Source organism: Suncus etruscus, chromosome 14 (genome assembly GCF_024139225.1).
Source record: "Suncus etruscus isolate mSunEtr1 chromosome 14, mSunEtr1.pri.cur, whole genome shotgun sequence".
NCBI lineage: Eukaryota > Metazoa > Chordata > Mammalia > Eulipotyphla > Soricidae > Suncus > Suncus etruscus.
Genome location: NC_064861.1, coordinates 29,486,499 through 29,557,617, shown reverse-complemented (window position 1 = coordinate 29,557,617; position 71,119 = coordinate 29,486,499). Strand labels below are relative to the sequence as shown.

At 47.9% G+C, this 71,119-nt stretch overlaps 1 protein-coding gene across 1 annotated transcript; it reads left to right on the top strand.

The window, feature by feature from the left end:
• Positions 1-14,253: 14,253 nt before the first annotated feature.
• On the top strand, positions 14,254-54,684 carry TGFBI (transforming growth factor beta induced). The gene is made up of 20 exons (XM_049787364.1): positions 14,254-14,507; positions 19,683-19,781; positions 30,609-30,673; positions 31,981-32,141; positions 32,414-32,578; positions 32,800-32,946; positions 34,718-34,859; positions 37,418-37,630; positions 38,236-38,373; positions 38,932-39,077; positions 39,803-39,939; positions 41,984-42,114; positions 44,067-44,191; positions 45,256-45,358; positions 45,971-46,079; positions 47,132-47,189; positions 50,877-50,993; positions 51,731-51,964; positions 54,260-54,398; positions 54,659-54,684. The coding sequence occupies exons 1-20, from the start codon at positions 14,386-14,388 to the stop codon at positions 54,682-54,684; spliced, it is 2,577 nt and encodes an 858-aa protein (XP_049643321.1). The 5' UTR covers positions 14,254-14,385.
• Positions 54,685-71,119: the final 16,435 nt, after the last annotated feature.

Below are 71,119 nucleotides of genomic sequence, written 5' to 3'. Positions count from 1 at the left end.
ACTTTTTCTGGAAATCTTACTGCTCCCCCCTTCCTCTGGGGCCTCACCCCCTACTTTGTGGCTGGGTAATTCCCTTTGGAGTTCCTGTTGCAGAAACTCAGACCTGGGGTACTTGCCATCCTGTAAGTGAGCCCCCTCCCCAGGCCTCCTGCCATGAATGACTCACTGTCTCTGCCTGCAGCCCTGTGGCTGGCTTGCAGTGGAATTCAGTACATGCAGCGTTGGGTCCCAAACCACTTGCCGGAACAGGTTTGTTGTTCCAGAGCATTGTCAATTATCATTTGCTTATTTATAAATAAGATGGCATTACTAGTTTTGATGTAAATAGTTTTTTATATCTTTATTTAAGCACCATGATTACAAGCATTTTTGTAGTTGGGTTTCAGTCATTTTTTATAAAGTCTCCTAGGGTCTTGACACTGCACAGGTTTCAGGTGCCATAGCTTTTGATTCCTCTAAAAGTCTTTCCACACATTATTTTTTTAATGATGTAGGAAATAATATGTTAATAAAAATGATGTAGGGTAATAGATTCTTCTTCTGTGGCTTCAGAAATGGTCTAGTTCACATCAGCATATCTTTTTTAGCCCCCATCCCCACCCCACCCATAGCTTTAATTCTTCCACCTATCATTTTGTAGTATTGTTAATGAATGTAAATAAGATATTTCTATTACAATCAGGTTATTAGTTTCAAGAAATCTTAGTACAGGTTAGTACTGTAAAAGAATAAAAGGAATTTGAATTTTTTAAAGTGTTTTATTTATTTTGTGGGGACGGGTGTTTGGACCACACATCCAGTGATACTCGGGAATTAACCCTGGCTCTGCATTTAGGAATGCTAAGTAATGAGCCCAGGTTGACTGCATGCAAGACAACTTCCCTGCTAGCTATCTATATCTCCAGCCCCCTTTAAGTGTTCCTTTTAAAACATTGTCACCTATGGGGTTGTAGCAAGTACACACAAAATCTTTACCTCTCACTTTATTCTAAGTACTCTTACGGTGCTCTCTGAGAAACCATTGCCCTTGGTACCTATTAGTTTAAGTCCAAGGTGAACTCTGTTAGGGTATAGCCCATCTGTGAACCACAGAGCTCAGGGATGAAATGCAGCACCTCAGAGAGCCAGGATGACCACTAAGGTATATACCTGGAGCCAGCAGTCTCCTGCTGAGAGATATTTCAGAATTTCATTTAAGTTGAGTTCCTAAATTTGCCTCCTGAGGAGCCTCAAGGGTAGCTGGTATTCAGGTGCATTGTGGCTGGGAGCACTCCCTTTGGGAGGTTCAAGCCAGGGGGAGTCCAGGGTATCTGTACTGAATCCCACCAGATTCACCATGCTTTCCATGGGTTCCAGAAAGGTGGACCCCCACCTCTACTTGTACTTCTCTTTGTTTAACTCAGATCCCAGGGACTACATCAAAGGGGGCCCTGCATGAGATGATGGGGTGTTTTAGCCATGTTAATGCTTTTCCCCAACCCTGGTATTCTCTGGCCCCTGACCACCATGAGCAGTAAACACAACATTCTTCCCTGTTGCCAGGAGGCTAAGCCTAGCTATGTTGTGGGTTTAGGATTGTTAAATACATCAAGCCCATCCACTCCAAGGAACACCTATTCCATGATGAAAATCAGTGATGCTTCTAAAGGGTCCCTATACCAGCCAGCTTGGGTGGGATGGGAAGGCTTCCTTCACCTCCTCTTCCCAGTGCAGGGTAGAGAAGGGTCCTGGGCTGTCATCAAATGGAAAAACAACCAAGCTACCTGGAAAGGGTCTGGTGCAAGGGAGTTGGTGGGACTGACTTGTGTCCACAAGCTTTTGTTGCTATTCTGACTAGTTTCTCCCCTTTCCTGCCTTCCTCATCTGCAAGACAGGAAAAATAACAATATCCTACACCTTAAGATTAGATTCTAAAACAGCTTAGTCTATGTAAAGTATTTAGAATCAAACCTCTGGTTAGTATGCTAAGATAAGCCTTTCAGCGGTTGTATTTTATGCAGACATACTTGCGAATATGAGTTCTCATTTCCTGGTTCTCTGTCCTCTGCCTTACACCTTTCCTGATCAAGACCACATTTTGGTAGGCTATGGACACAGAAGCTGTCTGCATTTACAGTCTTTAGAAATTGCTCTCCAGATACTTTCTATGCTGCCTTTTTTCCCCAGCATTTAAGCCCAATCTTGTCAGAGTGAAATATAAGGAGCCCCTGAATAGAAGATTAAGTAAGAATAATAATGGAAGAGAGGTTGAGCTCACTGATGCTGACAGATGTGGCCATGGCCTGCCGTCTTAGATATCCCCAGATCTGGGTGAAGGGAAGCAGGGAGATTCCAGAGAAGTTGGGCTGTGTGTCAAGTAGCATTAGAGTAGGTAATATATTTGTCCTTTTATTCCAAGAGGAAGATGTTGATCTAGAGATGTTTACTCCCAAATGTTCAAATCAACTGGTGAAATGCTATGACTCTTATACACCATCCACATAGTACACTCTGCTCTCTGTACTTGGGTTCAAAGGACAGGTTTGTTCTGAATGGAGCATAGTGATGTCAGAATATGCATAGTGATGTCAAAATATGCATAGTGATGTCAGAATATGAAGCAGGCAGTGTAGCAAGGAGGGTGGGAAGGAAACTGGAGACATTGGTGGCAATAACTATGCGCTGGTAAAGGGTGTTGGACATTGTATGACTGAAAATCATGAACATCTTTGTAACTGTATCCACGGAGAATGACTGGGGTTGGACGGACTGGTATGCCTGGAACCCAGAGTCGATCTTATGCCAATAAACTTCTGGGATGAGGCCTTTTTGTAATCAGGTCAAGGATTTATTTCCATTTTCCCCATTTTTCTGGACCTATGCAAACAACGGTGATTGCCACTATCAAACCTTTACTATATATTTTTTACTCTTATCCTTTAAGGAAAAAAATACAATTTACTGAACTTAAAAACAAATAACTAGTAGAATGCCTGTCTCGAATACAGGCAGGGGATGTGAAGGGGGAAGGGGCTAATATTACACTGGTGAAGGGGGGTGTTCTGGTTATGACTGTAACCCAACGATGATCATGTTACTTAAATAAAAAATATATTTAAAAAATTATAAAACAGGGGCTGGAGAGATAGCATGGAGGTAAGGCATTTGCCTTGCATGCAGAAGGTCGGTGGTTTGAATCCAGGCATCCCATATGGTTCCCCAAGCCTGCCAGGAGTGATTTCTGAGCATAGAGCCAGGAGTAATCCCTGAGTGCTGCAGGGTGTGACCCCCCAAAAAAAGATAAAACATTGCTTTCTTAGGCACTTTAAGCACAATTTTCAGCCATGGCTTCAATAGTCCTCCTTTCCTACTTCTCCAATGCACCAGTGGGCTGGGTTGGAGAGTGGTGATTGAATCCTAAGATTTAGGGTATGATACTGGTAGCACCCAGCCTCAGAAAAATCTTGCTTCTTTGTGCAGAAATGAACACCCCTAAGCAGAAGGAAAACCAGGACCAATGTTAGGAGTCTGCTTCACCCAGAGAGAATTCAACTCAGTGTTGTCTAAGTCTGTGAAGATGCAGCCACACAAAGCAGTTCCTAGCTCAGTGTATCTCAGACCAGCTTCTTGGAGTTGAAATGACTTGCACCCCAAAGGATTTAAGCTAGACTTTTAGACTCTGGAAGACACTGACATGTACTGTGTTTCTTTGAGGTGGTCGATGGCAACCAGGTCTGTTAGCACCAGGATCTGATCATTGAGATGGCAGACCCAAGGGTTAAAGGCTAGATGTGTGAGACATTGAAAAGAAATGCCTTCACGAAGTGGAATGGCTGTGGAAGCAAATGAAAACAACAGTTCAGTAAGGAATCCGCCTGAGGACACACAGCTTCTCAGTGGCAAAGCAGGTTCTGAAGGGAGCGTCTTCTCCCTATCTGTGAAGGAAGTTTTATCCCTACACAAAGGAAGCAGAAGCGCAATTGCATGGTGTGTGCAAAGAGATGACATACCCTGGGCTGGCCAGGTTGACCAAAAGTAGAAATTCTATAAAGGACTTAAGAGGTAAGTTCAAGAGAGGGTGGCCAGGACTTCCAGAGTATCTTTTAGACTTTGAACCATTCCTCTTGCTTCTCCATTGCTTTCCAAACTTGCATGACATGCTATGTTTGGTTGGTTCAACCAGGAGAAAAAAGCAGACACAGGAGCTTGGATGGTCTCACCCCAACTACAGAACAAGGAGAACAGTGTGGGGTATAAGTGGAGTTTGGGGAGCGCAAAGTAGCAGCATTGGGGACATGGGGGTGGGATGACGGCAGGAGTGAGAAGTGAGGGTACAGGTATTTGAGAGAATGAAAGAAATGGCTTTCGTAAGTTTTTCCCATGGAGATGCCATGAGGATGTCTGAGATGCATGGCTGCCAGGAGTGACTGTGGGAGTAAATCTTGAGGGAAGCAAAAGAAAGCTGAAGAGAAACTTTGCTTTTCCAGTCACCCATGGTGGGGTGAGCTCTCTCCTATGGGGTGAGCTCTCTCTCTTCTTACCACAGAAGTATTTGCATTCAGCCTATAGAAGCAGCCAACCCAGGCCTCTGCTGCTTCTCTTTTAAGAAATTTTTCTGAGCCAAATCATTATGAGTCTTTGAAAAATCAATTTCCCTGGAAAATAAAGTTGGATGCAGCCAACAAGTAGCTTTTGGTGGGTCTGGTGAGGAAAGCAGCTGTCTGGGGAAGCTGTGAAAACTGCACATCTTCCTCGAAGGAAAACGTGGGGGGACTGTAACAGCTGAGCTATCCTCATCTCTTGTGGAGCTGGGTACCTCCAGATTTAAGTCCTTGCTGATGTAAAGCTGGAGACTACCTCAGTCCCCATGGCAGGCTTTGAAAGGGAAAAGAATGGAAGATAATCAGGTGCAAAGGTCCTTTCCTTAGCCTGTGTAGCATGGAGGAAACTGAAACTATACAGAGAACCCCAGGAAAAGCCACTTACTACCCTCACCACCACCAATGTGAAGTGGTCGCAGTGTGAGTGGAGTTTTCCAGTGTGCATTCTTTTATGTTTGAGTTTGGGGGCATACCTGCCAGTGCTTAGCACTTACTCCTGCCTCTGTGCTCAGGGATCACTCCTGGCGGGGATGGAGGGACTGTATGGGGCACCAAGGATTAAATCTAGGTAGCCACATGCAGTACAAGCACCCTGAAGCATGACATTTTCTCCAAGATTGGTTGAGGCCTGGTCCCCAAAGACCTCCCAGAACTGGAAAGCGAGTCTCATTCCCTTATTCCCCAGGGTGGGGAAGCGATCCTGATAATATTTATCCACAGCAAATAATACACACAGACAGGAAGATAAAAAGGCAAAAATTCTTTGTCAGCCTGCAAGTAACTCCACAAAACCAAGAGCCCACCAATAAGACTACCCAAAAGGACCCTACTTCCCAGCTATTTACCTATTTATTAGGATCTGAACATCGCCCCCCCCCCACACACACACCTAGAAGGTCATAGGTGGGAAAACAGGCAGGGAAATGAACATTGAGAAGAAATATTGTGAAAGTATCCATATACTTAACAGCACCCTACCTGTTGAACTATATTACCAGCCCCTATGGTGGTGTTTGTATTGGAACTAATGCTCAGGTACACAGTTGTCCCTTTCCTTACTCACAACTTCACTTTCTTGGGTTTCTTCCTTGCTTGTCGCCAAGGTTCAGAAGAAAGATGTACAGGATCCTATTTCAAGAGAGCATGCTGTCACATCCTTGTATTTCAGCACACCCTTAGGGCTCTTCTGTCATCTCAACAGTTAGTGTGTCTTCTCTATAGATCAAATGTTACCCATAAGTGGATGTATGGTGAAGCCCATCTACTGGGTTCCATGGGCTGCAGGCTCAAGCACTGGGATACTTGGGTTAACTGACTGAGGTTAAAGGTGAAGGAGGGATCATTGTCCCTATGTACTTCTGGAAAAGAAGTAACAAAGCTTACTCTTAGTTCAAGCTTAAGTGGAGCTTTTGGAATTTAACATACTCCTGTGTAGTTCAGACATTGAGTCATATACTAAACACCTGGTCTCATTCACAGAGGGGCAAGTGGGGATGTTTGAACAATGCCCCTTCTGCCCCTGAGCTGGAATCTAAGTGGTGTTTTCTGCAGTCGTGTGAAGGGGGGCTGCAGCCATTGCTGTGTTAAGATGCTGTATGTTGCACAAAGCATGGCAATTTGCCAGATTTTGATAAGTTCGCTCCTTGAAAACAGAGATCTTGTGCCCAAAACTTAGCCTGCTTGGTACAGGATGTAACTCAAGTGTGAGACACATATGTACCCACCTAGTTCCATTGCTGACACCTTATGCCTATCCCAGCCCTAAACCACTGGACTTGGCCCTTGTGGCCTCTGAGACCTATTCAGCCCAAGCATCAAGAGCAGGGAATTCTCCACAGCAATTCCATGTCTTAGGTAATGGAAATTTAAGAGCACTCTAATCCACTGGGCAGTAACAGTTATGGCTGGCAACCCTGGGGAATTAGCCGACCCTGCTTTCTAACTTCTCCAGGATTCAGCCCGCCAGAACCCTGGGGTGGGTGACTAACGGAAAGCTTGAAGTGAGGCTGCTGCCCAGTACTCCCATCAACAGATCCACTCCGTCTCCTCTCCCACTTTCCTTTCTGGAGAATTTGTTGGAACTCTAAATTCATCTTTATGTTTAAGAGCTGTTGTAAGTGGGGCCAGAGAAACAGTACAGCAAGGTAAGCTTTTATCTTGGGTCAGGCAGCTGACCCAGGTTCAATACTTGGCATCCCAGGTGGTCCTCTGAGCACCACCAGGAGTGATTCCTGAGTACAGAGTGAGACTTAACCCCTGAGTATCACCGGGTATGGCAAACAAAACAAAACAAAGTTTAAACTATTCTCAAGCACAACAGGATTTTTGTTTGTTTGTTTGTTTTTTGTTTGTTTGTTTTTGGGCCACACCCGGCGGTGCTCAGGGGTTACTCCTGGCTGTCTGCTCAGAAATAGCTCCTGGCAGGCACGGGGGACCATATGGGACACCGGGATTCGAACTAACCACCTTAGGTCCTGGATCGGCTGCTTGCAAAGCAAACACCGCTGTGCTATCTCTCCGGGCCCAGGACTTTTTTTTTTTTTTAATGCTGAACCAGAGACTGGAATGATGATAGTACAGTGGAGAGGGTGCTTACCTTGCAGGCAGCTGACTCGAGTTCAATCCCCAGCATCCCATATGGTCCTCTGAGCCCTGCAAGGAGTGATTCCTGAGCTCAGAGCCAAGAGTTAGTCTTGAGTACTGCTGGGTGTGGGGAAAAAAAAAAAAACTGCATCTTTTTGGGATGATCTTGTCTTTGCCATGGAACGTGAGAGTCGTCATTTTTATAAAGTGCTTGTGAAAGTCTGTTCATTCTTCTCAACAAGCCACTCTTTCTCTTTAGTTTGTCTAGCATGGCAAGAAAAAGAAAAGGCATCTGGAATGAAAGGCCACTCAGTGAGCTGAGCCTGCCCTGCTTGGGTCCAGATTATCTTGGGAGGAGGGACAGGGCAGGAGCGTAACTCTTGGGCAGCATCTTATTTTGTCTTGTGTTTTTGTTTTGTTTGGGGCCACACCCAGCAATGCTCAAGATTTACTCTGGCCCTGGGCTCAGGGAATACTTCTGGTGGGCTCGGGAACCATATATGGTACCAGGGATGGAATGCAGTCAGTCGCTTATGAGACAAGTGCCTTACCCATTATACTTTTTCCCTGCCCCACTCCTGCAGCATTTTGTCCCATGGTACAAAAGCCCCCTTAGAGCAGCACTGTGGTGGGAAAGCAGGTTTATAGTGGCAGGGATCAGTGTTTTATGGTTTGGGAGAGGGGCAAGTGGTGGGGAACAGAGGTGAAATGTTTTTCTCTCTAAACAATAAATGAAGTATTACTGTAATCTCTTTACTAAGATCATGGAAAACTGGAGTCATCAGCTGTTAGCTTTACAGATGAGGGGAATTTTACAGCAAGATTACCTGACTTGCCCTGAAGCCTGTAAATCTTGCTGGAGGGAGAGCTGAGCCAGAAGGCAGGCTCCCGGCCCTTCGTCCCAAGGGACATAGTCCTTAGAAATCGGGGCAACTAGTACTGGTCTGCCAGGGCAGAATTCAAGCCCAAGCTTCTCTGCCAAGCCATAATGTTGCAACAGCGAGATGTTTTGCTTTCAATCAATTAACTGATGATTCTTTCAGATGATTCCTTCAATAGTTACTGAGTGATGATTGTATCTTTTCAGTGACCTCCAATATAAAACAATTACTGAGAAGAGAGGAGATTGCATTTATTGGCCTCTTTTTTTTTTTGTGTGTGTGTGTGTGTGTGTGTGTGTGTGTGGTTTTTGGGTCACACCCAGCAGTGCTCAGGGGTTACTCCTGGCTCCATGCTCAGAAATTGCTCCTGGCAGGCACGGGGGACCATATGGGACGCCGGGATTCGAACTGATGACCTTCTGCATGAAAGGCAAACGCCTTACCTCCATGCTATCTCTCCGGTCCCATTTATTGGCCTCTTAATGAGGATTATATCATCATGTCTTGTACCTTAGAGCCCTGTGAGGTAGGTTTTATTCTCCTCTCTATGAGTTAAGTAGCAGTTGAGGCTCTGAAGGGTAGAGTAATGCATTCTACATTATGCTGTTGATTCACATTGAAGTCACCTGCTCCACAGCCTGCACCCTGTAACACTACATCCTTAGTGCCATCATCTATGTAAGGCCAGCAGTGTTCCCGGGTCCCAGACCACCTAAACTTACTTGAACACAGTTGCCAAAGGATGGCTGCTGCTTCCCCTCTCAGCACATAACTTTTCCAGAAGCTTCCTTGCAAATGACTTACCCTGCCCTTCATGTGAGAGCACCCATCTTATCAAAAGGATATTTGACAGCAGATTCAAGCTGCTGTGAACACAGACTTACCCCCATTCCCCCTTCAATCAAGGCAGCCTTACCTTCTCCTGAGTCTTGTAACCATGGGGAAGACTCTCTGAGTGAGTCTATTGTCAAAGACATGGCTCTGCTTGGGGTTCTAGCTGAGAGAGAGTCATCACACAGGATCCTTTTGGATATGGAAGTAAAGACTGATCTTCCTGGCCAGAGCAGTGATTCAAAGAACTGACTGTGGGCTGGAGAGATAGCATGGAGGTAAGGCGTTTGCCTTTCATGCAGGAGGTCATCGATTCGAATCCTGGTGTCCCATATGGTCCCCCGTGCCTTCCAGGAGCAATTTCTGAGCCTGGAGCCAGGAATAACCCCTGAGCACTGCCGGGTGTGACCCAAAAACCACCAAAAAAAAAAGAACTGACTGTAAGCTTTGCACATGGCAAGACCGGATTCCATCCCTGGCATCGCATGCTTCCCCAGGCGCAGAGTCAGGACAACACTGACTGTGGCTCCCAAATCAAAACTTTTTTTTCCTGGTGTGTGTGTGTGTGTGTGTGTGTGTGTGTGAGAGAGAGAGAGAGAGAGAGAGAGAGAGAGAGAGAGAGAGAGAGAAAGAGAGAGAGAGAGATTGGTATATGTGTGTGTGTTTGGGTTGGGGGGATAGTCTTTTTTATGTTTTGGGGCCATACCCAGTGGTGCTCAAGACTTTCTCCTGGCTCTGCACTCAGCAATCATTCTTGGAAGTCTTTGGTGGCCTTACAGGATGCATAGAACTAACCTGGGTTGGCTAAACAGAAGATAAGTGCCCTATCTGCTGTACTATCACTCAGACTTTTTTCCTTTGGTTATTATCTTTTTTTTCATTTTTATTAATTATTTATTTTTAATTATGAGAACAAAGATGCAAAGAAAGAGGACAAGGTAAAGTTACAGTGGAAGGACAATCACCCATAAACAAAATTCTCAGTAGTTCCATTGCTGATATCTTAACTTTGAACTTTCAGCCAAAGAACATTAAAAAAAATAAAACAGAACCCATGTACAATTACTTTGTTCCTCAAGCATTATGTATTGTAGTACATAATATTTCTTAGCAGCACACAAAGCAATCTAAAGACATAAAACTTATGTAACTCCTTAAACATTGAAGGCATAATACTTTTTTACATTTCTATGCACATGCATATTAGTTTAAGTTAACCACAAAAGTTTAAGTGGGTTGTTTTTATTAAGGATTAGTCTCAAAGGAGCACAGTAAAAATGGTGTTAGAGTGGCAATTATTGTTTGCATAGGCCCACCAAAATATGAGGGACATGAAAAGGAAAAGCCTTGGTCTAATACAAGGAGACCCTACCCCTGAAGTTTCCTGGCATAAGACCAACTGTAGGCTCCAGGAAAACTAGTTTGTCCAATCCAGGTCATTGTCTGTAGTGCCAATACACTTTTATTTTTTACACAGTCTCTGTTGTTGGTATCATGTTTCTGTATTAAAGACCCTGGAATCTGCATATCCTATATTGCAGTCAGGATGGTGCAGAGTGTCCTCTTGTTTCACCTCACAATTAAAGGGCAATGCAGAGAACCCTGTTCTGTAAGCAGGTCGTTGTTGTTGTCAAGTCTTCTTAGTTTTAAGGGAAGTCTCTTGAGCAGGTCGATGTCTTCCCTGGTAGAGGATTGCTTCCAGGTGTTGTTATAAAAAACCTTGGATGTTTCGTAGATAGCTTCCCTGGTTCAGGGGTGAATGGAGGATGCCCATTCTTCTGAGGCCCATGCCAGGTCATTATATCAATGTTCAGGGTGTAAGGCCCCATTGCACTACGAGATTTGTGTGTTCCAATCTCTATTAGATAAGAACTTATTTGTATGTATAGTATTTTCCCATTGTAATATGCTTATGCAAACAAGGAACAATGCCACGTGGCATTATCAGCACATATGGGGGCCATAAGAACAAGTCCAACAATCCCCATGACATGGTTCAATCATAAGCATTAAACTGAAGGACTCTTCCACAAAAATTCCTCATTGAACAGCTCACAAAGAGAAGACAAGATAAACAGTGGGTAGAATCATCACAGTAAAAGAATATTTAGAAAGAGTTATAGCTGTTAAAGAAAATACACATAAAATATTCAAAAGACATATGTGTCCATTTTATGTCTTTTGAAATAGTTGGGGGTTGTTAAATCCAATGCACGACTTTGGTCTGTGATTAGAACTGTGTAGTACTGAAGTTAAAAAGGGTAAATGTGAGATACTGATGGTTGGGGGTAAGAGAGTTAAGGAGTAATAATGAGCTTTGTAGGGGTGTGCAAAAGAGCAGAATCTGTTGGGGTAGGAGGTTGGTCTTGGTGCCTAACAAATTAAAGAACTGAGGGTAAACAGGGTTAATTAAGGGGAAGATAATGAATCCGGATTGGGAGATGAGGGAGTAGAAGGGGCTCTGGTGTGTGTGGGGGGAATATATCAGAGGGGTTATATACATTGTATAGATGAATTGTTTATGGATTAGGCTTGGCAGTCAGAGAGGACCACTGTATAGAAAGTCACGTCTACATATACACTGATTTTAGAGACCTATTTGAATATTATCCTCCAAATCTAGGGAATTCCATTTTTTTCCTAAAAACAATCGAGAATTAAGAATATTTTTGAGTGTTGTTAAAATGTATAATGAATAATAGTAAGAAGAGAACTCCCGAATGGGGTCCAGTCTGGGGTGGGAGGATCTCAGTCCCCTGAACTAAGTGGCCAGCCCAGGGGGCCTATGGCTAGCTGTCCTGCCTAGAGCCCCCAACATACCAGCTGAAGAGAAACAGAAGAACTGGCATGTGGAGTCTTCTGGGTGCAGCCCTGCCTCTGTAGTTTGTGGATGCATAGGGAGGAATTTCTCTCCCCCTCCCCCCAGGGCCTGATTAACCAGGCGTGGCACTGAAGACCCATCTGGCATGGGAGGATCTCAGTCCCTTGGACTAAGTGGTCAGCCCAGGGGGACCATGGCTAGCCGTCTTGCCCAGAGCCCCTAACATACCAACTGAAGAGAAACAGAAGAACTGACATGTGGAGTCTTCTGGATGCAGCCCTGCCTCTGTACTATCACTCAGACTTTAAAACTTTTCTTTTTATCCAAATTTTCTGGATTTTCTCTCTTAGAATCTAGAAAAAGAATAAATGATTAATACCACAACAGGGTAAAGAATTCATAGATATAAGTAGCGCTAATTGTTGGGATTCCAAACATGGACCACAGACTCTAATGTAGTAGGCGGGTTATTTTCCTATCTTAGAATTCCCCATTAGACCCCTTTAGAGATTTCCCAGCACACATACTTACACACACAGACACTCACACTCTTATACACACATACATACAATACTCACACATATATACACACTTATACACATGATCTGGAGAGCAGATGCCCTCCTGGAGAGCTGAGATTGAATTGAGAGAGGGGAACCTCACTTTCCTAAACAAAAACCATCCAGATCATGTACTTATGTTCAATACAGAAGCTACTAACTGGAGCTAGAACATTCCAGAAAGCTTCTGTAGTACAGTGGTCTTTGGCTTCCTGGCTTAACCTCTGTCTGTCTCAGAGAAGGGATGTTCTGAAATACTCCTTGGCTCACTGAGTGTCTCCTTCGGGTTCCTTCTCTGACTCTTGAATCTCTCCAGAGAGTTCCCCCCCCCCCCCCCGGGCTCTGCCTGCCATCCTCTCCCCTTCCTTTTTAAATCCTCTCTTCCCTTCTCTTACCTCTGCTTCAGGGCCCCTCGACAGGTTCTTGTATTTAGGTCCATCTGCCAGTGACAGCAACTCTCAGCTGTACCCAGCAGGCCTTGAAGGCAGTTTGGGGGCTCTTTGGGGTCACCCCTGGTCCTGCCTTCATCAGTGAGTACAACCTCTAAAGTCTCACTGAAACTGGCCCCTCCTATCCTTGTCCTCTGCCAAGTCAGGCTCTTGGTGGTGATGTGGTTTCATTGCCTGGGCCAACCCTACCCCAGGTTTCCCTTTGCCTCCCCTCACACATCAGTCTCTTGAAATCGTCCCACCAGCATCCCACAGCCCCCATAGTTCAGGCCCCAGGACACCCCCCCGTCCCCCCCGTCCCCAGTAGACCGCACTGTTCAGATCTGACTTCAGCTTCCTGGGTCCCTCCTTCCCTCCTGCTTTCCTGTTAGCGCTGCCTCTCCTTCCTGGCCCTGGTCACCATCCCTAGCTCTTGCTCCCCGACTACTGCACAGCAGTCCCCTGCTTCTCCTGAACTGGAGGCTCCTCCTACTTCTGACTCTCCACACCAGCTTGCTCTCCTGGGGCCACGTCCTTCTACTCAGCTGCCCACAGACACTGTACTTGCATGAACCAGAAGCATCTCAAACTCTCAAACCTCCTACCTGCCCTATGAACCTATGCGTTCCCTGCACTCCACGATGCTCATTCTCAGTCACCTGCGACTCCAGCTGAAGCTGCTCCATGCTACTCTCCCCTCTCCTTGCAAACAGCCCCCCAGCCCTGTGATGTTACCTCCCCTCATACACCCACTGCTATTTTCCCCAAGCAGGCTCTCACGGGGCTGTCAGCTGGCCAGATATTTTCTCCTGCCTCTTCACTCACCTCCTTTCTGCTTACTAGCACACCATGTCACCTGGCCACATCTCCTTCACCTGTAGGACTGTTCATGTGTGTCCCACCATCCTTCCTGCCCTTCTTAGATACCAGCCATGAGAGCCCCTGACTTTCCTTCACATAGGCCCCCTTGCCGCCTCCTCCAGGCTCAGACCTCATGGTGTCTGATCCATGTCTGATCCGGGCCTACAGCGAGCTTTTCCAGAAAGAGCCCAACTTTCATTCATGCTAAGTACCAGGGTGTCTCCCTGCCACGTGAGGCTGCGTGAGAGGACCTGTATGCTGGCCGGCCGCACCCCTGGGCAGAGATCCGCTCTCCCATCTTCCCAGCCCAAACATCTGTCTAGCACCAGGCACTGGTGCTGAGCTGTTTGCTGAGACAGTTGCTGTCTCACAGTTGCTGTGCCCTGAAGCGAAGGTGCCACCCTTCTTCCCAGTTTCCCAAAGCAGCCTGCAGAGTTGCAGAGCTGATGCTCAGGGGTGTGGGATACAGGACAGTTCCAGGAGCTAGCACCTATCTGCCTTTCTGCAGTGGGCAAGAGTATCTTGATGGTTCAGGGCCTCTCAGGACGCAGATGAAATGTGGGGAGAGCCTCTGCAAGGCCCCTCGCTAACCACACCGACACCTCTGCAGCTTGGTGCCAAGCAACAGGTTGGAGGGCGAGGAGCAGAAGTCTGGGGCGCTGCAGCGGGCAGGGAGAGGCGGGGTAGGGGGTGGCCAGTCGCCCTGCACCCGCCCTCCTCCTCCGAACAGTCGGCCGGGCTCCCCGCCCCTCGCCGCCGCTTACTTAACCTGGCCCACAGCGGCGGCGCGCTCACTTCCCCGGCTCTGCGCTCACGCCCGTCCGCTCCACGGCTCTCCGAATGCGGCTGCTGCCCCTCGCCCTGGCGCTGGCCCTGGCGCCCGCCACCGTCCTGGCGGGACCCGCCAAGACGCCTTACCAGTTGGTGCTGCAGCACAGTCGGCTCCGGGGCCGGCAGCACGGGTAAGACAGCCGGGCGCCCCCGGGGGCTGCATGGGGGACGGGGCGCAGGACAAAGCCCGAGGGGACCGCGGGCAGTGGGCGCTCTCGGAGGGGCTGGGCTGCCCCAGCAGGCGGGAGCGACGGGGGCAATGGGTCGAGGCCAGGGAAGGCCAGAGGCCTGCAGGCACTTGGGAAAGTCAGGGGGTGGAAGTGAACTCGAACCCCGACTACCTCGACTCACCAAGAGCACTGGATCGACCTGCTTCGGACTGCTGCTGCCCAGGAGAGGAGGGTGGACTTGGCCGCGCTTTGCCCAGAGTCTCCGTAGAAAGTTGGCCAGGGCAGGCAGGCGAGCAACCAGCGCTCCAAAATCCCGTCCTGTTCACCTGACCAAGCCTGCTACCAAATTTACTCTCTTCCTTTCCCTGCTACATGAGCAGGATTCCCTGGCCTCGCACATTGCACAGAAGGGAAACTGAGTCAGGGAAGGACAAGCCATTTCCCCCCCTAGGAAACCCAGGAGCCAAGAGTAAAGAGATTTAACTGTTAAAACAAGGGCCAGGTTTATAGGAGTGGAAACGGTATCGTTGCATGTTCCTGGGAAACGTGGAAAACAGGCGGCAGAGTCAGGCAAGAGGGTGCATTGGAAGGGAGCCTGGCAGTGGGGAGTTGGTATCTGTCGTCCCACACGAGCCCCTTCTGCTTCAGCACAGGCAACTTTTGTCACCAGACCCCCCTGACCTGCTCCGACTCCTCCACCACCAGGTCAGATGAGATGGGGCAGGGCCGTATAGCACCCAAGATGCCACCAGCTCTGGCACTGGCACCCGAGTCATGATGCCCTGTGCTGGGGTTATCTGTCCTTGGAAGCACCACTCGCTGCAGGAGTGGAAACACAAGAATCCACTTTATGAAGCTTTATAAGCCCTTGCTCCCCGTTCCTAGGAGAGCCCCTCTCCTTGTAGGAGTATCTTGTAGGTCCTTGCTCCTACCTGTGTCTTCGAGGTCTGATTTTTTCTTAGAAGATTACAGAAAGGGTGGATTATGAGGGGGTGAGCTCTGTGACATCAAACCAGGTCAGACCTCAGTATCCCGACCCTTCCTTCTGGAGAGGAACTTGGGGACCATAAAGGAAAAGTCAGAGATCCACCTTTGACTTAGGCTGCGGTTGACAGCGAAACAGCAGGTTAGAAAAAGATTAGGGTCTGGATGTGACTCGGTGGTGAACTGGATGCTCAGTGTATGTGGAGCCTGATGTGATCCCTGACAGCCCCGGTCAGAAAGATAGTGAAGCGAGGATACATGCTAGTCAGAACGAAAGCCTGGTAGTCTCAGTGCACGCTAGCTCACCTCAGCCCTTCTGCCTTTCTTACCAGTCACGTTTATTCTGGTTCCCCCTCTATACAGTAGCCGCTAAGACAACAGACTGGCCAGTATGACCCCCAATCCTGTCTCTCTGCTCATACCACAGAGGGGAGCAGTGAGGTCCCATTGAGTGAGAGAGGGAGAGAGGGAAATGGGCTATTTGTTCATACAAATCTCTCTCTCTTTCATCTCTCTCTCTCTCTCTCTCTCTCTCTCTCTCTCTCTCTCTCTCTCTCACACACACACACACACACACACACACCCTATATTGGCAGGTCCTCTTGCTCAGTTTTTCACGATTCCTCATCACTGGGGATTAGCAGATGAAGTTCTGCTAATCACATAAGCAACCACAGACACAGATGGTGGCCTTTGGTACCTCTCACCTAACAGCTCCTGAAATTGCCATAGGGCAGCTTGGGCTGGTGCAGGGGGGTGGTGCCCTGGATAGGCAGGAGCATAGGGAGGAAGGTAGCATGGCCATATCTGCTGTCTGAGGAAGTGTCATGCACTTCCCCAAAGAGAAAGGGGAGCAAGGTGCCTGGTTTTCCTGCATCTCTTGGTCACCCCTGGCCATGCCTGTGCCCATTGTCTTCACCGCACAGGTTGCCCACCCATTTTACAGGTGGAGGCACTGAGCTTAGCGAGATACAGTGACTTGGTGAGAACCCAGGAAGCAGAGGGAACTGCAGAGGCTAAGGCCTGGCTGCTGAACTCCAGCTTTGTCTGTGTAACCATAGGGCAGGAGCGAGGAGCTATTTGTATATTTATAACATCCTTGGGCCCTACAATACGCACAGGCAGACTTGGGCAGCCAATGAGAAGCAGACAGAAAAGTCTCTTCCATCATGCACCTGGGTCAGACTGCAGAGTTTCTCCATATTTCGGGGAGACTCTCTGACACTTCCCCACCTCTGACTAAAGTAGAAAGATATACTGAGAGAGAAGGAGTGATATAGACATCCACCCTCAACATAGGTCTGGATTTCCTGAAGCACTTGATTTTTCAATCAAGTTGAAAAGCCCGTCGAAAAGTAGGGTTGTTGTGTGAAGGCTCAGAAATTACTCCAATGTCTCAGTTAAACTGCAGCCTAAACTTCCCATCCACACAGCACCCCCCCCCAAGGGAAAGGAGCTGGTCATATTCCTTTGTCCAAGGACAGCAATAGCAGAAACTGCACAGGAGAATGTGGGGCCACCTCAGACACTCATTAAAGTCTGGCCAAACACCTCCTCCAAGCAACGGGAATTCCTCAGTAGTAATTGTTTCCTGCCTGCTTGATTAGAACAACTTCTGAGATGGTGCAGTAGTGACCAGCCATCACACCATGGGTTCTTTAGAGCCACTGTGATTTCTGATTCCCCGGCTACACACAGAAGAGAGGGTGTTTTGGTCAGACTCAGCAGGGATGTAGGGGAACCAGGTGTTTCTTCCTGCAGCCTTAGTTTCCCTCACCCGAAGGTTCTTCCATCCCCTCACCACTGTCCACTCTGCCTCCCTCACCTCTGTCTTATAAAACACACTGTAGATGAGAGGTGACAGCCACATGCTCAAAAAAAGCAAGAAGAAAGACAAAGGGTCAGTGTCCCTCTTGCCCCCACTAGACTGAGTTCAGCAAAGTTCCTGCAGCCAACATGACAAGACCTTGGGATGCTATTTGCAGAGCTCCAGCATCTTCCTGACTCAGGTTGAGATTGGAAAGAATGGTACCCAGAGACCTCTGAGCTGCAAGTTATCACAGGTGCCCTTCATCTGTCCAGACGATGCCTCCCTCCAAAAACCCAGTTATCACCACCAGAGCAGGCCGTATCCCCAGTCCAAGAAGGGGCAGAAAAGCATATCCTGCAGGTAGAAAGCAGCTTTCTGAAGAGAAAGGACTCAAATTGGGGCCTGAGTAATGAATGACAGTAGGTAGTGGGTACCTTCTGGGGGGGCATAATCTCATTCTGGAGTCAAGGTCAACCTCAGGATATACTAGAATAAAAGCCACTGGAGTGGCTGGAATATTAGAACTGCAGATATGATGTTTGCCTTGCACAGGGCCAACTCATGTTCGATCCCTGGAGAGTAATTTATGAGCTCAGAGCCAGGAGTAACCTCTGAGTACTGCCAGGTGTGGCCCAAACCCACACCCCCCCTCCAAATAAAGGCTAAGCTCTGTTGTTTGGGGAGGTTTTTCAGCAGAACCTAAAGTGCTGAGAATTTTTCAAACTTAAAGGTCCCAGAAACAGTCTTTTTTTATTTGTTTTGCTTGGGTTCACACCCAGCACTCAGGAGCTGCTCCAGGCTGTGTTTGGGGGATTGCTCTGACCACCATTCTGTGCCAGGGATGAAACCTAGGCATCCTGCACACGGTCTAGCCCAGTGAACTGTCTGTGGCCTAGGAAATGTTTGTTTGTTTGTTTGTTTTGATTTTTGGATCACACCTGGCATTGCTCAAGGGTTACTCCTGGCTCTACGCTCAGAAATCGTCCCTGGCAGGCACGGGGGACCATATGGGATGCCGGGATTCGAACCACCGTCCTGCATGCAAGACAAATGCCCTACCTCCATGCTATCTCTCTAGCCCAGAAATGTATTTTCAACAAGTTAATTTTCAGCTCCCCCTTCCTCTCAGCCTGGTGCTGAGCCCAGTATGGAGCACACTGGAAAGAACCTGGCAGAGTACCAGCCTAGATATTTGGAGAGTGGCTGGAAAGTGGAGCTGTGGAAGGCACACCTAGATCTGTTAAGAGATTCTCTTGGTCTCCAGGACCAGAGCAGGGCTGTATCCCCTGTCCAAGAAGGGGCAGAAAAGCATCTCCTGCAGGTAGAAAGAAGCTTTCTGGAGAGACAGGACTCGAATTGGGGCCTGAGTAATGAATGACAGTAGGTAGTGGGTACCTCCTGGGGGTGGGGTGGGGGGTGATCTTAGCTGCAGCTGGCCCAGTCCTCAAGTGTGCAGGTGAACTGTGTTGAGGAGGTGTAGCTGGCCCATGGACCCAGGGACCCAAGACATGTCTATGCTGAGCTTTCTGAGTTTTCACTTCCAATAACTGCCAATGGAGACACAGAGAGAACGGACAAGTGTCCAAAATGGTTCTGAGTGGGCTGCGATGTAGAGAAAAGCTGTGACTTCTCAAAACTGCTTAACTTACCCCAAACTCATCACATTAATTTTGAGGCTTTGGTGGGGGGGGGGGGGTTCCATGCCTTGCAGCATTCAGGGATTACTCCTGGCTCTGCACTCAGAAATTACTTCTGGCAGGTTTGGGAGACTGACTGGAATGCTGGGCACCGGAGCTGGTCAGCCGTGTGCAAGGAAAGCTCTCTACCTGCTAGGCTATTGCTCAGTCCCCTCGAGAGGTTTTTATTTAAATTTGAAAATGCATTTGAAATTCCCAAGTGTCATCATCTAAGAAAGATATTCAAAATTATGTCAATATGGGGCCGGGCGGTGGTGCTGGAGGTAAGGTGCCTGCCTTGCCTGCGCTAGCCTAGGACGGACCGCGGTTCGATCCCCCGGCTCCCATATGGTCCCCCAAGAAGCCAGGAGCAACTTCTGAGCGCATAGCCAGGAGTAACCCCTGAGCGTCACAGGGTGTGGCCCAAAAACCAAAAAAAAAAAAATTATGTCAATATGTGACTTGTATTTGGAGCATTTTATGGGGAGAGGGTTAAAGATACTCTTTTGGAGATGTAGGTCCAGATCAGGAGGACCAAAGTGTAACACCAACCTGCTGCTTCTGCTTTGTATCTAGAATGTTGCAAAGAGCCAGGAGGGTTTTTCTGAGTGGTGGGAATGGCATCAGACTGCAGTTTCTTACTCATGCTGCCATCTCTGATTTCAGCCCTAATGTGTGCGCTGTGCAGAAGGTCATCGGCACCAACAAAAAGTACTTCACCAACTGCAAGCAGTGGTACCAGAGGAAGATATGTGGCAAGTCCACGTGAGTTGCTGGGATGGGTCTCGACTTCTGAAGGTTTGTCTGCTGCGTGCTGAGAAAGCGCATGTGCAAACCTGTTCAGGAACTGTACGCTGGGGAAGAGCATTGTCAGCTGTCCAGTTTTGTTTTGTATGTTTAAAACTCCTGAGAAATCTTGGGTGCATTTTTCAGGGCAGGTTTGGTATTACAAACTGAATGAAAAGGGGAGCAGAATGATAGTACAGCGATCAGGTAGAACATTTGACTTGCATGAGGTTTACCCAGGTTTGATCTCCTGCACCCTCTGTAGTCCCCCAAGCCTGCTACGAATAATTCCTGAGTATAGAGCCAGGAATAATCTCTGAACATCACCAGGTGTGGCCCCAAAACAAAACAAGACTGAATGTGCCTATGTGTGTTTACTAAATGATGTGTGTAGAAGTCACCAGCCTCTGTCAAGAACCAAGGAAACACTGATATAGTAAAAACTAAATACCACCTGTTAAACTATCTCCAGGTCCACATACCCAAAGATTTAGTCGGCTAGAAGTATGCTCATCCCAGCACTGCAGTTTATTAACAACCTAAGCTCAGTTACCCTGATTCAAATTTTGTCTCTTACCACTTGCTTGGGCAAGTTGCCTTACCTTTGGGAACATCAACTGCTTTATCTAAAACACCAGGAATAGCAACAGAACTCCTGAGGGGTCCTTATGAGGATGGAATGGAAGCATGCAGGAAGAGACTGAAAAGGTAGCTTGGCTTATCTAGAGTGCTTTGTAAGCTCAGTAAACCTACTTACTATTGTTTGTAAATCAGGGCCACTCAAGCAAAAGGGAGAGCACCCATGTGGTGTGAACCAGTGTGGTTTATAATGGGGCTTGGCAGTGCCTCCATCAACTACGGGATGTGGCATTCACCCCAATTATGCTGCCACTGGGCAGAAGCATGTTCTAACAGAATTCTAGGGAACTTAATATGTGGCACCAACCAGCAATAGCTCTCAGAGCTGTCTCTCTGACATCAGGGAGAGGCGCCCAACAAAGCCTTCCAGCCACTTGTGAGAGCCTGACCTTCCTCTCTGCTGCATAATAGGAGGATTAAGAAGCTCAAAGCTCTTTCCCATGGCCCAGATTTTTCATTGTTTGGCTTGTAGAATTGCTACTGAACAGACATCTCTTCCAGTTTCATAAACCAATTGAAGGGAGGGAAAATATTTTCCTTCAGTGTCTGGAAACAAACATCCCACCCTATATCATGTTAGGCAATTAACAACCATAGAACAGTTGGAGGGCTCTTGGGAGGGAGAGTGGCCAGCAGATCCATGGTTGCATGTAAAAGACTGATCTGGGACAGCTGGCTGTCCCCTGGACTCAACCTGGCCTCAGAACTGAAAGTTGGATGAACTGAGAGGACCATTAGGTGTAGATAAACAGACAGTGCAGCATCTTCATTCTTGCTGCTGCTCTGCAAGGGAGATTGTGCAAGCTCTTGAACATGCCTTTCCAAGGTGCCAGAAACAAAGTATTCTAGTGCTCTTTGCTTTATCCTGTGGACATTTATAACCTGCTCAAATGAATGGTTTCTTCATCTACACATCTACATATCTACACGCCTACATATCTACAAACTGAACTAGCCCCAAATAATTACTTCTTGGAAAGCATCTTTACAGTTCCTCCATATCTTAGAGCTGCAGCATTCCTGGAGCTCCAACCTTTTGCTGGTTCTAGCCTCCAACCCTCATCCCCAAATGGGATCCACCTGGGTTGTCAAACTGGCAATGGCTGAAACCATTGCCTAATCTTTCGTTTCCTTCCTTTTCTTCCTTCCTCTCCTTTTCCTCCCTTACTTCCTTTCATTTTCCTCACTTCCCTCCCATCTGTTCCCTCCTCTACTCTCCCCTCCTTTGTTTATTGGCCCTCAAAGCTTGCCTTTAGCTTCCCCTACCCTGTGGAGACAAAGGAAGCCAAGCTGTATACTGGCAAAGGTTTCTGAGGCCCAGCCTTCCCCCTTGGGGCAATATGAGAGGGCATGTGAAAAGGGTGGCCCTGAGGGGTGGCAGGCCCTGGGAAAGAAATAGCTGGGTGGAGTATGGGTAGGAAGAATCAGAAACAAAGCTGAGAAAAGCAGTGCTATTGATGACCTGGAAGAAGATCGTTGACACTTTCACCTCTTGAGTGTGTGTGGCCTTGTGTCCAGGCATTTCGAAAGAGGAAACAGGCACGGAAAACATGGGCTGATCCCAACTAAGAAGGTCCCTTACTGGTCTATCATATACCATGTCAGGAAGGCGGTCCTGCCTTAGAAGAGACGAGAAGGCAGGGCAGGAAGGGGAAGCAGCTGAACTGACTCTGAGGTTCAGAGAAGGCTGAGGACAGGCCCTTGCATTTCCCTGTGCAGCATCCGGGATCCAGACCCAAAGGAAGCTGCCATTTGTATACTGGGAGTTATGCTTCTACTGTCAGAGAGAAGAGAGTGCCATGCAAGCTACAGTGAGAGTACCCTAGAAATGAATTCCCCGAGGGCTGGAGCTATGCTATGGTGATTAGGCACATGCCTTACATGTGACAGCCTTGGATTTGATTCCCAGCAGTCCATATGGTCCCCTGAGCCTTCCAGGAGTGAACCCTGAGAAGAGAGCTGGACTAAGCCATGAGCACTGCTGGGTGTGACCAAGAAAAAAACAGAAAAATAAATAAAAAGAGAAAATGGGTCACAAAATGGGTGTAACCAAAGAAAAAGAAAAATGTACTTTTGGTGCCATTTATTCTGGTAAGGGCCTCACTGGCCATTAGAAGGCTTTGTATTGGCTGGAGCAAAGTGGGCTATTCCAGCCCATGCCTTCCGTGGGCTGTTGCTCAGCAACTCCTAGAAAGTGTCTGGGGCAGCAGAGTGGGGTGGGCCCGTAGCAGTGTGATGGGGACAAGGGAAGTGCAGGTCTCCAGATGAACTAAGGACTGAGGGAGAATTTCAACTTCAAAGTTTTCTTGGTCACTGAGCTGAGGTCCAGTAAGTGAGGACTATGTAATGTGGGGTCACACTGAGATCCAGGAGTCACTAGTCTGCCAACCTGAAAATTGTCTTGGCCCTGATTATCGAACAGAGACTATGTTTGCAGAATGTCAGACAATCTCTCTGCTTCAGCTCCCCAAAGAGAAGCCCCTGAGTGAAAGATCTGATTGTGGGAAGTGGTGGTGGGGCTGTTATTAGTGAGTGGATGAATCTGTGACTTATGACTTGGAAATTTCATTTCAGCTTTCTTTTTAGATGATAAAAAAAAAAGAATAGGAGAAACACAATAGCTAATCAGGCAGAAGGCAGGGAAGAAGCTGGCCCCTACTAGACTTTCAGGATGCCCCCACCTCCTACCTCCCTTCACTCTCCACCCCCAGCTGCCATCAGTCACTGTCACATTTTCAAGAGCTGCACCTGGGGCTGAGTTGCAGGATACTATGATCTGAAGCCCCACTTGACCTCTCTATGGCTGCCTTTGTGTTCAGAGCTGGAAGGTGCAATGAAAGTTTCACAGCCATGTCAGGGAGCCAACATCACAGAGGTGTGACAGCTACCCAGACAGCATAAACGTGGCTCAAGGAAGATTCAGCCAGAGCAAACTGGCCAGGGTGGCAACATTCCCTTAGCAGACTTTTGAAGTTGTTTCACAAGCTGTGTAATTTTTCACAAGTGCCGCTGGCTCTCTTTGCACCCAAGATGAGCTGGCAGGGCACTCCCGGGTAGCAAACATTGCCTTGCCCAAGGGCTGAAACATTCCTACTCCCTCATTTACCATTGCACGAAAGCTCAGAGAATGAACTCTTCTCGGAACTGGGGCCACAGCATAACAGTGCTACTTCTTCCAGTGCATCTTATTCTGGGCCATGGTACCAGAACTATCTGCAGTGAAGCTGAGCAAGAGGCCTCTTTTGTTCTCCCCTACAGTCCTTTTCTGGTACAAAACCCCATTTTGTACCAAAAGGGAAAGATGGAAGAAGGCATTAGAGAGGTCAAGCTGTCCACACATACACCCCTTCTAAGTTTTAGGTTTAACACTTAGGTTTTAACACTTAGAAGGAAGTTTTAACACTTCCTTCTAAGTTTTAGGTTCCTTGCATGGGGACTGGGATTCAGTTTTGCATGTGTGGGACCCCAGTTCCACCGCAGGTACCGCATGACCCTCCAAACATCACCAGGTGCTGCCCTAGTAGTACTCAGCACCACAGAACCTGAACAGCTAGCTCTGCACCCTGGAGCCCTAATCCTGCCCAATGGGACCTATTTGATTGAGAAGAATAGCCAGGAAAAAATCCTGGACCCCTAAACAACACTTTAAAACCTCTTTACCAAAATAAAAAGGCCTAGGGGTCAAAGAGATGGTGCAAAGGTTAAGATGCTGACCTGTAGCTGACTCCGGTTTAATTCTTAATTAAATTAAAATTAATTTAATTCTTAAGACTAACTATGGTCCTCTAAGCACAGAGCCAGGAATAACCCCTGATCACAGTTGGGTGTGACCCTAAAACAAAATAATCTGAGCTATCAGCTGGGATATCTGCTCCCAAATAACAGAAATTTGACCCTGAGTGTGGCTTCATCAAACAAGTCTGTGGAGCAGAGTATTTCAGGAGATCTAGCCTGTTCTCCTAGGGGCACAGTTAGCTGGCACAAGATATTTTTTTGGTTGAGTATTTACATGAATCTGAATTTCATAAGTTGGGTCGGGGAAAGTGGTGAGCAGAAGATTGAGCCATCAGAGCTGCCCACATCACAATCTGTGTGTTTGCAGTTTTTCTCTCTGAGGTAGAAAAAGACACCACAGAAATGAATCCATGAAGGGTTCTGAACAGAGGGGTTGTCCTGGCTTCTCTGGGGAGTTCAGTGTCACTAGAAAGGGAGCAGAGGAGTCAGAGAAACCGACAGTTTGATCCAAACCATGAAATGGAACCTCTCTGTAGAAAGACTCTGTAAAGACTCAGAGAAGATTCTTTTCGAAACTTTCAGAGGAAGAACCTGTATTTTGGGCCTCAGAAGGCTAATTTCTGATTCTAACCCACAGAGCTGTAAGCTAATAATTGTGTTAGTTTAAGAATTTTCTAATTGGGGCCCGGAGAGATAGCACAGCGGTGTTTGCCTTGCAAGCAGCTGATCCAGGACCAAAGGTGGTTGGTTCGAATCCCGGTGTCCCATATGGTCCCCCGTGCCTGCCAGGAGCTATTTCTGAGCAGACAGCCAGGAGTAACCCCTGAGCACCGCTGGGTGTGACCCAAAAAGTAAAAAAAAAAAAAAAGAATTTTCTAATTGAAGAGCCAGAGTGATAGCATAGCAGTAGGATGCTTGATCCCGGGTATCCTATATAGTCCCAAACCTGCCAGGAACGATTTCTGAGTACAGAGCCAAGGGTAATCCCTGAATGCCACTGGATCTGGCCCAAAAAACAACAACAACAACAAAAAAATAAAACAAAAAAGAAAGAAAAAAGAAAGAAAAAAAAGAAAGAATTTTCCAATTGAGTGAGCATCTGTCTAGTGCCTCTATATCACCTTGTACCTAGAAGTCTCTCTTTTGCCTTATATGTACAATTATTAGCTCATTTCCAGGTGGGACAATTTTCAGCCTAAGTACCCTATTCAAGTCAGCCAACTCTGGTGAGGGGATCCCAACTGGGCCCTGATCTCTCTCTTCACCATTTGCCTCTGTATCTGGGGTCCAGAGAAAAGATCCTCTAGTCTCAGAGATGGCCTTTGGCTCCAACTCACAGCTTTCTTCTCCTGTTAGATCGCCCGTCTTGGGCTCTTCTGACCTGTGGCTGCACAGGGACCCTCCCAAGCACTGTGTACATTGAGAGTTGAAGGACCTAATAGTTGAAAGGTACAGTCAGCATCTAGGACTTCCCCCAGAGCCTTAATGCTGCAGAAAATAACTGTTATATGCGTCTGAAGACTGTCTTCTCATTAACCACACTGGCCCCATCAGTGGAATTAGTAGTGGGGTCTTTAGCATTGGGGTCTGTGGTAGTCTGCTCAAGCAATCACCTTTTCATGGTGTGGGGAGAAATTCCAGTTTTCCACTTGAGGGGATCGGAGCCATATTACAGCTAGTACTACCCAGGTTCTATACCCAGCATCCCATATGGTCTCCTGAACACCACCAGAAGTGATTCCTGAGTGCAGGGCCAGAAGCAATGCAGAGCATCATCAGGTGTGGCACAGAAACAAAAACAAAAGCAAAAAAACATTTTCCACTGAATTCCCAGGTTGGCAGTACAGTGAGCCCTTCTTTCTGAGCAGACTGCCTGTAGGCACGTGGATGTCTGGAAGGTTTGTGTTTGCTTAGCTGTTCACTGGGAAATCAGGACAGACCGGGAGTGGTTCACCTTCTGTTACAGGAAATGGCCCTCACCGTGCCCCACCCCAACTACTTGCAGAGTCTTGTCCCAGGGAACTGACCACAACAACAGCCACCCAGACCTAGAAGCGCACTGGGGATTGCTTTCACTTCTCTTATTAAGTTCTTGGAAGAGTATTTGGGGAAGAAAAGTGGCAATATTCTCGTCATCTACTTCAGAGTCAAAGTTTGGAGGGGCATCAGGAGAGAGGCTCAACCTGCTCTATTCTTAGCCCTTGGAGCAATACTATCCTTCCCTGGTCCCCACCCTTAAGTGCCCTTCTAAATTGGGCACCTTCCCTCACTTTCTTCCTCAAATTGTCCCCACAGGGGCAGCCAGAATTAGAAAATGAGTAACATTGCCCTAGAAGGCTGACTCTCTGAGGTGAGGTGTTCAGCTTTCTGGACTGTCTCACTTCAAGAGAAGCCAGAGAACAGCTTTTGCAGATGTGATTCAGCCTGTAGACCAATAGCTCCTTTCTATGCAGGGAAGGCAAAGAACTGGGAGATACTGTAGGAGGCTCCCTCGGCTCCCCCTCCTTCCTCCATTTTTCCTAGAAAGGGCCTGGCCCCCTCAGCTCTCCCCACAGTAGCTGTATTCTCTTCAGGCTCCAGTCAAATGGTGCACTGGGCTGTAGACTTGGTACTTATACACCAAGACATGGCCATGTCTTCTCCATTCGCAATTCCCACAGGGTCACACCAGTATAAAATGTCAGGAAATAGTCACAGAGGCATCTCCACCCTGGCTGCCACTCCCACCTTTCCCAGCAGCAAGGAAGCACTTTGAGGCACTTTGAAGAAAGACAGATGAAAGTGTGCTGGCAGAGAGAGGGCTCACTCTTCCAGGAAAAGGACCTTTGGCAACGAGGGAGTGAGCTTCAGAAAGGGTTGGCATGCCCACACACACACACACACACACACACACACACACACATACACACACACTACCACCACCACCACCACAACAACAACAACACACCCTGCAGGTACTCCCTATCTCCCCTAAGTACAAGGGTTTCAGGTGCAAGGGAAAGGAGGTTGCACTTGATGGCACTAGGACAGACCCAAACCTCCTGCCCAGCCTCTTCCTCTCAAAAGAAAATTCCCCATTTACTTCTGCTTTGAGCCACCTGCTTAGAGCCACCCCCTGCTTCTAGCCTTTCAGCCCTTCATACTACTCCAGGCTTCTTCCAGGCCTCCTGGACTGCCCCCTTTCTCTGGGCAAATTTAGCACATTCTTACACGCATCTTCTTGTTGTTCTCTGGGAATCCTGGAAACCCACCAGAGCTGTGGAGATCCTGTAGGACTCAAAGAAGAGTCTCTATCTGAGGTGTCCAGGGCTTTCAAAAGCATGTACTGTGCAGCATCTTTGAGCATGAGGGTCCCTATAGACTGGGTGAGACTTAGAGAGGACCCACCTCCAAGGCAGGTTGCCCAACACTGTGAGATCACCCAGTGCAGTGTGAGGTCATCCAGGCGTTTCCTTGGCACCCCACTGGTGCCTGGAGTCATGTTCAGGGATGGAGATTTGGGGGACTAGAGCCCAGGACTAAGGCCCTTGTTTTATCACAGAGGCCTATCCCTGTCTTCTTAAGTACACTTTGGAGAAAAAAAAACTAGACTTTGAGGCGCATTGGCCCCCATCTCTCATCCCCCCACATCCCAGCTACAGACTTCTGGGACTTATTGGGAAAAGCCCCAAACCCTCCACATAGAGGTCCCCCATGGTCTTGTGTGCTCAAGGTTTGGAGCTGCCCCCAGTGTTGGCCAGGAGAAGTGGAAGACAGTTTCCTTCTTCCAAAGAAGGAAATAATTTCACTGGCTAGGAATGAGTGTGGATTTGGAAAGAAGTCTTCCCCCAGTGTTACCTGACCCCATTTTATAGAGGAGCAGAGACCTGAGAAAAGGTACTTTCCAATCCCCCTGCTGGCTCTTGAGGATAGAACCAGGTTCCTCAAGCAGTTCTCTGTCACCCCTACCAAGGTGCCTCCTGGCCTTGTAACCATCAGCTCTGGCTTTAGTTTCCAGATGTTAGAACTGTGGGTCAGTCCTGAGACCACTCCAGACCCTGTGGCCCTTGCCTGTATAGGAATGAAAGACTAAAACTAATAGAGTTGAGGAAGGATGGAGAGGGGAGGAAAGGTAGAGAGGGAGATGGGAAGAGCAGGGCAGGGGAGAGTGAGCCTTGCTGCCCTTCTCTTCTTCTCAATTTATTTTTTGGGAGGCCCTTTCTGGCCAAGGAACATGCCCTAGCAGCTTAAGAGTCACTGAAGCCACCTTTGAAACCTGCTCTAAGGATCCCAGCCTCTGCAGGACTTACCAAGGCTTCCCTGAGACCCTCCCTTTTAAAGAGCGAGGAGCAGGGGCCAAAGTGATAGCACAGCGGTAGGCATTTGCCCTGCACGCCGCCGATCCAGGATAGACTTGGTTCTATCTCCAGCGTCCCATATGGCCCCCCATCCCTGCCAGGAGCGATTTCTGAGTGCATAGCCAGGAGTAACCCTGAGCGTCACTGGGTATGACCCAAAACCCAAAAATTAATTAATTAATTAATTAAATTAAAGCTCAAGGGCAGATTGCATGCTTAGGACACTCCCAGCCCCACAATCACCCCCACCCCACACTGCTCCAGTGCCTAGTTTTCCTTCCACATCTGCAGACTCTCCTGAGGATGTCACTGAACATCAGTGAGTGTCCCATGGACACAAAACCCTCAGGCCATGAAAGTCCAGGCTCAATTCTATAGAGCCTTGGACAAGGAAGAAGGGGTCTAGGGCCAATTCACTGCTGTATTGAGTGGGAGGACACATGTAGAATTGTGATTTCCTGAGATGACATTCCAAGCATGGTAGTCTGGGACCAGAGCAATAGCATGTAGAATACTTGCCTTGCACAAAGTTGAGCTGGGTTTGATTCCTGGTATCCCATATGACCTAATGAGCACCAGGTCTATCTAAATCTTGGAAATAGCCAGGAGAAACCCCTGAACATCGCCAGGTGTGGCCCCAAAACAAAAACAAAAGCAAAAGCATGGCAGCCTCCTTGCAGGGAAGTAGTCCTTTGGAGTAATTTCTTCTTACAGCATCATTTGAAACACTCCTTTGCCTGAATTCACCCAGAATGTTGGGTTCCCTGAAACCCAAGAGTCCCAGAAGGTGGGACATGGGTCACAGTGTATGGGGCTGAGTTGTAAGGAATGGTTGGGATTTTTCTGCCAGATGATTTCAAAGACTTGCAGACTGTAAGTATCAGGCACTACAGCCCCGAGAATACAAAGTTGAGAACATAAGTGAATGAGAAACACTTTTTCATATTTTTCCATTTGAAACGAGGCACATTTTTTATGGATTAAAAGTATTCTAAGTTTAAAGAGATTTTTAAAAAACAAGTATTTTGATAAAAGAAGTTTTGTTTTCATTTCGAGAGCTTTAATGTTGTTTTGAATTTGAGCCTCTTAACCAGTTGGGTCTGAAGCTTCTCAGTGGTACTGGAGATGATTCAGGCATCTCAACAGTGCCTGGGTGTGAGAGATCAGACCTGGGTTAGGCACTTGCTAGGCATAGGCCCTAACCATTGTCATATCTCCCAGCTCTTAGCTTCTGAGAGTTTTAAAGTTTGATTGTCAAAACTGGGGAAAATGAGTGTTAACATATACTCTGTCCATGGTCATTAGATGCAGAAAGGGGAGGCGGTGAAAGAATGCCTCCAACTGTCCTGGCACATGGCATCTTCACACTGCACAGACCAAGAAAATTTTGTTTTTGTTTTGGGGTCATACCCGGAAGTGCTCAGAGCTTACTCCTGTCTCTGAGCTCAAGATTCACTTTTTTTGTTTGTTTCTGGGCCATACTCATGGGTTCTTCCTGACTTTACTCTTGGGAATTACTCCTGGTGGTGCTAAGGGACCATATGGGGATTGAACAAGGTTAGCTGCATGCAAAATAAATATCCTCCTTGCTGTACTATTGCTTTTGCTAATGCTTTGGGTAGAATCAGGGTCTGCCGTATGGAAGGGAAGTGATTTACTCACTGAACTAGCTCTTGGGCAACTGAGGTCAAGGGAGGAGGGTGGAGCTTGCTGCAGAGGGCACAGTTAGCTGGTGGTGGATGAGTAGTAAGGGCTGGGCCCTGTCTACTGATGCCCTCTACCCCCAAGACCCCTTGCCATGGCAGTGTTGGCCAGCAAGCTCTCTGAGCCCTCTCTGGAAAGCATCCCACAGTCTTCTGACTTTCCCCCATTTGGAATGCCATAAGGTGGCGGCACCCAGTGGCAACATTGTCCAAAGCTGCAGAGAGACCTGCCAGGGCCTTATCTCCTGGCCCAGGAGGGAGGCACTGACCTGCTTTAGCTGAATCTCCCCTGGAGGTGGCTGTTTCACCTGCCATCTCCTCCCTCCCTGGAAACAGCCCGGGGTGTGGGAGGAGGGAAATCTGCCTAATACACCAATGTTCATCTCTTACAGCATCATCAGCTATGAGTGCTGCCCTGGCTATGAGAAGGTCCCTGGAGAGAAGGGCTGCCCAGCAGGTGAGTGAGTCAGGCCTGGTCTTTTGACAGTGAAAGATGAGGAGACTTGGGGGACAGGTACAGGCACACCCAGAGAAGAGACAGCAAAGTGTGAGAGGACCCCTGATATAAGGCCTGCTGGACAGTGTAGCCAGGTGCTCTCAGGAGGCCCGGGCTGTGAGAATGAGGATGGCATTACTCTTGATCTGGCTGCACTTGGCTCCAGGAGGATCTCAGCAAGGGGCATGGCCAGCCAGGAGGCTCACCCAGTGCCCACAGAGGGCCTGAGCAATTGGGTACCCTGGGTCTCTTCATGAATGTGGTCACATTCATAACAGTGGTTATGACATTTGCTTTACACATGACCAACCCAGGTTTGAGTACCAGCACCCTATATGGTTCCCTAAGCATACCCAGGAGTAATCCCTGAGAATCACTAAGTATGGCCAAAAACAAATAAATATAAAATAACATCCATGGCCCATGCAAACGATAATTGCCACACTAACATTGTTTTTACAGTGCTCCTTTGACTCCAAACATTTAAGAAACCACTAGTAAAAATATCTGGAACTGCAAACAAAAAGTGGTTTACATTAGTGTTAACATATATGCTGTTAGATGCACTAGCATTCTGGGGGATAAAGGAGGGAGATAAGGGATATATGCTTGGGAACAGGGATGAAGGGAGAACAACACTGCTGGTGGAAAGGCCCTCATTTATTGTCACCGTGTACCTTAAATATCACTGTGTAAGATTTGCCGTTATATATTCTAATAAATGTCTGTCATTTAAATATAAATAAAGAAAGAAAAGAAGAGTTTCGGACAAAGAAAAAAATAAATTGTTCCCCAATTTGAAAAGAAAAAAAAAACAAACATCCAGCTCATTGTGTGAAAGGGGACAGTCCTTCCAGGCTCCTTTTAGGAAATAACATTTTAAGTATAAATTCACAAAGTTCCATAGAGACTGAAGTTTTTTCATCCCAGTAGAGGTTGCAGGTGCTGGGGCACCTGACCCAGCCCCCAGCTACATCTATCAACTGGAGTCTGATTCCAGTGTGCGGCCCCACCCAATGCCCCTCAGTGGATGTGTCCCAGAGCTATGCCCTGTTTTGGCTCCCATCATACAACAAGCCTCAGGTTGAGCTCATGGGGCCATTCAGGGCTGTTTTAAGAAGTGAGGTGCAGGCTCTAGGCTTCCCACATTCTTCCCCTGCAGGTGAACAGATGTGCCATTTCTCCCACAGATGGGGGGTACAAGTGGGGTCTAGTTGAGGGAGAGCTACCAGGAGGTCCATCCTGCTTCTCTGTCTCTGTTTCTGCAGCCCTGCCCTTGTCCAATCTTTATGATACCGTGGGCGTCGTGGGCTCAACCACCACTCAGCTGTACACGGACCGCACGGATAAGCTGAGGCCAGAGATGGAGGGGCCTGGCAGCTTTACCATCTTCGCCCCCAGCAATGAGGCCTGGGCAGCCCTGCCAGCTGTAAGATGGCCTCTCCCTCATTCTCTGCCATTGCAGTGGCATTTCTGGGGGCAGGGGTAGCCATAAAGGAAGGGGTTGCTAAGGGGGCAGGGCATACAGGGCTCTGTGCTCTCCTGGGACTTGGGGAAAGCCACAATCATGGAGCAAGATACAGCATGGAGACCTGCTTGGGAGGGTCCTTGCAGACCTGGGACTCAGAGGGGCTTCTTAGGACATCCCCTCGAAGGTGGGGATCAGCAGCCCCCTAACAATCCTACTGTCCATCCATCCAGGAAGTGCTGGATTCGTTGGTCAGCAACATCAACATTGAGCTGCTTAATGCCCTTCGCTACCATATGGTGGGTAGGCGGGTGCTGACAGATGAGATGAAGCACGGCATGAGTCTCACCTCCATGTACCAGAACTCGGACATCCAGATCCACCACTATCCCAATGGGGTAGGGAGCCCCACCCCAGCATAGCCCACTGCCCCTCACCCCACCTTGCACCCATGGAAGACTCTGGCCTGGGTCTTCCAGTCAAGGTCAGAAGCTGGAAGTGAGCCTCTGTCACCTGCACTTGCTAAATTGTGTCTCCCCCACATTCACTCCTCTGCCCGACCTGCACCATACCTCACACCCATTACCCATCTCACCCATCCCCATTCCTCGGCCCACAGATTGTCACTGTCAACTGTGCACGGCTGCTGAAAGCTGACCACCATGCCAACAATGGCGTGGTACACCTTATCGACAAGGTCATCTCCACCATCACCAACAATATCCAGCAGATTATTGAGATTGAGGACACCTTTGAGACCCTGAGGGTGAGTGGGCAGTCCTGGGGGAGTTATTGGGGGCACAGATGACCTCCTGGAAGAAGTAGAGACTGTCCACATGTTCTCAGGCACCCAGGAAACACAAGAGAGTTCCTGAAACAGTCCTGTGAAAGCAGAGGTCCAAGTTAGCTCCACAACTAGGAAACTTAGTGCTTGCTCTGCCTATCTTTCATGCGTCTTTACTTTCCTGGCTCTCTGTATCTTTTGTACCTGGCAGTGCTCAAGACTTACTTCTGGCTCTGAACTCTGGGATGATTCGTGGCAGTGGTGAGGGGACCATTTGTGGCACCAGGGACCTAACCTGGGTCAGCCACATACAGGCATGTGTCTGCCCCTCAATGGTATCTTGCTATAGCAAGTGGAGCACTTGGAATCCCAGGAGCTTGGAACTGCTTCAGCTTTCAGAAAGTGGAGCCTATTTCTCTCACATGGGTTCCTGCCTGTGAGACTTTGAGCCACTTGAGTGCCCACCATGGGACACGGCTACACTGCTGCTTGAGCCAGACTCATGTGTCCTTAGAGCCCAGACCAGCAGAAGCCCCCATATAATCACCAGGGTCTGCGGCTGGTGCCCATGCCCAGCAGCATCTGTGTCACAACAGGCCAAGCCTTTTGGCTCCATCAAGGGAGGAAGTGCAGGCTGGCTGCCCTGTCAGGGTTTTTACTAGTTCCGGGAGAACTTCCTGACCACAGGATACTGAGTGGTTCCTCCCCTAGAGATCTCCAACACAGAGAAGCAAACACTGGGCCTGCCTGGCACCAGTGTGTCTGCAAAAGACCCTGATTTCTCAGCTCTTCCCCATCTGCTTTCTCTCCTTTGGGGTCTGCAAGACAGTGATACCCCACAAAGTTGGGGGGCATGTTTTGACCAATAGCCATTGATCACCACTAAGCAGCCTCCCTTCACTAGTTTATTTACACAAATGCCCCTCCCCTTCTTCCTCTTCGGCCCTCTCTAACTTGTCAAGTGCTAGCTAGTCTCCCTGAGCTGCCCCAGGCCACAAAGGTGACAGAGCAGACACATTTCTGTTCTCAATTTTGTTCTTCCTGAGGAAACAAACAAGAAACATACTGATAAGGTTGTGTCTAATCATACTAATCACAGAGTGAGTGAGGGGTGAATCAGAGCCAAGGGGCAGCCTCTTGGCACTGGCTGGTCAGGAATGGTCCCTTCGGAAGAAATGATGGCTTTGGAGCTGAGGTAGGGAGACCAACCAGAAGAGGGGACAAAAGGAAATGCCTAGATGCAGGTATATGGGGGAGTGCCAGAGTCAGAAGGAGGAACTCAGTGAGTTGAAGTCCCACAACCTGAGGAGAGAGCATTTGTGCTTTGCATACTTTCTGGCTGCTCTGGAGAGAACAGGCGATGGGATCCTTGTCCTCATAGAGCTTATGCCAGTAATCATCAGTGGTAATTCCTTGATCAGAACATGCAACATGTAACAGGCATGGGGAGGCACTTGGGCAGAAGCAGAGGACCATGCCAAACTGACTGCCTTTGAGAAAGAACATCTTTGTCCAGGCCCCAAAAAGGAGCAGGAGTCAGAGAAGCAAAGAAGAGAGAGTCAAAGGAAAAGAGTGGGAGGTGGGCAGGAAGGGAGACAGGGACTGAGAAGGGGCCACATAGCTTGGTGCTTAACTACATAGTGACCCTGACGACCACAGAGAGAGGAGATGGGGCCCCAGGGCTTTATTGCCTCCTATCTACAGAGCACACAGAGCCAGCACTAAACAGCCCATCTCTGCTCCCTCCTGACAGGCTGCTGTAGCCGCGGCAGGACTCAACACTGTGCTTGAAGGAGATGGCCAGTTCACGCTCCTGGCCCCAACCAATGAGGCCTTTGGAAAGATCCCAACTGAGACTTTGAACCGGATTCTAGGCGACCCAGAGGCCCTGAGAGGTGAGCGCCCCCTGCTGGGAGATCGGTTGGGCCTTTCAGACATACCTGACTGTCTCCTGGCCCTGGCTCCTGGCTCCTGACTCCAGGCAGGCTGCAGAGCCCAGAGAGAGTGGTGGTCTATGAGCAGGATGGAGTCCAGCTGCACTGAGGAAGCAGGGAGATCTGAGGGCCCAATGTAGGCCATGGCCAGAGTGTGACTACCAGGTAGGCCGCAGCTTGGAGACTTGTGGAGAAGGGGCAGCTGTCTGCATTGTGGAAATAGAATAATCATTTTCTAGCTAGGGCCTTATGGATAATGCAGAAATTCAGATAGGTGGCAGCCTTGTTGGGGGGCATGCTCATAGATATAGGATCCTGAGTTTTAAATCTAGTGTGCCATGCCTTCCTCCCCAAGTACTATGTAACAGTCAGCTCTTGTTTTGTTTGCTTGTTTATTTGTTGTTGGGCCACACTCAGCATTGCTCAACACTTAATTATGGTTCATCGCTCCTGAGAGGTGGGAGGAGATCTGAGGTACCAGATGGGGCACCTAGAATTGAATCTAGGTCAGCCTCATGCAAAGCAAGTGCCTCATGTGGTACTGTAGCCACAGGGTGGCAGGCAGGTGCCCTTGGCAATCAGGAAGGCCCAGCCGAGACCTGCATCCCTTTGACCACTGACTTCTAGCCCTTACTGTGCTTAGTACATGGACCAGGCATGCCCCTCCTTCTTCATCTGTCCCAGCCTTCACTTTTCTTTCCAAAGAAACCAGAGCCCCAGAATCTGCTGCTCCTCCTCTGCTGGCCAAGTCTGCTGGGGGTAGCGCTGTTCTCAAGCCTGTCAGCACTTGTACCCACTTCCTCTGTGCAGGAGGTTCCCACACTGGAACATTTGACTCTCAAAATGAAACTTGTTTCAATTCATGACCAAAAACACGGAGGGCAGGAGTCAAGGAGCTGCTATGCCTAGATGGCTCCTTGATATTTTCCAGGGACATCCAGCAAGGGCCCTTCCCTGTTTCTGGACAGCACCTAGACAAGTACAGAATTGCATGTACAGGGTCGAGAGAGATAGTACATTAGGTAGAGCATTTGTTTTGCATGCTGCAGACCAGGGTTTTGTTGTTGGAATCCCATATGATCCTCTGAGCACCATCAGGAATGATTCCTGAGTACAGAGCCATAATAAATTCTGAGCACTACTGGGTATAGCTCAAAAATCAAAAAAGAAAAAAAAAGAGGGGCCGACAAGGTGGCACTAGAGGTAAGGTGTCTGCCTTAAGCGCTAGCCAAGGAAGGACCGAGGTTCGATCCCCCAGCGTCCCATATGGTCCCCCCAAGCCAGGGGCAATTTCTGAGTGCTTAGCCAGGAGTAACCCCTGAGCATCAAACGGGTGTGGCCTGAAAAAAGAAAAAGAAATATGTGAATGTGTGATTTACAGGCGTGGTGAGAGGGTGTCAAAAGTCAGGGGGAGCTTATGGCCACCCCCAAACCCTGAGGAAGAACCTTGGTGGCTCGGTAAAATAAACAAACACAAATATACCCAAAATTCAAAACTGTCCTTTGACAATGCTTCCACCTTTGTCTGCCGTTCTTATAAAGGTCAGTTGGTTTAAAATCCCCGAATAGGTTCATTTGAGGTTTTTCTTTCTCCATGACCTTGGAGCACTCATAAATAACTAACATTTGTTGGCCATTATCTCTAGTGTCAGGTTCTGTACAGGGCGACAGATCTTCAACATTTCCTTGTACAGGGGTGACAGAAACTCCCCAAGTGGGGCTGAGGGGCTGGGGTTGCAGTGATGGTCGTCCCAGTCAGCAGGCAGTTCATTGCTTGATGCTGCTTAGCTGTCAGAGTCAGGCTCCATCGGGGCTATGCCTGGAGGTACAGGGGGCTAGCAAGTGGTGCCAGGGATCAATTCAGGGCCAAGGTGCATGCAAAACATGTGCCTCTAACACCATGTTATCTCCCTTGAGCCTTTCTTAGATGATGAACATGATTCCTTTTGGGAGGGGGCACATTGGTGGTGCTCAAGGGCTACCCCAAGTTCTGCTCTCAGAAATTACTCCTGCCAGGCTCAGGGACTATATGGGATGCCAGGAGTCAAACTTAGGTCGGCTCCATGCAAAGCAAATGCCCTACCTATTGTGTTGCTAATTGAAATTCAGAGGCTGAATATCGGGGTTTTTTTGTTTGTTTGTTTGTTTGTTGGGTTTTTTTTTTTGATTTTTGGTTTTTGGGTCACACCAGCGACATTCAGGGGTTACTCCTGGCTCTATGCTCAGAAATTGCTCCTGGCAGGCTCAGGGGACCATATGGGATGCCGGGATTCGAACCACCGACCTTCTGCATAAAAGGCAAACACCTTACCTCTGTGCTATCTCTCCGGCCCCAGAGGCTGAATATCTTAACCAGAATTTACTTCTAGGATGTGTCTGAATGGGGGAGTCTGTGAGGACCCCTATGGGATCTAAATAGAGAGGAAGACATGGGTTCTGAGGAGTGCTGGCCTCATCTGTAGGTTCCTGCTGTAGAGTTAGCTAATGCGCCCCTGAGTTGTGTCCCCTTCATCCTGCAGACCTGCTGAACAACCACATCCTGAAGTCGGCCATGTGTGCCGAGGCCATCGTGGCAGGCCTGTCCATGGAGACCCTGGGGGGCACTACACTGGAGGTAGGCTGCAGTGGGGACATGCTCACCATCAATGGCAGAGCCATCATCTCCAAAAAAGACATCCTGGCCACCAACGGTGTGATCCACTTCATCGATGAGCTGCTCATCCCAGACTCAGGTACGCCAAGCCTGTTTTTTAGAGCAGGAGCCGCAGGCACAAGGAAAGGGAAAGGGGAGCAGGCCATTGGAGAGGGGGGTCATTGGAAGAGATGGGTGCAGTCCAGAAGACTGGAGGGCCACTGGCTGGCCTCAGTACCCCTCCCTTCTAAACAATCCTTCCTTGCACTGACCTGAGAGAACAGACCCAAGGGTCTCCAGCTCACATTGCCCTCAGATCCCAGCTTCTTGCCTGGATTCCAGGGTGAACTACTGCTCATGCATGCAGGGCTTTCTTGTGGAAAACAGCAAAGGGGAACAACATTATTACCGGATGTGGTGAGGCAGCTGGTGTGCCTTTATCCCCAGCAAGGACCTTAGAGGTTGGGGCTGGTGGCAGAGGCAACTGCGGCCCCGGGGGTGCCCCACCCCAGTCCTCCCACCAGTACAATTTTCTGGGCCATGGTTCCCCTGATGACACAAGCCTGGGGTGGTTCAGTGGTGTTTAGAGAGGCTGTTGACTCACGGGGTGACATTCCTGCTGTTGCATGTCACACTCTGGGATAGACAGATGGTTTGTGAAAACAGCAAATTTACCTTTTGAACCCACTTGCTTTTACCCCGCAGCCAAGACGCTGTTTGAATTGGCTGCCGAATCCGATGTCTCCACCTCCGTGAACCTTTTCCGCCAGGCCGGGCTAGGCACGCATCTCTCCGGAAGTGAGAGCTTGACTCTCCTGGCCCCCCTAAATACTGTCTTCAAAGGTAAAGGGGGTGAGGGGAGAAGGAGGGCTCTGTTAGTTTCCTTCTAGACTAGAGGCTGTGACCTTGCCCTCCACTGCAGGCTCCCCAATTTACAGCACCCCATGGGGCCTTAGTGCTTCCACTCTCTCCAATGGGATAAGCATGTGTGGCTTCACCATGAACTGCTATTGTGTTTGGCAGAGGACATGAGTGCTGGTCCTCAGGATGCCTGTGTTTACATCAAGACAGCACAGCTGTCTCTCGTCTTCTGAGTTTTGGGGTCTGCAGCCAGCTAGAAAGGAGATCAGAGTTGGGGTGCAGCTGAGTCATAGCTGCTAAGAGGGGAAAAGATGGAACTCCTATTTCTGTGTCTTCCTTTCCCTCTCAGCCCCAATCTTCAAGCACCTTCAGTTAGTTAGACCTTTTGTGGTTTGTTTTTTAGTCAACAGAAGACAGCAAATGGTAAGGGGACTTGGCTTCTCAATCCCCATCTCCAGGTACTTCATTGGCACCTCTGTTTCTCTCTTGCCTTCTGGAGCTCACACCCTTCTCCCAACCCAGCTATACCTTCTCTTGCAGATGGGATCCCTCCTGCAGATGCCCCTACCAAGAATTTGCTTCTCAATCACATAGTAAAAGATCAGCTGGCCTCCAAGTACCTATACCATGGGCAGACTCTGGAAACCCTAGGAGGCAAAAAGTTGAGAGTGTTTGTGTATCGTAATGTAAGTGCTGGTTCTCAGCCCCTGCCCTTCTTGGTCTCTGCTCCAAGCCCTGGGTTGGGGTTTCCAAACATAGAGCCTAGAATAAGCAGGGTATCCCCAGAGAACTGGTTTCTAGGATCTGAGAAATTTATGCAGAGTATAGATGAGGTTAGAGCAGAAGTCTTTGGAAGGTTGGTATTTCCTGTTCCTGGTTGGAGAAATTTTGGGGTAAAATCTGGACCCTTGGCCTGGGAAGAGAGGGTTGGTAATCCATCTGGAATGTAGAGGAAAGGAGAAAGAGGGAAGGAGCTTTGACTACTTCTTCGCTTCTAAGAGGGGAAGCCTTGAACACTGGAGCCTGGTGCTCAGTGCTCAGATAATTTTTTCCTCACCCTTCTAACCCAGCTGTGGCCTAGGAGAGTTGGACAGAAGCCCAACACACATCACTCTTGTTTGGGATCCACTGGTCCAGCTTGGCCAGACCAGTTTGTAACTAAATCAGCAGACTTTATTATTGCTACCAGATTCACTCTCACTGCCATGGGGCCTCTATGGCTTTCTTCTTCAGCCTATCACAGAGAACATATTTTTTCCTTTTGCTGGAAGAAATACACAATTTCCTCCTGTTCTTAAAGACCAGTCATAGTATTCAGGGATGTTTAGAATGGGGCTGTGGGTGCAAGCTTCTGCAAATCAGCAGGCACTGCTGTGAGGTGACTGGCCCTTCTCTGTCCCTTTTTTCCCAGAGCTTGTGCATTGAGAACAGCTGCATTGCCGCTCATGACAAGAAGGGGCGCTATGGGACACTATTCACCATGGACCGGGTGTTGACGCCTCCTATGGGAACTGTTATGGATGTCCTGAAGGGTGACAGGCGCTTCAGGTAACTGAGCCATCCCACCCATGTGCTCGTGCTGGGCCAGGGGGATTGGAAATCAGCACCCCACCACACGACCCAGCCACTTACTCCTGGATGCAGTGAACCTTGCAGGCACTGTTTTGACCTTCTAGGCAGGGTATGTGGAAAGAATAAGAGTTGGCTTGGAAGCTCAAGTTGATTTTTTTGTTTGTTTTTGTTTTGGGCCAGGCCCCCAACGGTTGGGATTGGGAGGACCATATAGGATTATCCCTGGCTCTACACTCAGAGATTACCTGGTAGTGCTCAGGGAACCATATAGAATGCTGGGGAGAGAACCCAGGCTGACCACGTAGAAAGTGACGGCCCTATCCCACTATGCTATTTCTCTGGCCCCAAAAGCTGATGTTAAGAAGCAGGTTTTCTCTGGTATGTCATCTCAACTGTTTCTGGGCCATGGGGAAGAAAATGCATTTTTTATTTGTTTTGGGGTTCTGAGGAGCTATTTCTGGTTCTGTGCTCAGGGATTCCCTCCTTGAGATGCTGGGGGAACTATATGTGGTGTAGAACCTGAGTCTGCCACATGTAAGTGAAATGCCCTAACCCCGATACTGTGACCTCAGAATTTTTTGATAATGCTTCAGTTATCAAGGTTGGTCAGTGCTCAGGATCAAACTATGGCCCTGTGCACACAAATCACATACTGAGGCTTCTTAAATGTTTTCCACTCAACTTTTTCGACTCCTTTTTTTTGTTGTTTTGGATCACACTGGTGGTGTGGGCTTACAGGACCATTTGGTGTGCCAAGGATTAAACTCCAGTCAAACATGTTGTAAGGCAAGTGCCTTATTATCTCTGCAGCCTCTTGCAATCTCATTTCACAAGAGAAATTTTTATATAGCCTCTCATATATATAAAATAGATATATAATTTAGATTATATATTATATATTTTATATTTATATATGCTATATATAAATATATATATTTACTGATGACATATTAAACTTTATAAAAATCAATTATTTTTGTGAGATTGGAGAGATAGGACAGGGGCCGGAGAGCTATCATGGAGGTAGGGCATTTGCCTTACATGCAGAAGAATGGTGGTTCAAATCCTGGCATCCCATATGATCCCGAGTCTGCCAGGAGTGATTTCTGAACATTGAGCCAAGAGTAACCCGAGAGAGAGAGAGAGAGAGAGAGAGAGCCCTGGAATTCCATATAGTCCCCAGAGCACTGCTAGGAGGGTCCCTGAATACAAAGCCAGGAGTAACTCCTAAGCATTACCAGGTGTGGCCCAAAATCAAAATCAAAAAGAGTTCCTGTGACCCTCTACATTTATTTATGATCCCAAAGTTGTATTTATTTGTTTGTTTGTTTTTGGGTCACACCCGGCAACGCTCAGGAATTACTCCTGGCTCTATGCTCAGAAATCACTCCTGGCAGGCTCAGGGGACCATATGGAATGCCAGGATTCGAACCACCATCCTTGTGCATGCAAGGCAAATGCCTTACCTCCATGCTATCTCTCCAGCCCTATGATCCCAAAGTTTAAGAAGCGAGGTGCTCTCTCTTTTGTGCCAAGTGTCCCAGCCACTCCAAAATAGGAACTGCTATTTTTGGTCACAAACTGTGAAGAAGAGACCCCAGCAGAGGGCACTGGCTTGAAGTCCTGAGTCTCTCATTGCCTGCAGTACTGGTTTTTACCCCATGATTCCTTGCCACTCATTCTCAGGCTCTCCATGTTTTCTCGCCCCGTTCCTCAATCTCAGCTTGTTGCCACTTAGCATGTCTCTTTTGCACAAGCACCCAAGATACCACCCACCCTGATACTCCCAAGAATCCCATCTCAAAGACCTAGGGGGCTCTTACTGCACTTGTCTCTTTACCCTAACCCTGACCTCTGACCTTGACCTTGGTCTCTGGCCTGTCTCCTGAACTTGACCCTGATAGCAAATGCAAGCAGCTGCCTGGTATCTGCCCCTCTTTATATCTGGGTTGGGGTGGGGCAGTGTAAACCAGCCAGGGCTGTGAGCCCTGAGGTGACCCTCCACCCCCTGTGTCCACAGCATGCTGGTGGCTGCCATACAGTCTGCGGGGCTGACAGAGATGCTCACCCGAGAAGGGAGTTACACTATCTTTGCTCCCACGGATGAAGCCTTCCAAGCCATGCCTCCTGAAGAATTGAACAAGCTCTTGGGTAAAGGCCAGATGAAGGAGGTGTTCAGTTTCTCTAAGTCCGGGGTCCCCAACTGTTAGCAGAGGTGTGGGTGCAGTTCAGGGAAGTAGCCAAGGGTGAGAGTATTCAGGACTCAGCACCCTCCCCTCAGCAAGTGAGGTGCCGTTGATGAGGGTCCAGGCAGCTGCATCAGAGCCTGGCCAGGCATTGTGAGCCTCTGCCCCCTTCACTCTTACTTGTCAACTGCCCTCCTGTCACTTATGACTGGAGCAAAAGGGAGGGTGTGTGAGTGTTTGCGGGGTCAGCGTCCTTGGATCCCAATAGGGCAGGACTTAGGATCAGGCCAGCAGTTGAGAGCAAATGGCAGCATGAATGTCCCTCCCGAGGACATGTTACTGAGCAGCTAGCCTGGGGCCCTAAAAACTCAGCCATGGGTGTTAGTGAAACCTGCGCCTCATTGAGAGAACTGGGGTTCTGGGGGATAAGCTGAAGGCAGACTCCACCTCCCACTCTGGCATTTCCCAGCAGATTGGGCTCAAAAGTCATTTGTCTCCTATGAGCAAAGTTCCCCTTCACCTTAGAAAACTGTGGTGTGAGGACAGCGCCCTCTGTGTTGAAGAATTAAAGGAGAGCTGGGACTGGGCCCTAGAGGTTGTGTGCCCAGCTGCCCATAAGAGACACATCTGCCCTCAGGGAAAGCTGAGTCTGTGGAGGAGGCAAGGGGCAGGGCCTTGCTCCCCTATATCTCCCCTGAAAGGGAAAGCAAGCAGCCACCAGCTAACCCAGGGCCCTGTTTCCTTCTCTTGCTCTGCTAGTGAGATGATGCGAGAAGCTTACTCTGAGCAGAAATGTCCAACCATCCTTTGTTCAGCAGGATGAACTGGATCCTGGGCCTTTTCTGTCTGGGGTGTGGGACCCCACTTGAGCAGAGCAGCAGACTTCAGCGCTGTAGAGGAATGGAGGGGAGTCCGGATGGAAAAGAGTAGGCAGGATGGGGCCCCTTCACACCCTGTCCCACACTTTCGGGCAGTGTTTTTGTGGGCCAGCTCCTGTAGACTGCAGGACCTGAGGGTCCCTGGGTACTGAGGGTTCAGTCATCTGGTACTCAAGTGGGTTTATCAATATCTGCAAGCAGTAAATCAAGGGAGCGCTCCAGAATGCTTTCCCAACCCATCATGCACACTTCCAAAATATTGAAGAGAGTTGTATTGGGGGGGGGGGGCTCTGGGAACATGTGGCCACTTGAGTGTGATCAGAACACAGGGCGCTCGCTGCCTTGCAGAAAGGAGCAGGCAGCTGGCTGTGTCCAGAAGTGCCTCCTATACTTCATCTAGGAAATGCCTGTGCACCTTTATGAGCAATCGCCTGCTCTCCCCAGTTAGTGGAAAGGCTGATATGGGATGGAAGGAATGCAGAAAGGGCTGGGGAGGGATTTCCCCCTCTCCCCCACCCCCACCTCCCGCGGCCCTGACCTCATCGGCTCCACAGCTCCTCCAGTCCGCAGCTGTTGACTCTTTCAAGTCCTCCCTTCAGGAAACAGCCGTCTCGAAATATGCATTTGAGGGCAGAATGTGTAAATATTTCACTACTGTGTTATAACTATTGGGAGCCATGCTGATGATGAAATGTCCCAGATGCCGAGGCTGGAAAGGTCCCCGGCTTTCCAGGCAAATATTTAGCTCATGGAAACATGAGTCATACAGAGAAGTATGGATTAGTTCCTTCTCTGTGTCTCAGAGTCTCCCACTTCACTCAGCAGCCCCCCGACGCCAGGGCCAAATCTGTAGTCGTCACCATGGGCCAGAGTGTAGTACAGACAGAGGGTCAGAGGGTTGATCAGATTGTAGGTACTTGGGGAGTGCTCAAGAGCTGTGCTGGGAGTGTTCCTTCTTGGTCTTCTCTTGGGCCTGCCCTGAGCATGCCAGTTGCCAGCCTGGCAGTGAGCCCTGCCTCCTTTCCCCACTACCCTGCAGGCAATGCCAAAGAACTTGCCAACATCCTCAAGTACCACATTGGAGATGAAATCCTGGTCAGCGGCGGCATCGGGGCCTTAGTGCGACTGAAGTCTCTGCAAGGTGACAAGCTGGAAGTGAGCTCAGTAAGTCCACCAGAAGGCTCAAGAACCAGCCCAGTCCCCCAGGGCTTCCACACTCAGCCCTTCCATGATTTAACATGCAATCTTCAAGGCACCTCTGGGTGTGAGTGTGTTCTTAAACCAGAGAGAGAAAAACGAGTCTTTGGGGAAATTCATTGAGATAGGTTAGAACCTGAAGATTGGCAGATCTCATTTGGCATCTGGAAGAGGTTATTAATTCTTCTTTTCCTTAAAAAGAGGACAGACAACTATATTTTTATCTTGAGAGATCAATCCTCAATGCACACACAATACACTTACACACACACACACATATGCACACCTGTCTGTCTCCTAAACCCAAACCCAGGGCCTTCCTGTGCTCTGAGCCATGAATCAGAACCCCTAGGCACATTTGCTCTGACACACCCCTTCCTTGTTCATGCACACCCCTTGCTATGCATGTTGGTAGAGCAGGAGGCCCCTTCCTTGAAGAAAAAGAACTGAACACTTGTGCAATACACAGAAATTAACTGCACCAGCCCAGGCCTCTGAGCATCTATACAGTATGCTTCAGCTATGGTCACACTCATTCCTGTGTCCTGATCTCTGGCTGCCTTCTGCCTTGAAGCATCTCTCCAGAGTGTGGAGACTGTGGGAGAGTGCCACAGAGCCAAAGTAGGACATGAGGGACTCATTTGACATCTGTGTGCCCTGAGAGGTTCCGAGGTCCTAAATTTGGGTGTTGGGGTACCATGTGTCATAGACTGAGGTTTGCCCTTCTTCCTTTGATCTCTCACTCGGGTCATCAATCAGCAGCCCCCTTGTAAATCTACCTTAACAGACAGAGACCCCATTACATTTGCACAATTGGTTCCACATTTACCTCCCAGGGGAGGCGGTATTGCAGTTTTGGGAAACTGGTTTAGAGGTGCTCCCCAGATGGTCTGGCTCAGTCAGGGAAAGGTTCAGTCCCCCCAATCTCTAGCACTTAGCCCAGGATCTGGTATTGAGAAGTGCTCGGTGAGAAAGGACTGCCTGAGATAAATAGGCTCTGTATTCATCAGTTACTGACTCTCTCCTCCTAGAAAGACAACAAAGTGTGTGTCAACAAGGAGCCCGTGTCTGAGGTTGACATCATGGCCACGAATGGTGTAGTCTATGCCATCCCCAGTGTCCTGCAGCCCCCAGGTAAGGCCCCAGAACATCAACTTCCCACTGAGCTGGCAGCTGGCCCTTCTGACCTTGTAGCCAGAGGTGCTCAACAGAAAAACTATACTGAGTCCAGAACATGTCTCAGGGGCTTTCATAAGCAACTTCAGGTGAGAGTGTGGTCCTGCATTTAATCCTAGGGGCTGCCCCATGGTCAACCTGACAGCCTCCCAATCTAGGATCCCCAACAGGAAACAGGGGGAAGGAAAACTAAGCAAATGACTAAGCCTGCATGTCCGATAAAGAAGGAGGAACTGCTAGCTGCAGACACACCAGGAAACCTGAGGGCAACTTTCTCATGGCTGCACAGCCTGGGCATCCAGCCACACACAAACACAGCCCGTTTGTTGGTCATGGGGATGCCTTGAGCAGGATGCAAAGCCACCTCCTACCTCTCCTCTCATGGTAGTGCACTTTGCCCTGGGTGGAGTTGAGTTCAGCCTTGGTCCTTGTGTGTTCACTACGAGCCAGATGCTATGCCAGGGTAGGTAGGGGAACAATCACTTCCCACTGAGTCGGAAGGTCCAGCCGTATCCCTCTGCCTCATGCTCACAGTTTCTCTCTCTGCTTTTCCTCCTCTCGCTCCTGCAGCCAGCAGACCTCAGGAGAGAACGGATGAGCTCGCAGACTCTGCACTCCAGATCTTTAAGCAGGCATCCTTGTATTCCAGGGTAGGAATCTTGTGTGGGCACACAAAAGGGTTCTGCAGATCCCCATCTTCTGACATACTCTCCCAAAACAATCTTGAAATCTTGCCACACCCCTGGCCCTGCCCATGTGGAGTGAGACAGAAGCAGCCAGATTGCTTCTGCTCCCTCTGGGGACAGGAGTCAGGCCTCTGAGGCTACTCTGTGGGGCCCTTGCTGGGGATGACAGGCCAGATTCTGGATCCTTCCCCCACATCATCCCTGTGTGTCTCTCAGTGTTAGACCTACCCCAAGTCAGCGCCTCCATATCAAACATTCCACGTTATGCCCACTGTGGAGATATTGGGGTTCTCCTGGGCAGCATCTGAATTCAGATGCAGCTCTGGAGATGGGAGACAGGAAGACCTATTCACCTCCCTCTCAGAACCTCTATTTTTCATTCTGGCATTTCTTCTTGCTCCCCACTTCCAGGGGCCCACAGCCTTGCTCAATCTTTCTTTAGTCCTGAGTCAGGAGGAGCCCCTTGGGAATGTGGGGTGCCTTAAAGAGACTCTAGGAGACCTTCTTTTATTCAGAAGGCTGGGGTGAGACTGTATGTCAGTCACTCTACTCTGACTCTCTTTTCCCTCTACATGCCCCTCACCAAGGTGCTCTCAGTCCTGAGCTCCTGCTCCCGAAAGCCATTTCCTGTGCTTTTGCAGCACCCCCAAATTCTAGGCTGTGAGATCCTGACTCTAGAATGTTCCAGGAAAGTCCTTTCAGACTCCACCTGACAAAGGCCGACATATCACTTAGGATAGCTGAGATCTGTAGAGAAGATCCCTTGGCCCAGCCCTTTGGGGTACCCTTCCTCTCTCATTCCTCTGGCATCTATTTTGGGTGGGTGCAGGGGCACTTCTTACCAGGAAGCCTGATTCCTTGTGTTTTCTTTCAGGGTTCCCACACCCATGTGAAACTAAGTAAGTATGGGTTGCGCTAAAGGCCTTGGAGGGTCTTATCCCCAGATAGGCCCTGGCCTACTGTCAGTTCCTTAGTGAGACCCAGCCAGATACACTTGGTACCTGGCCATCTCCTCCACTCCCTCCCTTTCCTTTCCTTCCTGCAGGGTGGGAGCTGTAGAAAAGCATCTTCCCAGTGGGCAAAATGTTGAGGAGAACCTGGAAGTGTGTACAGGGGCTTGGCAGAAGCTATTAATAAAGACACGATTCTGAGCACAGAGATGTAGAAAACCCCATATGGGGTGCTGAGGTTTAGTTCAGGGAGTAAGGATTTGCCTTGTTTGTTCAAGGTCTTGGGTTCTAGCTCCAGCATGAAAGGAAGAAAGATCCCAATTCAGAACCTCAGACAAGTAATGCAATACAGTTGGCAGAGCATAGCCTGGCACACACAGCTGACATAGACTCAATCCCCAATGCCCCAGGCACTGCCAAGAGTCAGGAATAAGCCTTGAGCACTGCAGGGTATAGCACCAAAACAAAGCAAAAAATAAATAAATAAATAAATAAATAAATAAATAAAATAAAAGACCATGGAGAATTAGAGCTTTCTTGCACTGTGAGGAGAGGATGGCAGGGGATCATCGGGGAGCTTTGCTTAGGGTCTGTGGTGCCACACCAGTCCCAGGGAGCAGTGTCTTTCTCACTCACCTTGACTCTCTTTCAGCCCCTGTCTACCAGAGGTTACTAGAGAGGATGAAGCACTAGTGTGAAGGTGGAAGGCAAGTCAGCAGCTCTCTGCCAGTTTCTCTCAGATTGCCAAAGAGACTGAATATTTTTGGAACCAAAATTCACACCTCTCTGTACATGGTCCGCATCGTAATGGAATCCAAGCCTGGGACAGCTGGGGAGAAGAAAGGAGGGACAAGTGATTGTGTGTCTGTTATGTCTGTGTGTGTCTGTCTGTGTGTAAACTCACTGCCAAGACCCGGATGTCACAGCCTGACATTCACCTCCCGAAGGATCCATCTTCAAGGTGGTGGCTCCTGTCCATGCCAAGTGCTGCAGTAAAATGGTGCCATTGTTTTGTGGCTCCCACTGCACATGAATCAAGTGATCCTGCATTCTGGGGGCTTCTGGCCCAGTTTTGGTAAAGCTCTTGCACAGTTGGAGAAACGGCATCTTGATAAGCTATGAGTCAGACTGCTCTGTGGAGCGTGTCTCATGCTCACACGTGGGGTGGGGTTCTCCTGGGAGGGTAGGTGCAGCAAGCCAAGCCCAGGATCCCCCACATGTGGCAGAGTTTGGGGTGTGTTTGTGATAATAAAACTAGAGAAACATGTGCTCGTGCAGTTTTCCCATGTGTCTACCAAAGCAGCCCAGCGAGAGGATGTCAGCAACCGATCCTCTTGCCAAGGCTGCACCTGGACTTCTAGGCCCAAATCTGAGGGGGTTGGTTTTCACTTCTGGCTTCCCCAGTCCTGTTTTTATGGCCACCCATCTTCCTTCCAGTCTCCATACTCCCCATTCAAAAATTCATGAAGGACTTTTTGAATCCTGAGCCCTCCTGGAAAGTGATGGCTGCCACAACCACCTTATTCTGAAGGTGTGAAAACCCAAGCTTTGGACAGGCAGAGAGCCCTATTCAGACAGAGAATAGCTGTGCTGGGATTGGACCCCTATCTCCTGGCTGCAGAGAAAACCATTGTTAAGTAAGTGAGCCCAGCTGTACAGGGCTCAGCCCCTCTCTGTCCATTCATGTTCAGATACCTCTTTGAGAGCCTCAGAGAGCTGCTGTGTCAGATTGAGGCAGTATTATGGTGTCACTGCTCCTTGCCTGTGTCACCAAGGCTTACTTAGCCTCTCTGTGCTGTACTTCCTTGTCTCTTAATTGGCAACTTGCATCTCCTGCATGAGCCAGGGGGAGGAGGAGAAGTAAAACTGTCTAAAACCCTTTCCCCAGTGTTGGGTGCCCATATGCCAGCCCCAATGCAGATCCTGCCTGGAATCAGTGCCCCCCCAGAATCTCCTCACTTACCACTGCTGGTGTGGCCATGGCTGCAGGAAGAGGGCAAGGAGTGAGCAGTCCTGGCCTGGCAAGCTGTTGGTGCACTTGTCCAGGTCTGTGTATGTTAAAGAGCCAGAAGAGGCACCACATTTGTCCCAGTGAACTCAGAGGAACAGTGCTGTGACTCTGTGACAGATGCTGAAGATTTTGAGAAAGGGTCATCCTGGAACTCCTGGCAGTGGAAAAGGAGCTGAGGGGCCTTGGTGGCTCAGGAGAAGGATCCTGGGAAGTGAGCTATCAGTAGTATCCCTTGAGCAAATGGCCCATCCCTTTCCCAAAGCTGCATACTCAGTGGCACTGGAAGCCAGAACAGCTCCACGGGGATTTCGTAGCCCTTGGGCATCAAGTTCTCAGTGTGCAGCCCTGAACTCAATAGGGCAACCTGAGAACCCAAAGAGGTTTTGCCTGAACTCTTTTGCCCCCCCCCAAAAAAAGGAATTTTATTGAGGTGTCTTCATTACTATTGTGGTGGTATGTGTTGTTTACTATGTGTGGTGCTACTATGCCCAACCACTCCCAGAATGCCAGGTTTTCTCCACCTTAATCCCAAAGTCTTCTCAGCTCCTCTACCATCTCATCAGTTCCCAAGTCTCAGCATCATCTCCAGCAAAGATGTCTAATACTTTTGTTTCTGTATATTCTGCACATGAGCAAGATTATCTATTTGTCTTTTTTCTTCTGATACTTAGCATGACTCCCTCCAGTTCCATAAAGGTTGTATCTGCATGAATCCATCTCTGATCACAGCCTAGTAGTAATCCACACGTGTCTAAATCCACTCACCTATTTATTGTTGGGTGCTGGGGCTGCTTCCAGAACTTGATTGCTGTGACTAGGTCTGCAGTGACCATTTGTGTGCACATGCCCTTTCAAATGAGATTGGTTTCACTTTTAAAGATTTTTTAATTTAAAATAAAAAGTAGGGGCCAGAGTGATAGCACAGCGGTGGGGTGTTTGCCTTGCATGCAGTGAACCTGCAATGGACCCAGGTTCGATCCCCCACATCCCATATGGTCCCCCAAGTCTGCCGGAAGTGACTTCTGAGCACAGAGCCAGGAGTTACCTCTGAGCATCGCCAGGTGTGGCCCCAAAACCATAAATAAATAGATAGATAAATAAATAAATAATAAATAAATAAATAAATAAATAAATAAATAAATAAATAAATAAAAGCATAGGATTCCCTAAAAATCCAAATCCCTCCATCTCTCCCCCATGGCCCCCTTCCCTCTCCCTCTTCTTTCCACAACAAAGAAACTACACTCTTCTTTCACCTCTCTTGGGAAAAACCATGTCCAGTGGCTGCCCTGCTCTCATATCCAAGCCCAAGATCACTGAGTCTCCCTTTTGAGGGTTTTAAAGACCCTCTCCTATTTCACTGGAGACCCAAGGTGAGCATGAAGTGCTGCCCTATGAGGATGGGTGCTGGGTTGTAGGGTGTTCAGGAGGCTCGCAGAAGTAGCTCCTGGAGGATGGCTGTGATGGTTTTGTCATCAGAAGAGGCCAGAGAGATGGTATAGCAGGTAGGGTGCTTGTCTATTATGTGACTCACTTGTTCTTTCCCCAGCACCCCATAGGATCACCTGAGCACTGCCAGGGGTCATCCCTAAGCACCACTATGTATGATCCAAATCACCACCCCCACAAAAAAGATAAAGAAAACAGCCAGAACACAGCTCTAGGTCCTCTGAGCCCTGTTGACTGAGCCCCATAATGGAAAAGAAGAAGGGAAAGGAACTCAGCCTGGTTCTCTTTTTGCTCTGCTATCACTCTGAGATGGCCATGTCTCCAAGGCAACAGAAAGTGCCTAAGCCCCTCAGAATTGGGTACAAAAGCTTTCAGACTAGGATGGACCTTCGCTGCCCAGGCAGCAAGAGCTGCCTAAGCAATTGCAGGCCCAGGAGACTGTGGGGAGCTCACAGAATCCTCTTCTGACTGCCGTGGAAACCAATACACAGTGCTTTGTGAGCTCACAGTATAGGAAGAAACAAGAACACACCCCTGCCCTTCACCACCACACACACCCAGGCTCCATAGAGAAAAAGATCTGGACAAGTAAGACAAGCACCAGGACAGCCGGAGAGGCCGTTACCCACCCCTGCTAAGAAGTCCTTCAGGCCTGATCTCTGCCTCACAGTGTCACAACAAGGACTTCTCCTTGTTCATAGGCAGCTGACCTGGAAAGGAACTGGCAGTCATGGTGCCCTCTGCCCCAGTAGATCTCAGGACCAGAGAGAGAGAGAGGAGGAGGAGGAGAATTTCTCACGCACAGAAAAATACTCCTGTGCCTAAAGCTATAATTCAATGTCATGCTCGGCGAGAAGCTGCCTGGAATATTGTGCTCAGAAATATTTTCAGAGCACAGGGAGAAAGCCAGGGAATGAGGGATGGGCTCAATTGAAGGCCCGTTCAGAGGAGTCAAACGAGGCCACCTTTCACACCCTGGCCCAGAGAGCAAACTCATCTGTTCTGTGATCATGGCATCCTGGGCCAAGTCTGGGCTACACACACACACACACACACACACACACACACACACACACACACACACACACACAAAACACATCATCACACCATCACACCATCACATACACACCTAGGAGGCCCATGATAGTAGCAGGCATGCACTCCCCACTATTGGATGGGGGGAGAGCCCTGGGACTAGTGATGAACCACCTAACCCCTAACTCCACTCTTCCAGCTCCACACAGATACTACACCATGCCAGTTCACTGCAGGGCTTCCTGCTGTCCTGGGAGCCACTGTCAGTGTGTGGACAGTGGGGCTGACATGGAAGGGTGAGGAGCTGGGCACAGAATGTAGCAGACAGAGCACTGCAGAATCTGGCCAATGCTGGAGAGCTTCCCGTGGCTGGAGTGGAAAGAGTCCCTCCTCTGTGGAACCATCTGGAAACCAGACAGTGCTGGGCCTTCCAGTATGTGCTGGCAATTCCCAGCATATGCTTTAGCACAAAGACATGCCATGTATGGACAGTTGTCACTGGGAAAGAGATGGGAAGATGAGTGCCAGAACACTCTTTTTGAAATTTTAATCCGATAGATGTGGCATGAAATTAATCATTTTCACCTTGTTTGTTTTGAGGCCCCTCCCAGTGGTGCTGGGGATTGTACGGCACTACAGATCTAACCCTGGTCCGTTGAGCTACCACACATGTTCAGGTCTGAGCTGTGTTGTAACAATGTCTGAATCTCCTTCCCTTTTAAGGTTGAACAATGTACCATTGTGGATATAACACATTTTGTTTATCTTTAATGCTGCTGTGAACACTGACATACAAGTATCTGTGAATGTCCCTGCTTTTTTTTAATCCTTTAGAATGGAAACTCAGAAATTATTTCTGAATCCTAGGTTAATTCTTAATTTGTTTTGTTTGGAGCCAAAAAAGATGGCCTCAAGTATTACTCCTGGCTCTGAACCTCAGGAGTCACTTTTGATAGATTCAGGAGTCCATATGAGATGCCAGGGATTGAACCTGGGTTGGCCATGTACAAAGCAAGCGCACTGCCCACTATACTATTTCTAGTTCCACTAATTCAGTTTTTACTTTATTAAGAAGCCCCCATGCCATTACCCACAATAGCTATAGTTGTGCTGTAGTCTCCCTCTCTCTTTCTCCCATATTGTAAGTATTAAGTGGTATCTTCTTGTACTTAATTTTATCTTTTTATGGGCTTGTCAACCATGTGCATATCTTTTAATTTTGTTTATTTTTATTTTGGGGCCATCCTCAGTGGTGCTACTCCTCTGACTACATTCAGGAATTATTCCTGGCTGGCTCAGGTGTCCATATGGGATGCCAGGTATTGAATGGACCTATCATTCTGGCCTCTTGTATACCTTTAGAAAATTCTCTTCCAGTCATTTAACCACTTCTGACTGTTTTCATTTTCTTTTTTCCTTGACTTTGAGATCATAAACAAAGAATATCTATACTTTCTTAAATGTCCTTTAATAATGACTTGTACTTTCCTGGTGTACAATTCTTTCGAGGAAGTTGGGTTCCTAAGTATGTACTTCTTTTTGTCGCTGTTGTATGGGTTTTCTTGATTTACTGTAATTTCTTGTTTTATTGTAACTGTTTTTCTTGATATCCCAGTTTTTTTGGTAAGAAAAAAAACACGTGGACTTCAGTATGGAGGATAGATTGGGTGAAAGGTTACAGTGAACGCTTTAGGGGTGGTTGGCAGGGAGACAGACAGCTCAAAGTAAGCACTGGCCTTCTGTGAGTGAGGCCACAAATTCAATCTCTAGCACTGCATGGCTTTCAGATCACCACTAGGGGCCGCCCTGGAGTCCCCCAGCATTTCTGAGCCCAAGTACCACCACAACACGGTTCTAGAAACTAATCTCAGCCCGGCCCCCTGCTGGCCTTCACCTCCAAGATTAAATTAATACTCTAGGAGTGGCCTTCAGGTTCCCAAATGCTGTTGAGGAGCCCTCCCCAAAAATTGAGTGAAAGTTGGAAAACCAGTCAGAAAGTTGTTATAGTTAATCCAGGTTTGATAGATAATGAAGGAATAGGTATTGACACTGGTCAAAAGAGCAAGAAAGAACTTAAGATCTAGTTGGGGGAAGAACAGACAAGACTTGAATGTGGGCTAGAGGAGTGGTGTGAGCATTGGGAGAACACAGGGCCATGCTCACTTGAAACATCTCAGCCAGTTCAACATGGTGTCACTTTCTAAAACAAAAGGGGAGAAGCAGAGGTAGGAAAAAACAAAGAGCTCCACATATGCTATTTCACAGGGGGAAGCCAAATAAATATGCACACAGTTCACAAAGCTGTTAGCTATCCCAGTTTAGATGGAAGGGAAGGAGTCAGTCTGAGTAGAGGAACTGTGGAGTCATCATATGGAGCCATTGATCAAACAGTGACGGCACACTCACCTCAGGAGAATGTCAAGAGAAAGCAGAGGATGTGGGCCAGAACCCCAGTTGAGAAACCTGCTCTCAGGTCTGTGACTGCAGTGAGTCCTTAGACTGAGGGGGATCTTTTAAGGAAGAGGGACATCAGCTGCCCTGGATTCAGTAACACAAACAATGTCATGAACAAGGCCTTGCAGTAGTAGCTATGGAGAGCAGAAGGCAATCCTGGGAGTGAAATCAGAAAAGAGGAAGATGCATTTTTCCACTTGAATGTTAGGCTGGCTGCCATTTTTCATGCAGAGAATCCCATAGATGAATGGAAAAGCCTGGTTGCTCTGCCCAGCTGCAACCCTTGGGCCTGGAGCCCCAGCCCTCCTTCCATGCCCTGTGCTTACATCAGCACAGCCCTGAAAACTGCATCGAAATCAGTTCCTGCTTCCTCTTCAGCTTCACTAGTGAGGGTGGAGCTGCCTGCTTCAAGGGTAGGACAGCTAGGGTGGAGTTGCCTGCTAGCACTGCCTCTCTGCCACCCTGGCACACACCAGGCTCCCTTCAACCAGGTAGACTCCAACCTTGGCCTCTAAAAAAGGAGGAGAAAGCTCTCTCCCACATGTGGGTTAGAGGAGCCACATCAGGAAAAGAGATGAATAAAGTTGTGGGCATCCCCACCTTAGAGCAGCCTGCCCTACTTTTTAGGCCATGTAGGCTAAGAAGAATCCCTTTACCTTCTTTACCTCCGTAGGTCTCATCAAAGAGAGGGCCTGGTAGAATAGTTGGTCCCAGAAGGTTGGTGTATTAGGGGATCCAACCCTCTAATTTCTGTTTGGGGATAAAGTTTTGCATTCAGAGTTCCACCCATCCAAGGATCCCTTTTTCCTTCAGTTCTATTTCAAGAGAGTTCTATTTCTGAAATTTAGAAGCAGCAGAGATTGGGGGGTGGATGGGGATGCTTCTGATTAAATATCTTCATTTGGGTAGAAATGAGCATTGGAGTGAACAGATGGAAAATTTCCCTTTCCGAGTGGGGTTGGGGCAGCAAGTCCCCGTGGCTTCTTGGCAATAACCCATAAATAACTCGAGTTCAAAGAAGCCATCTGCATGTTTTTGGAGTTCTGATGAGGCATTTGCTCAGGCCCCCCAGAAGTGGACCCCTGAGAAGAGAGAGAAGGGATGAGACTTAGAGACAGTCTGAGAACCAAAGGGAGCAAACAAATGGGATGAGGGTGTAAGTGCCTCTCCGTGCTCTCAGATCTTCAGCAGAATAGGGAGGAAGCATCCAGAGAACCAAGCAAGAACCATATAAGCTGCCTCAACTCCCAGCCCCATTTGGAGGGGCCTCAAGTACATTTAGCCTCAGTGAATGTGTGCCTAGCATGGACATTCCTCATTTTCCTAAAGCCTATGGGATCAAGAACCTGGGGACCCCTCTCAGGAACTGCACCTGTGACTACAGCACCTCATTCTGATCTGTCCTGACCCTCTCAGTATAACTGACAGACTCAAATGCCACAGCCACATGAGATTCTAGCAGGCAGCCAGTGAGTCTCCAGAGCATCTTATCTCCGACCTCAGGAGGTCTATAAGCAGAGAATGAGCCACCCAGTCTCCAAGCAGGCCTAAAAGTCTTCATGGTGGAAGTGGGAAGAAGAAAGTCAGAAGGGGGAGACAAGAGCAAGGCTTCAGAGAGTGCTGAGGGATGAGAAAGGGGCTTCATACCTGGAGAGACCCTGGCCTGTGAGAATTCTGGTAGGTCTCTCAATGCAGAATTTCATTGTCTGTCTGGAAGGTCCCTTGAGTTATGGTTTATAACTACATACCTGAGAAAATTTACCCAGGAGAGCAACCCTATGTCTAAAGTTACTCTTTGAAGGCATTTCTCAATAATTGATACCTTCTTTGGAGCTTATAGAATCTAGGCTCAAGAATCATTTTTTGTTTTGTTTTGTTTTGTTTTTTGCTTGGGGGGCCACACCCGGTGACCCTCAGGGGTTACTCCTGGCTATGCACTCAGAAATCGCTCCTGGTTTGGGGGACCATATGAGACATGGAGACTCAAACAGTGGGCCATTCTAGATCAGTGCATGCAAGGCAAACACCCTACCACTTATGCCACCACCCCAACCCCTTTGTTATTGTTGTTGTTGTTTTGCTAAAGCCTTTGTCATTTTAACCATATTTTCAACTTCAGCAAGTTTAGCAACTTTACCTTTTTAAGTATATTTTTTTATTTTCTAAGGTATCTGGTTCCATTTGAATTCCAAAGGTTCTCTGAATCCATGAGTAATTTCACCTCTAAATTGTGACCCTCCTCCTCACCCCCTGGAGATTTAACAACAATTTCCTTCCCTATGACATTGTCCTGCCTCCTTGGAGATTTATTCCTGAATCAAATTTTGTCTCTGGGTCTTTGATCTGCATTATCTGTTTGTCTCCCTTAAATTGGTGTTAATTTAGTATCTTTTAACATCTTAGATGTCTTTGCTTTAGAAGATAACTTTTTTAAATAGTGTTAACACTTTCCCCTTGCAAACATTTCATTAAAAAAAAAAAGATTAAAGAAAAAAAACGAGATGATTTATATTTCTACCAGCAAGGCACAATAACTGTCAAATTTGGGGGCAGATTGTCCCAGAGCCCGTCACTTAAGGAAAATGTAAGCAGACTTAATATACTGTAACTCTTTTCATTTTGCTGAAACAAACCATTAATAAGTTTTAAGATAAAAACAGAACAGGCTCTGTGGTAGGTCAAATTTTAAGAGCCTCTGACCTTTGCCTGTGCTTTTCCCCCCTCTTAATGGCCAAAGTGCATCCAGGTGGGCCTCCCCCAATCTGTCCTTCAGAAGCCAAGTTCTCACAGCATAGAGAGGCCAAGAGAGTTTGAACCTGAGATTATTGGAGGCAAAGTGAGGTTTGCAGGTGAAGGTGTGAATGAGGAAAGAAGATGTCCTAGGGACCCTTCCCACCCCAGCCTTTCTAACATTTGCTTCCTGGAGCTTAGGGCCCCCAAGTAAGGGACTCTAATTTGGTCTAGCCCTTGAGCTGCCCTGGCCTGATCCCCAGGTTTCTCCACCAGAGAAATGGTCATACCTGGCCCATAACTAATAGGCATCAATTTGAGTCACTTGACTAGAGGGACAATAACTTACCAAAGCAATAGAAAATTATCATAGTGAATGATTCCAAAGAAAAGCCCCTTGATATTTTTTTCCTGGTGGTTGTTTGCAGTGCCACTGGGGGGCAGAGAAGGATACTGTCATTATCCTGAAGACCCCCTGGTGTTTGGGCCTGTTCAGTGCCAAGATTCAAACCCAGGGTCTTGCACATGGTCCCGTGAGTCCTGTTTTCTCTTCTCTTCATCACTTTGTTCTTTTTCTATTTGTTTTGTTCTTTTTTGGGTCATCCCAGGTAGTGGTCAGGCTCTGTACTCAGGGATCATTCCCCTGACTGGGCTTGGGGAATCATATGGGAAGCCAGAAATCAAACCCCACTGCACTATTTTTTCCAACCCTTTTGGTCACTATGTGAAAAATAGTTGAGTCTATTTTCTTCACTCCACATCTGCAGAGACCTTGGAGTTGCTTTTACACTGGAGAAATTCTGTGGTCTTTGAGGTCAAAATGGGGTGTGTAGGTTCATAGTCAGGCCCCATAAGCCTATCATGTGCAGGTAAAGCCCACCACCCACCCCTACAGGAAACAAGCTGAAACAAACACCCTAAAATGGTCCCAGATCCTCTCTCAGGGAGCTCTTAGGAGCTGAGCTGTGGAGATGATACTCCAGTATCCTCCTTGGTGGGCACTACAGGTACTGACAGTCACCCCTACACTGGACTCTGTCAGACCAACTCTGAGCTTTGTCAGCAGAGACAAGAGCTGTCTGGGAATAAGGGCCCACATTGCATGTGATAAAACTTCATACCAATAAGGTCACTCATTATCAATGGCTTGAACTCACCAATCAAAAGGCACAGAATAGCAGCATGTATCAGAAAACTGAACCCAGCTTTCTGCTGCCTACAAGAGACACATTTCAGGGCCTCAGAGGTAGCACAGTGGTAGGGCATTTGCCTTGCATGCAGCCAACCCAGGATGGATCCGGTTTGATTCCTGGCATCCCATATGGTACCCCGATCTTGCCAAGAGCAATTTCTGAGCACAGAGCTAGGAGTAACCCCTGAGCATCAATGAGTGTGACCCCAAAACCAATTAAATAAATAAATAAATAAATAAATAAAAACTGCTAAAAAATAAAAGAAGAGAGACATTTCAATAAGCAGGATGAACACAGGATCCCCATAAAGAGCTAAAAAACAGTGTTTTAAGCAATCAGTGCCCTTAAAAAAATGTTGAGGTGGCCATACTTAATCAGACAACATAAATATTAAATTATTAAAGTTATAAGTATTATGAATGGTCATTTTTTTGGTTTCTTTTCTTTGTTTTTGGGCCATGCTCAGTATAGAGCTTATTCCTAGCAGTGCTCAGGTGACCATATGTGGTGCCAAGAATTAAACCCAGGTAGGCTTTGTGCAAAGCAAATGCCCTATACACTCACTGTACTATCTCTCTGCCCTTGGGAATGTTCGTTTCCTAATAATCAAGGAATATGTAAATGAAGGACAAATATTTACATTTACATTTCAAAGTCCTTCCATTGAGGGAACCCCCAAAGCCCAGGAGATCAATGCAGCTGATATGAGTCACACTGAGCCAGGGAGTGTGTTCCTCTCTGTCCAGAGTTTTCAGCCTTTTCCACAGGCCTGATCACCAAAGCATCCTGCTGAGGGCTTTGTGCCACATTCTCATGTAGTTCCTATGGGCTCTAGGTTTCAGAGAGGGAAACTGGGGTTCAGAAAGGCCATCAGTTTTCAGAAGGGTGACAGTGGCTCAGATGGTCTGGGGTAGGACTGTTCAGTATGCGGGGGGGGGGGGGGGTGTTCAGCATTCTGGTCTAACTCATCTCTTCCCCGCTGCACTGATGACAGTCAAGACTCCAGTGCTTTTAGCATCTGTGATGGTAACATGATTCTCAGACCTACAGTCTTCAGAGTGCTAAGGGGTTTCTTTAAAATCCTAAAGTCTGGACTAGAGAGGTAGTACAGAGGAGAAAGTGTTTGCCTTTCATGAGACTAGTTTAGGTTCATCCCCATAATCACATATTATGTGCACAGTTTTGATTTTGATCCAGAAACTGAAAGGTAAAGACCTAAAGGCCAAACTCAATCAATGTTAGTGCTTCTGATTTGAGGGTGTGAGTGTAATATGATTTATATTGTAATGCTCAGAATAGCTTTTATCAAATAGCTAAGCAAAGCTGGATAAAAGAGCTTCACAGGCTGAGTGTAGGCTTTGCATGCTGGAGTCCAGGTTTAGTTACCCCCTGCACACACACACACACACACACACACACACACACACACACACACACACACACACACTGCATGGTGTCTTGAGCATTGCTGAGAACAGCCTAAATTCCAAGATAAAGAAAACACCAAACAATTGTGAGTAAAGATGCAGAGAAAACCAAGTCCTCTGTATGGCTAAGGAGAACAGACATTGGTATTCCTGCAACTTCTATGAAAAATTACTTTGAATATTCCTCAAGATATTTAGAGAATTAGAAAAGCTAGATAAAAAAAATTAAAAAACTAGAACGAGGTCCTAAAGTCTGATTTCTAGTACCTTTTGGCCCCCAAGTATCACTGTCGGTCCCCAACACCATTGGGAATGCTGGGCCTGAGCACTAGGAATATTTCCAGAGGGCCCCCAGGACCCCCAGCACTGCCAGAGAGTCTCTCCTCACAGAAACAGTGCTACTAGGTGATCCTGCAGTTCCATTTTTGGGTATTTACCAGAAACTAATTTTGCTGATCCTAAGGGACCCCAGGCTCAGGTGCCTTCAGTGTTGAACAATGATTCCTTATGGCCAAGCCTCAGAGCCCAGGGAGAAGGTGCACACGCAGCTGTCTGGGCCCTGACCCATGGGATTCTCTTCCAGTTAGTTGGGTTTCAGGGAGCTGGGAGATGAAGGCACTGGCCAAGCACCTCACCTCTCAGTGCTTCAAAGACTTGTCAAAAAGAAGAGGCAGGTTCGCCTTCTCTGGGATAGCATCTCAGACTCTGCATTTTCAGACAAGAGTCTGGGTACCACTAATGCTACGAGTTCTGGGGCCATGTTTAGAATAGCAAATGTCCCCTTTGATTTGGATAAACTACTTGAAATTGTTTCTTAAATTGGGGCCCTAGTACCAGCAGTATTATCTGATACCAATGGAGACTTAATAGAAATAAAACTAGAGGACTTCCCTCCTCTCTTGACCTTTCAGATTAAAAATCTGGGATGAAGGCAGCTGCTTTGACCTTCCTTGAGACTCTGGAGGGAGCAGTTGAGAACTGGAGCCTCGGGGCTTCTGTGCAGGCTGGCAGAGAAGGGGTGTCTGGTTTTGCTCTGAGCCCCTCGCTCTGGGCTCTGCTTTCCCTGGAGGAGGCCCTGCCAGGTTGAACAGGAAGCCAGCCAGGCTGAGCCACATCTGGAACCCAGCAGGAACCTCCTGCTTCCTGACCAGGTCAGAAGCAGCCACGTTGGTATCATTATGCAGATATGCAAAAGCAACATTCTTAAAAAAAAAAAAAAGAAAAGAAAGAAAAGGCCACCGACTTTGTGATTTTTAATGAGATCTGGCTCAGTCCTCTCTGCAGATGTTTAGTTATTGGTTCAGCAACTACAGGGAAATACAAGACAAGAATACAAGACAAGTCTTTTCTTTCCCTCCCTTTTAACCTTCTTTCCACCAGTTTTGGGGGGCAAGCACCTCTTTCAGGAAAGCAGTGGGGTTTCCTGGTCGTGGGAAAACAGAGAAGAAGAGGGGATTGATTATGAACCCTAGTTCTGTAGATGCTGAGTCCTTTTTACATGCCAAGCTTTGAGAGAGAGAGAGAGAGAGAGAGAGAGAGAGAGAGAGAGAGAGAGAGAGAGAGAGAGAGAGAGAGAGAGAGAGAGAGAGAGAGGAGAAGGAAAGAGAAAGAGAGAGATGGCAAAACTATCTATTGTGAGGAGGAAGACCTCAGGCCACCCACCTATGTCTACCCAAGAGGTCAAGTGCCAGGAATTTTCCCTTCCACTAAGACCCATTCCTGTATCCTGATCCTGGGGCCAGGGTATGTTTCTAAATGACTTTCTAAACAGACCCCAGAATGGTGGCCCTTCTCAGAGCCAAAGTCTGAAGCTCTGAAGAGGGGAGCTCAGTTCTAGCTGAAGGCAGGAGTTCAGAATGGGGGCTCTGGGGCCACAGGAATGAAAGCTACTCCCCTCTCAAATCCAGGAGAATGGGCCATGCCTGGCTCTGGGGAGGTCATATGAGGCTGATGTCAGACCCAGCTGTTCTCTCTGGCCCTGCGTGGAATCTTTCAGAAACCCAGACACCAGCCAAGATGCAACACTCAAAGGCTGCGGCAGCCTCATCCCGCCACTGCTCAGCGCTGAACTGACCTTGAAGACGGTGTTGACATGAGCTTACAGAAAGGGGAAAGTTCAAGCCTGATGCCATTCAGGGAGCACCAGATGGAGAGCACCACTGGTTATAGCAAAGGGCAGTCAGTGCCTGCCTCCTCCCCAGATGGGAGTGTCTCCAGCCCTTCCCCCTTACCTGATTGCTTCCTCTTCCTCCATCTGCTGGAACTCCAGCTGCTTTGTCCTTGCTCTTTTCTTCTTCTTTCTTTTCTTCTTTCTTTTCTTTCTTTCTTTCTTTCTTTCTTTCTTTCTTCTTCTTCTTTCTTTCTTTCTTTCTTTCTTTTCTTTCTTTCTTTCTTTCTTTCTTTCTTTCTTTCTTTCTTTCTTTCTTCTTCTTTCTTCTTTCTTCTTTCTCTTCTTTCTTTCTTTCTCTTTCTTTCTTTCTTCCTCTTTCTTTCTTCTTTCTTTCTTTCTTCTTTCTTTCTCTCTTCCTTCTGTTTCTTCCTTCCTTCCTCTTTCTTTCTTTCTTTCTTTCTTTCTTTCTTTCTTTCTTTCTTTCTTTCTTTCTTTCTTTCTTTCTTTCTTTCTTTCTTTCTTTCTTTCTTTCTTTCTTTCTTTCTTTCTTTCTTTCTTCTATTTATTTTTTTGGCTTTTGGGTCACACCCGGCAACGCTCAGGGGTTACTCCTGGCTCTATTCTCAGAAATCGCTCCTAGCAGGCTCAGGGGACCATATGGGATGCCGGGATTCGAACCACAGTCCTTCTGCATGCAAGGCAAATGCCTTACTTCTATGTTATCTCTCTGGCCCGCTCTTTTCTTAATAGTAAACTGGACAGTAGATCACTTTTCTGGATACATACAGGGGAGTTTGAGAAGCGAGTATGACTATCAAGTAGTGTAAGTGAAGGTGAAGGGTGGAGATGGGGGTTGGTACCACACTGGCAGTTCTCAGGGCTTACTCTTGGCTCTGTGCGCAAGGATCTCTCCTGGTGGTGCTGGGGATACAACCAGGGTTAGGTGCAAGCAAGTCAATTAGGATCTTTTTTTTTAATATTAGGATTTATTTTGACTGGTTTGCCCTGAAATATGAGAAGTAATGAGATAAAGACTTCATTTTATTTTTGGTTTTGGAGCACACTCAGTGGCACTCCGAGGTCGCTTCTGGTAATGCGCTCAAAAATCACTCCTGGCAGGCTTGGGGGAACACTTGGGATACCAGGGATGGATCCCAGATCCTTCACTGGTCAGCTGCATGCAAGATAAATGACCTACCACTGTACTATCTCTCCAGCCCCCAAATAAGAATTTTTTAAAACATTTGATTTGGGGGTGCTGGAGCAAAAGGACAGTGTGTAGGGCATTTGTCTTTCAATTAGTGAACCCAGGTTGGATTCCTGGCATTCCATATAGTCCCCCAAGCCTGCCAGGAGTAATTTCTGAGCAAAGAGTCAAGAGTAACCCCTGAGCACTGAGAGGTGTGATTCCAAAAACAAACAGATTATTTTATTTGGGTGATGTAAAATAAAAATCCACAGGTTGTGAGATCACCCCAGGCACCATGTTTCTAAACCCCCATGCAGAAGGGTCTGAAAAAGCAAGATAGCAGCAAAGAAATAGTAAGTGAAGCCAGTCAGGAGAGAGCCATGGAACCAGTCTCTGCTTGGTGGTTATCTCTGAGCACCAAGCCAAAACTGACTTTTCTTTATTATACCAATACCCATCCTCCAGGAGGGGGAAGGAAGATTGAGAGTGAGACAAAAGTACCTATCCAATGTGCTTTTACATACAAAGGAAGAGATTTAAGGAAGGAAGAACACCTTTGTCTTGGGCTAATAGCTGGGTGACCTCCTACAGGGTGGGGGTTCCTCAACAGTGCTAAGGAAAACCAAGGATTCTTTTTTTAATTTGTTTATTTTTTGGGGTCACACCGGCAGTGCTCAGGGATTACTCCTGGCTCTATGCTCAGAAATCACTCCTGGCAGGCTCAGGGGACCATATGGGATGCCGGGATTCGAACCACAGACCTTCTGCATGAAAGGCAAACGCCTTACCTCCATGCTATCTCTCCAGTCCCCTCCTGTGATTCTTGACCCCTTGGACTGGCAATTCTATGTCAGAGCTGAAGGATTTGGTACTGCATATGCTCTGTGGTGCTTGCCATGCTGAGGGACCAGGTAGTGCCATGGATCAAATCAGTGTTGGTCCCATGTATGACATGCACCGTAGCATCTGTACTATCTTACTGGCCTCAAGGATTTTTGACAAGTAGACCAGGGACTGGGGATATAGTTTAGAGGATCTTGTTTGATCCGAACTTTGATCCCCAACTCTGTATGGTGCCACCATAAATGCTCGGTCTGGCCCTCAGACCTGTGGGCTCAGACAGTCACACAGTCACACAGTCAGATCTGAGCATTGAACTGTTTTACTTAGTTGGGTGAACATCTTCAGGAGTGGCCTGTCCCCCTGAACATAACCTCCTAAGCCCCCCAGGGGAATAAAGGAATGGTTATGTATTGAATTGGGGGAATACAGGGGGGGAAAAAACGGTGGTCAGGGGTTTATTTCAGGCTCTGTGATCAATCACTCCTGCCAGGGCTCAAGGGATTGAACTCAAGTTGGCCATATGCAAGGCAAGTACCCTCCCCTTTGCACACTTTCTCCAGCCTGCATAAAAAGGAAAATGATAGAAAGCATTCACCTCTCTGCTTTAAATAACCAGGTGGATGGTGCTGCAATATCCTGATGAAAAAGACTAGAAGGAAGTGGTGTGGGGAGCAGAAGGAGTAGAAATTTCACTGAAGGAAATTTGAACTGGATCTGATATGGGACAACATGTAGGCAATTGGATATTAGAATCTTGCTGATTCTGTGGAAGCTGGAGAGATAGCATTGAGGTAGGGCATTTACCTTGCATACAGAAGGATGGTGGTTCAAATCCCGGCATCCCATATGGTCCCCCAAGCCTCCCAGGAGTGATTTCTGAGCGTAGAGTCAGGAGTAACCCATGAGCACTGGTGGGTGTAACCCAAAAACCAAAAAAAAAAAAAAAAGAAAAAGAAAGAAAAAAAGAATCTTGCTAATTCTAAAAAAAAAAACAAAAAACAAACTGTCTTGACCATAAAAAATAAAGACCTGCCTTGAAATGGCTCTTTGGACATTGTCAATTCACAGGTGGCTTAATATCAGAGTGCTTAATGTCACAGAATAAGGGGAAAGGTCATAGGAAAAAACAAAAGCCTAGAGAACAGAGACACCCCTAATCTTGGGGGTCTGACAGAGGAAGAGCCAGCACAGGACAGTAGGAAGACTGGAGAGGGGATGCAGGGCTCTTATAGAAGAAGTGTGACAGAAACTGTGGGAGTAGAATAAGTTAAAATAATTGATTATTGGATCTGGCCTGAGGTCACTGCAGTTTAAGCCAGTGTCTAAGTTTATCTGGAGTGAGCAAGAAGAGAAAGGAAGGTTGATTCATGGAAACAAAGATCTTTCCTGGACCAGTGCCATTGTACAGTGGGTAGGGTGCTAGTCTTGCACTCTGCTGACCCTAGCATCCCATATGGTCCCACAAGCCCTACCAGGAATAATCCCTGAGTACCACCAGATATCTCCCCCAAACAAAACAAAACAAACAAACAAACAAACAAAAAATATCATTACCATAAAGGGGCACATTGGGCCTAGAAAGGCCTTTTCAAAGGGCTGGAATATGTTCTTGCAGGAGGCTGTCACAGGCTCCATCCCTGGTACTACATCCCCTTTGGGGAGCCCTAGTGGCACTGTTTTGGGGTATTTCAAAGATGTCTTCAGAATCAGAGAAGGATTAGGGGAGAAACTTTTTAATTAGTTAAGTATTACTTTGCTGTGTTTTGTTGGGGGGGTGGGGAGACCACATCCACTTCCCCCAGAAAGACCACATAAAGACAAGTTCAAGTTCACAGACTGATTAAAATCGCTCGGTAGAAGCTGAGCCTCCCCCATTCAGTGAATGGCTCCACTGTCTCTTCAACCCCAGGATTTGTGGCCTTACGTTATCTTTGTTTTCTATGAAAAGTTAAGAAAGAACAACTTAAAGCCAGGTTTATTTTCAGCTCTCCCTCCACCCCCTCTTCACTAACACTTCACTTTACAAGCTGGGTCTGATCCAACAGTATCTCCAGACCAGCCCTTGCAAGCGTCAGAGTCAGCTAAAGAGATGGGTGTGTTGGGGAGCTGGGTTCCTCCTGATACCGGGACCATCATCCCCTATAAAGGCATTATCTGGTACATAAATGAGTTATTCCTGCACCATCTCAGAATTCTGCATCCCCCTAGACTTAGAAGCAGAGGGGTACAAGAGCCTTAGAGGGGGCTCTTCCCTACCTGTCACTTAGATAGAGCCCAATGCCCTAATGCTTAGTACTGCCAGAGGCTCTTGCTGTGGATGTGGCCAAAAGGGGGTGTGTGTTCTGGAACTCCAGGCCCTGAGCCCAGACTGGAGGGCTGAATGCTGTGCTGTGAAAGAGGGTGGGGGTTAATTTCTCTGCAGACATTTCGGGGTGGTCACAGTCCAGAAGGGTGGGTCCATCTGACTAGCTCCAGAGCCAAGAGGACTGAGCAGAGCCCGAGAGTGGCCTGGGGTGACCTCTCAACAGGGAACTTCCTGACTAAAGCCCTGAAACTTTTCACGTGACCCACGCAGTGAAGGCCAAGTAAGGAAATTTAACATGTAAAGCAATCAGGGTACATCTGTGCTCAGCAAAGGCTCACTCTGGCCTGAACCCTGCTAGCTGTGGTGGGTGCAGGGAAGTTAAGTCCAGTCCTCCTGTGGCTTATCTCCTGCAAGGGAGCCCTACCCCCATCTAATAAAGCATACATTAGATCTCTTGGACACTATTCAAAGCTGCCAATTAAAGCAGGAGGGAACAAAAGAGGGTGCATGGGTCCCTGGAGAGCAATTTGGGGGATTCAAGGATTGAAAAGTTAAATCTGGGGAGACTGGAGGGTAATGAGGGTCTAAGAGTTGGTCGATGGAGCCTGTTACACACCACACAAATGATCTCAAGATAAAATAATCAGAATGATTGTTACTCAAGTCCTGAGGTTCTTTCTGTGTCCTGGAAGTAAACCCACCCAGTCTACCTGCTTGCTCTGAGAATCCAGGGCTAGCTTTCGTGCATATCCTAAGGTCCAGGCTATTATTTCTCTCACATCTGACTTCACTGCCCAGGCTGGTGGGATCCTCTCAGGTGACAAGGATGATGGTCCCCACTCCATTCTCCATACCATCTAAGAGACCTCAGTTTACCTTAGAAACCACCTAAGCAACTAGTTAGCTTAGTAAAATAAGGAGCTCACGTGGAGGGGATTATAAAGAAATCAGACACACGTAGCATGAAAGGGTCAGATGGTGCCTCTGAAAGAGAACTGAAAACTGTCCAGCGTAGTTAACGTAGCAAAGAAACTACTGGAGCTAAAGCTAGCTCTAGAAGTTTACTCTCAGGGCAACTTGTAAGTAAAAATGATCATGGGTGCAGGGGTGGGCAACTGGCTGTTTTGTCTTCCTGCCTGCCTTGCGTCCCTGAGAGTTCTCAATGTAGTCAGAGTGCTAGTGTCCACCCCCACCCCCAGACCCCAGAAAGGATGCAGTGTAGGAAGAAGGGCACCGGTGAGTCCTAAGAAACTCTCTTCTCTTGGAAGCTTTTCCAGGCATTCAGGAACAGTCAGGCATATCTAAATATGCCCACCCTTAACCTGTTAGCTTACAACAGGGTAGAGACCACTTGTCATCTCTCTGCCAGTAACTAACTGTCTTCTTGGGGACACTCAAGGTGATCTGAGCAGGGAGGGAGTCAAGAGAAAAAATGATTGTCAGGGGAGGGCTCTTTCTTCAGAAAGAGGTTCAAGCCTTTTAGCTTGAGGAGGAGGAGTATAGGGTATTAAGTTCTCACCTAGAGGTACAAATGGCTCAGATCTCTGCACCGCATATGCTTCCCCAGAACTATCAGGTGAGGTCCCTGATCACAGAGTCAGAGATGGCTCCAGACGCAGTGGTCCTCAAACTATGGCCCGAGGGCCACATATTGTATTTGTATCTGTTTTGTTTCTTCATTGCAAAATAAGATATATGCAGTGTGCATAAGAATTCGTTCATAAGTTTTGTTTTTACTATAGTCAGACTCTCCAATGGTCTGAGGGACAGTGAACTGGCCCCCTGTTTAAAAAGTGTGAGGACCCCTGCTCCAGAGCATCAATGGATGTGGCTCCAAAGCCAAAACTCCTAAAGCTGGAGTAATAGTACAGTGGGTAGGGCACTTGTCTTATGTGTGGCAAATCTGAACTTGATCCCCAGTATCCCATATGGACCCCTGAACCCATTAGGAGTGGTCTCTGAGTGCAGAGCATGGAGTAAACCTTGAGCACAACCAGGTGTGCCAAAAACAAATAAATAAATAAATAAATAAATAAATAAATAAATAAATAAATAAATAAATAAATAAATAAATAAAAAGTTCTTACATAGCTTCATACTTCAGGAAGGGTGAATTTCTGCACCTCTTTGCTCAACTTCTCCTTGCTACATTGGGTATCTTTGGGAAGATTCAGAAATTGAATCCATATTAGCTAACAAGGGACCCAGGTCTCTAAGTGCCCTAATACCAATTCCCATTTTCTTGTCAAAACCACTCACTTAGCCAGTAATATTTCCCCCTTTTGCAGATAAACTGAAGCTTGGAGTTTGAGTAGAGGGAATATTAGGAATTATAAAAATGGAACCACTGTTTAGGCACAGAAGGAGAGCTTGGACTCTCAGAGAGAAGAGCACTCTCTTTTTCTATCCCAGCCTTTGAGTACACTCTAAGAAGCCCTTCTCCCATTTTACTCTGCTGGCTCCACATCGCCTGTGCCTGGGCTACAGTGGACAGTCAATACACATATGCTGGGTGGCTGAGGAGAGGGAAGGGAGACAATCTTGGGTACCATCCCTGTGCCCCAATTTCCTATCTGTGTAACTTCTAGCATAGATGTCTCATTAAGGCTTTTGGTGTTGCTTTCTGTTTTTGGATCACACCAATTATGCTCAGGGATTATTCATAGCAGCACACAGGGGTCATATGTGATATTGGGGATTAATGTGGAATCGACCATGTGCAAGTGTCTTATTCCCCTGTACTTTCACTCAGCTCCATCAACTTTGTTTACATTTAGGGATATACCCAGAAGTACTCAGGCCTTATTCCTGGCTCTGCATTCAAGGATCACACCTGGCAGGTTTGGGAAACCACATTGGTGGCCAGGGTTTGAATTCAAGTTGGCCACATGCAAGACAGATACACTCCCCTCTGTGCTATCTCTGTGGTTTCTATATTCTAGTTTTGTACTAAACAACCCCCCCCCAAAAAAAAAAAAAGCAAAATATGAGCAGGGATGTGGCTCAGCAGGAAAGCACTGCCTGGCATGTGGGAAACCCCGATTCAATCTCTGGCACCAAAACAAAATTAAAAGAGTAGAGGTTATGAAAGGCACCCCTGAGGCAACCCTAGCTACTAACCCTATTCCTCCCTAGAGGGAAGGACTATTTGTATCAAAAGCTTTATGGGGTAACAGGAGGCAGTCCAATGGTTAGGGTGCACTCCTGCATGGGTTGGAGTCCTGACACTACATGGTTTCCTGTGCTCCACTGGGCGTGGCCTTAGAAGCCCCCAACATAGCAGAGGTGACCCAGGAAAGCCCCTCTGCACTGGAGGGCCCGGGCAGCACCGCATCCTCAAAAAAGTCATTCACAGGGGCCTGTCAAGTAATGCTCAAGAGGGCCACATGTAGTCAGGCTCCTGATCACACACATAAGGCATAATCTCCACCCTTTTAGCTTCTCCTAAGGATTGCAGTGGCAATTTTGGGGTGGGGAGCACATCTACCAAATCTCAGGGCTTACTCTGGCTCTATACTCAGAGATCACTACTGGAGGAGTTCTCAGGACCATATGGGATGGCAAGGATTGAAACCCAGTTGACTACATGCAAGTATGCAGGTCTCCTTTGGGTCCTCTTTCTGTAAGTTTCCAGAGAGGCCAGTCAGAGCTGAGCCACTGTGTTTGACTTATGGCCACACTTTGTTTGCTATGGTGGAACTGTGCCGCAGCAGCTCTGTGGGAAAGTCCAGTGTATCTGGGATAGATTCCCAACACAGTGCTGGACATGGTTCATTATTTATGACAATTCCCCCAGATCCCAGGAGCCATTGTTTGTCTGCAGATTCCCTGGGTATGACTGGACAGAGATACCATTTCTGGTTTTCTCACTAGCTTATTAATAGTGCTTCAGTACACATCCTTTGCCTCTTTACAGCAGGGACAAGTCTTTTTTGAGATAATTTCCCAGAAATGGAGCCGCTGCACTGAAAGACAGACACATTTGACACAGCTGTTGCCAAACTACCATCGTTGAGTCTGATGAAGTCTTGTGGAGTAGTTAAGGAATGGTAATGACGCTTTCAGGCCAGGCATTCAGTGGGTTCAATACTTCCCTCCTGTCCGCCACAGTCCGGAGCCCATCAAGCCCTGGTTTTGTAGCTGGGAGTCAGAGTCTTTGAATGAGAACTGGCTCTCTGGAGCGGAGGACTCCATTGGTGTATTCCAGGTGCTCCCCCTGCTGGGCAAGCTTCTGGATTGTTAGGAAATCCCCCAATTTTATCCATCTGAAAGCCGAATCCTGCTTAGGTCCTGCTTAGATCCCAGAACCACCTGTTCTCACTCCTGGTCTCCATCCTAGAGGCTGGTTAGCTGCCCACTTCTACTTTCCAAACATGCTTTTCTGACTCCTTCATTCTGTCATACAAATGTCCTAGCCTACTGATCTCCTTCTTTTTAACTAATTTCCCCTCCTGCCCCAGGGTTTTTCCAAGCAGTGTTCACTTGCTCACTCTCCTGGCAGATTTTCAGCTAACCAGGCTGGCAGCTAATGATGAAGATTGCTTTAACCACCCCAGCAGAACTCAGAAGCCTCCAGTGATGCACCTGTCAGTGCTTAATTGACCATGTAATGTGGGGCTCAAAGGTAGTTGGCTACAGGCAAGACCTGTGCCTCAACCCCTGTACTATCCTTCTGACCCATAAATCTCAGCTATATGGCCACAATCTCACCTTGTCTGAAGTGCTTCCTCTCTCCTCTCCCCCTGCTTCTTACTTGGTCACTTTTACCAGTAGTTTTTCTAGACTAGCAAGTACACACCAATAGAATATATTCTAGTGTAACAGGACTAGGCATAGCAGGGAATACACCTGCCTTACATGCAACTTTGCAGCAGCTCTAGAAGCAGCATGTACTCAACATCTGTCTATGCATGGAGGAGCGAGTAAACTTACAGACAAGCAGGAGAAGATTCAAATGGAGTCAGCAGGGCTTAAGGCAGAATCTGCCTTCCAAGGTGTGATTCCCATTTCCTTCCTGACACAGTCGCCTGGTCACTAAGAAGCTTCCCCTGAGATAGGCTTTCACCAGGGGTATTATGAATGCCCTGTGAGTGGAAGGAAGGTAGAGGGAAGGAAAAGATGTTTCTTACTCCTTAGTTTCAGTAACCCTTGCCTCAGTTTGCCATTTTTGCTCTGCTAGCTGCTGGCTCAGCAGACTGAGGTTCATGGCTGTAAGTAAGCTGGATGGCCAGCATCAAGTTCAGGCAATGGCAGTGACCATGAAGGAGGACTATAGAACAACCAAAGCAAGTATAACCCCATGTCCATGGAACTGTGGCCCTCCCTACTCAATAAAGA

What these genes read in the sequence shown, in the direction of transcription:
- TGFBI (XM_049787364.1), top strand. Translation starts at nt 14,386, where the DNA reads ATGCGGCTGCTGCCCCTCGCCCTGGCGCTGGCCCTGGCGCCCGCCACC. An exon ending in TTGTGTGGGCACACAAAAGG is followed by an intron (nt 46,080 to 47,131) that starts GTTCTGCAGATC and finishes TCCTTCCTGCAG; the next exon opens with GGTGGGAGCTGTAGAAAAGC. An exon ending in AAACCAATACACAGTGCTTT is followed by an intron (nt 50,994 to 51,730) that starts GTGAGCTCACAG and finishes CCACTCTTCCAG; the next exon opens with CTCCACACAGATACTACACC.